Source organism: Bos javanicus, chromosome 3 (genome assembly GCF_032452875.1).
Source record: "Bos javanicus breed banteng chromosome 3, ARS-OSU_banteng_1.0, whole genome shotgun sequence".
NCBI lineage: Eukaryota > Metazoa > Chordata > Mammalia > Artiodactyla > Bovidae > Bos > Bos javanicus.
Genome location: NC_083870.1, coordinates 27415565 through 27476512, shown reverse-complemented (window position 1 = coordinate 27476512; position 60948 = coordinate 27415565). Strand labels below are relative to the sequence as shown.

At 44.2% G+C, this 60948-nt stretch overlaps 1 long non-coding RNA gene across 2 annotated transcripts; it reads left to right on the top strand.

Annotated features, from left to right (window-relative positions):
- Nucleotides 1-15991: 15991 nt before the first annotated feature.
- On the top strand, nucleotides 15992-23646 carry LOC133243328 (uncharacterized). 2 transcript variants are annotated; one of them, XR_009735041.1, is made up of 3 exons: nucleotides 15992-16601; nucleotides 18234-18332; nucleotides 21411-23646. It is a non-coding gene; the product is annotated as an uncharacterized LOC133243328 (long non-coding RNA). The 2 variants fall into 2 exon arrangements; XR_009735040.1 differs by having other exon boundaries at nucleotides 15992-16852.
- Nucleotides 23647-60948: the final 37302 nt, after the last annotated feature.

The window sequence follows — 60948 nt, the reverse complement described above, 5'->3', positions numbered from 1 at the left end:
TGGCCTCCCTAAAATAGGATTTGTGTTCTAAGCACAGGAGCCACACAATTGGCCTCCCTAAAAACCATGTCCCCGTGCCTCGCGCTCCCAGAAAAAAACAAGATGAAGTCACCCTTTGCCCTTTGCTATGATGTGCTCGTGCTGGTATGTGAAAGCTGGCTTCCCTATACTCCCTGCTCAGCGAGCACAGGATACGGAGACCCTGCAAACTTCTCCTTTAGCCCACTGCTCCCTCCCAACAGATTCAGTTTTACATCATCTGTGCCTTGCAGAATTGTCTCATCCCTACAGCCCCTATGCCAGACTTATTCCCGTGAGGTTGGAATGGTAGGGAATGAGTCAGCCTCGGGATGCTGCAGCCAGAATCAAGCCTGAAGCACAATATCACTCCAGCAAAATATAATTCCAGTAGGGCAACCGCTGGGAAATAAACTGGCCCCTTGCTTGTCCAAAGTTTCCTGAGGGGTTCTAGCATTTTAGCAAGAGTTCCTTGCAGCACCTTGAGCTGTGATTCCGTTTTAAAAGTAAGTCCTTTAAAAATGGCTAGTAAGATCTACTTCTCTGATGAAGAAGGAATATAAGCAATTGCTTGGTATCAAATAGATACCAAGATATTCTAGATATTTGATAAATTATTGTTGTTTGGGCTTCCCTAGATGGCTCAGCAGGTAAAGAATCTGCCTGCAATGTAAGAGACACAGGAGACTCGGGTTTGATCCCTAGTTTGGGAAGATCCTTTGGAGGAGCCTCCTCGCGAAGTTGTGTCTGACTTTTTGAGACCCCATGGACTGTAGCCTGTTAGACTCCTCTGTCCATGAAATTCTCCAGGCAAGAATACTGGAGTGGGCTGCCATTTTCTTCTCTAGGGGACCTTTCTGACCCAGAGATTGAACCCATGTCTCCTACTTGGCAGGAGGATTCTTTACCACTGAGCCACCTGGGAAGCCCATATTTGATACATACTAATACACTAATTGAATTGAACAAGGGGAGATATATATATAAAGTTGCTCATTAGCACATTTCTCATAGGTGTGCTCCCGGTACATCACCCACTCTTCTTGACCACCTCCATCAACAAGAGGCCAGTGGGTGTGCTTCCCCAGGTCCTGCTGTCTCCTCTGCCTTTAACTCACGTGCTTCTTGGAGGAGGGTGGGGGTGGAGAGTAGAGGGTCTCTCAGAGAAGGAGTGTAACAAAGTTGCAGGGGATTACAAAAAATAGGATGAAATACTCTGGCAATCTTCATTCTCACTCCTACACTCGCACCTCCCACTACTTCCTTGGGACATGGTAGAATACCTTTTACTCACTGTAGAAAAGAAAATCATGAGATGCAAAGAAACCAGACGGAGAGCAGGCATTCAGAGTGGAAAGCTCCTCTGTTGTCAGTGAACTGAATTCTCAGTTGTGTGGAGTTACCTGCCATAGCGAGGAGCGCGGCCAGAGCTTCTGTGCACTGTGAGTGCCCAACTCCTTCTCCAGAGAAACCCCTGCAGCCACTGCTGTTGAGCACAGCCATTGCTCCTGGATTCACTTTCTATCCAGAGGACAAGGAATTCACGCCATCTGCATCCAGGGCTACAAGCACAGAGCCAGGAGGTGCTAGTGGGAATCTGGGCTGATGGGACCTTGCACTGAGGGTCTGGACCTGTAGCTTGACTCTCCTCATGAATACACAGGAGGACATTTCACCTAAGACTTAGGTTCCCTGTCTCTAAAAATGAGATCAGTAATTCATGCCTCATATGATTGTAGTTGAGGGGATTTTGTGAAACGTGTTTGAAAGCACTTTTTGTCAAAAGACAGTGGAAAAGAATATTAAAAAAAAAGATTGGCTATATGTGTATAACTGAGCCACTTTGCTGTACAGAAGAGATTGGCCCAACATTTATCAATTTTATTGATCTTTTCAAAGAACCATGAACATTGTTGATTTTCAACAATGTTCAATAAAAAATTAAATAAGAAAGTATAATACAAATGCCAGTTATCATCACAAAGCATACACACGTCACACAAGTTTTAAAACTTTACTGTAGAAATTAACATATGGTAAAATTGACTAGTCTGTGTGTGTGTATACATTTCTGTGACTTGTAATACACGTATAGATTTGTGCACCCATCACCACAGTGACAATATAGAAGACTGTCATTGCCTCATCCACTCACTGGAGGACATTTAGTCATGCTCTTATTGTATTGTATCACTGGATTCAAGTTGCTCATATTTTGTTGAGAATTTTACATATATATTCACGAGGGATATGGATCTCAAGTTTTCTTGTAATGTCCTTGTCTGGTCTCAGTATCAGAATAATGGTGGCCTCATCAAATTTAAGTAGGGAAGTGTTTCTTCCTCTTCTTTTTGCCCTTAGAATTTGCCAGGAAGCCAACTGGGTCTGGAAATTTCTTTTTTCTTTTTCTTTTTGGCCTTGCCATGCAGCATGTGGGATCTTCCTCCCCGACCGGGGATGGAACCAGTGCCTTCTGCAATGGAAGCACAGGGTCCTAACCACTGGACTGACAGGGAAGTCCCAAGATTTCTTTTCCAAATGGTTTTAAAACTATAAATTCAATGTCTTTGATCTTTATATGACTGTTCAGATTATCTGTTTTATCATGACTGAATTGATAGTTGTGGTTTCTGAGAAATTGGTCCATTTCATGGAAATCGTCAGATTTGTGTGCATTGAATTGTTCATAGTAATTCCTTTATTATCTCCTTAATGTCTACAGGGTCTTAGTGATATCTCTCTTACATCACTGATGCTTGTAATTATGTGTCGTTTCTCCTTTTTAAGTTAGATGTTTATCAATTTTATTGATCTTTTCAAAGAATGATCATTTGGTTTCATTGTTTTTCTCTATTTTTTTGCAACTTTGCCGATATCTACTCTTGTTTTGTTATGTCCTTCCTTCTGCTTGCTTTAGATTGATTTGCTCTTCTTTTTTTAGTTTCCTAAAGGTATAAGCTTAGATAATTGATTTCATACCTTTCTTCTTTTCTACTCTAAGTATTTAATCCTGTAAGTTTCCCTCTAAGCACTGTTATAAGTTCCATAAATTCTGATATGTTAGATTTTCATTTTCATTTGGTTCAAAATATTTTCTAATTTTCCTAGAGACATCCTCTCTGAATAATGAATTCTTTTTAAGTGTTTCATTTAATTTCCAAGGGTGTACAGATTTTCCCACATATGCTTTTTATGACCATTACACCTCAAATACTGCAGAAATCTAAAAAAGCCACTAGTTTTAAAACTCAATAACTTATTGAGCACCTCCTGTGTGCAAGGCACTAGGGTGGGTGCTGTTTTGGGTCCAAGGCTGCATGAGATTTAATTCTAGCCTTCAGGGAATTGACTGTCTAGGAGGGAAACCAAATCACTCTGACAAGTAAGCGGTGGTCAATGATATACCACTGGTGGTCAGTGACACATGCTTCTGTGTTTTACAGAGCGGCGCTGCGATGGACGTCTCTTCCAGCTGAGATGGTCAAGGTCAAGACTGTGAGGAGGGGACTTCCCTGATGGTCCAGTGGTTAAGAATCTGCCTGTCAATACAGAGGACACAGGTTCAATTCCTAGTATGGGAAGATTCCACACGCGTCGGGACAATTTAGCGTGTGTGCCACAACTACTGAGCCTGTGCACCCTAGAGGCCATGCCTCACGACAAGAGAAGTCACCTCAATGAGAAGCTTGCTCCTCGCAATTAGAGGAAACCCATCCACAGCAATGAAGACTCAGAAAAGCCACGTCTATAAAGAGTGAGAGATGGACCTTGGAAATGGGTAGGATTTCTATAGTGATGGTCTTGGTGGGTGCTGGTTTAGTCACTCAGTCATGTCCAACTCTTTCGACCCCATGGACTGTAGCCCACCAGGCTCCTCTGTCCATGGGACTTCCCAGGCAAGAATACTGGAGCAGGTTGCCATTTCCTTCTCCAGTGATGGTCTTAGTGAAGGCCGTTTCTGGCTGGACAGAACTTTGCTTGGTGGTGGCAGTAGCTCCTTCCCTGTGGACACCTCTCCTCCCTGTGCCCAGACAAGCCTACTGCCGGTTCTCACAGTTGACCTGCTCAGTTCACATGCGTGTGGGGAGTGGACTCATCAGACTCACTAGACGGAGGCTCTTCTGAAGCTTGGAGGCAGTTCCTAATGCTTTTAGAGAAATGAGTATTGATGCGTCTGGGCCAGCAGAGGTGAAGGTGGGATTATAGAAATAAAATGAAGATGAAAAGAGTATTCTACTTCCCGCACATCCTGCAACCTCACAGGTAGAGTTGGTCACTGAGCTTTATCAGAAATTGAGCTAAGAACGTGGAGGTAAGGGAAGGAAGACAATAAAGTGATGCTGCCATGTTCTAACTGTGAGTCAAATTAGCTTGGCCCACAGAAGCCACAGAAGAGCAAAATGACAAGGAGTGGGGAAGAAAACATTTGCTTCAGGCCTGAGGGCTTCAGTTCATTGTCTGAAAGAGCAGAGGGAGAAATGTGAGGTGAAAACAGCTCCTATTCCTTCAAGACGTCTGAGAGGTCAACCAACAAGAAAGACTTCTGGCCAAAGTGAGAGCTGACAGCCTAAAGTCCTCATAAAGCAGTCCTTTTCATTCTTCCTGAAGTTTCCAGGCTTATGTTCAACTTCCTTTCCCGTTTTTCTTTCAAAAACTGATTTGAAGTTTCTGCTTTCAGCCCATAAAAATAAAACCAAAACAGAATTTATGAAATTTTGGTCTTTGCATATTTTCCATCAATTTTTTTTCACTTGCATATTTTTTTTAACTGAAGAATGATTGTACATGTGTTGATGATTTAACAAGGAAGGGATACTTGTTTCATATCTTCTAGCACAGATTACAATAGCTAGATATGGACTTCCCTGGAAGTTCAGTGATTAAGACTCCATGCTTCCAGTGCAGAGGGGCACAGATTTGATCCCTGGAAGGGGAACTAAGATCCCACATACTGCACAGCACAGCCCCGCAAAAACAACTAGATTTAATTTTATTAAAAGAAAAAGGTTTTTAAAGAAGAGTTAATTTCTCACTGAATTTCTGTAGGCAAGTTACTTAAACTCTGTTAGTTAGTCTCAATCTCCTTATCTGTAAAACAAAAATAATAAAACCTACCTCGTGGGGTTGCCATGACACAGGGTCAATAAGACAGCAATCTAAAAAGCATCTTACACAGCTGAGCAAGTGTAGAAGCGAGGTACGGATATGAACTTCATGAATAAATCAGTGACAGAGTAAATCACCCCAGTGCTTTATGAATTCCTATCTTGGAACTTCCATATAATGCTATTAAATTGGAACTAATCTTGATACCTTAGTGTCTGGCCCCCAAACGAAAGGTCAGTATGACCTGTTTTCTTGAGCAAATTAGTTTGTTCTAAAGAGAGGTGATTCTAAGGCAAAAGGAATTTTTATAGAAAATTAGTTTCTGATTTATGCAAAAACAAGATGTCCTGAGGGATTTTCTATTTTTTATGATGCTTTATAGTTCATAAAAATGCTTTAACATGCCTCATCTCGTTTGCATTACCAAAATCACCCCTGGAGAACAGGCTGGGAAGGGGTCAATCATTTTGGCTTTACAAATGGGGAAATGAAGACTCCAAGAGAGAGTGGAGAACTCACCCACGGATGGACTTCCCTGGTGGTACAGTGGATAAGAATCTGCTTGCCATTGTAGGGGACATGGGTTCATCCCTGATCTGGAAAGATTCCACATGAATCTAAGCCTGTGCACCACAACTACTGAGCCCGTGGGCTGCAGCTACTGAAGACGGCCTGACTAGAGCCTGTGCTTCTCAACAAGAGAAGCCGCTGCAATGAGAAGCCTACGCATTGCATGGAAGAGTAGCCCTCGCGCGCCACAACTAGAGAAAGCCCAGGCACACCAAAGAAGACCCAAAGCAACCAAAAATAAATAAGAAAAAGAGAACTCACCCAGAGCTAATAAGAGCTAGAAGTAGTCTCCAAACCTAGACCCTTATGCCCAATTATAAGTCTCTATGGTCTAGAGATGGAGAAGGAAATGGCAACCCACTCCAGTGTTCTTGCCTGGAGAATCCTAAGGACAGAGAAGCCTGGTAGGCTGCAGTCCCTGGGGTTGCACAGAGTCGGACACGACTGAAGCGACTTGGCAGCATGGTCTAGAGAACTACCGTTAAAGCTCTTCAACGGTAGTTGAAAACGGACCCTTTTGTACTTATTGGTGCATTTTTCTAAAGTGCCTGCTAGCATCTAAGTAAAAGTTTAGACTAATATTTGATTAGTTTTCATGATGACAGCATGAGAGATTTTACCTGTGTTACTTAAATCAAAACATGTGCTCAAACCCCAGATGCATAATGTGATGGAAGTGAAAGTGTTGGTCGCTCAGTCATGCCCACCTCTTTCTGACCCCGTGGACTGCAGCCCGCCAGGCTCCTCTGTCCCTGGGATTGCCCAGGCAAGAATACTGGAGTGGGTTGCCATTCCCTTCTCCAGATCTTCTCGACCCAGGAATCAAACTCAGGTCTCCTGCATTGCAGGCTGATTGCTTACCATCTGAGCCACCAGGGAAGCCATGATGGGATGAAGTGGGGGATAAAGAGGGGTCAGGTGGCTGTTCTGCAGGCTGCTCTGGGCTTCCTGGATCAACCACTAACCAAGCCTCTCCACTCCATGTTTCCTGTTGCTTGGTTGTCCACTTTCAATGAAGCCGCCCACACACAGCTTTGCGTCTCCCCCAGTTCAACAAGGGATGGGCCTCAAGGATGGATCTGGCCTGCTCAGGACAGATTATGACACAGTTTGATGAATCTCTGCTTCCATTCATACTCCCCAGGTGATCTTCCAGGGCCGACCCTGCTCTGGGGCAGACCTTAGAAGGCACAAGAAGCTACAGCAAGTCTTAAAGTTGTGCCAGGGATCCCAAGGAAAGCCCAAGAGGGCCCTTCTTTGCCTCAAGGCATACAGTCTCATTTCTCCTATTTGTACCACTTAAACAACTGGATCTGAGAAGGAACTGGTGGTTCTCTAATGCCTTTTATTTCAGTGAATTCCCAACATGATTGCATGTTACTGGAAGCAGTGAGAAAGAAGCATCAAATAGCCAGCCTGTGTGCCTCAGTGGGTCGCTGACATGCTGTCCAGGACTGCCCTGAGCATTGCCAGATGCTTAGCATCCTGGGTGCCTGGGCACCAAGTGTGGCTAACCCCTCTCCCCAGTCATCGTGACAACCAAAGACATCCACCCAACCTCTGCCTGCCATTTTGATATACCCATATGGCCCATTGAATTAGTTTGACAAGTAATTTTTGTTTGTTTGTTTAGAAATATCTTCCCCAATGACAGGGGAGTTGGCCAGCTATGAACCACTGGTACAACTGACCCCATGGCCTGTTTTTGTGTGGCCCTCAAGATAAGAATGGTTTTCATATTTTTCAAGAACTGGGAGGAGGAAGAGGAGAGGCAGCAACAGAGTCTGCATGTAGTCTGCAAAGTCTAATTTATTCTCTGATCCTTTATAGGTAATGTTCACAACTCAACAAGCAATGACCAAGTATCCAGCATGCTGCCAGGCAGTGGTGATACAGTGATAGGTAGGATATCATTGTTGAACCGTGTGGGAGAAAATAAATGCACCTTCACAGCAAGTGCAATGGAGTCATCTACATGATGCTAGGGAAACAAAGCAAGAGTCACCCAGCTCAGCCCTGGGGACTGTGGGCTGATGCATAGGGGAGCCTTGCAAGAGGAGGTGGCAGGTAAAATGAATCTGGAAAGACAGGAAGGTAATAGCCAGGAGAAACTGGATGGAGTGGGTTGCTGTAGAAAAATAGTCCAGACAGATAGACAGAGAGGCAGAGAGGTGCAAAAGTTGTGTGTGGGATGTAAGGTAGAGAGCATCAAGAGCTGAAGCTGGAGAGGGCGCTGAAGTCTGACCTCACAGCTGGGTGGTGCTTGGACTCCTTCCAGATACAGATGCTGTCCCCATCCCATAGGACCTATGTGACTTTAAGCAATGTACTTGACTTTTCTGTGCCCCAGTTCCTCATCTGTAACATGTAGCTGGGAAAAGTACCTGTACCATAGGGCTACTAAGGGCATTAGATGAGACAGTACATACAAAGCATGCAGAACTGTGCCAGCCCATAACCAGCCCTTGGCACACAGCAGTGATGGCTGTTGCTGCCAGGGTCACTGCTCTTACTGTGCGATCAATAATAGGAAGGCATTTTAAAAGCTGTCGGCACCTACTATGTGTCTGCCTCTACATGAAGCACCAGAAATACAGTGGTCTTCCTTGTCTCATGACATCTGTATGAGACCTGGACATCACAGAAATTTAGGCAAAAAGTGCTGTGACTATGGGGTTCCCTGATACCAAGTGCCAGAGTGCTCAGGAAATGGTGATGGTCCATCCATCCTTTGATGAACGTGCTTAGGATCAGCTACAAGCATAAGCGTGTATATCTGAGAGTGCAAGGAGGCAGGAGGGCCAAAAGAAGGGCAATAAGAACCCCTCAAGTTGGGGAATGGATAAAGAATATGTGGTACAATCTCACTACTGGGCATACACCCTGAGAAGTGAAAGTGTTACTCACTCAGTTGTGTCCGACTCTTTGTGACCCCATGGACTGTAGCACGCCAAGCTCTCCTGTTCATGGAACTCTCCAGGTAAGAATGTTGGAGTGGGCAGCCATTCCCTTCTCCAAGGTATCTTCCACACTCAGGGATTGAACCTGGGTCTCCTGTATAGCAGGCATATTCTTTGCCACCTGAGCCACCAGGGAAGCCAGCATATACCCTGAGGAAACCATAATTGAAAAAGACACGTTCACCTCAATGTTCATTGCAGCTCTATATACATTACAGCTTGGACATTGGAAGCAACCTAGATGTCCATCAACAGATGAATGGAAAAAGAAGTTACAGTATATATGCACAATGGAATATTACTCAGCCATAAAAATGAACACATTTGACTCAGTTCTAATAATGTGGATGAACCTAGAGCCTGTAATACAGAGTGAAGTAAGAGAGAGAAAGATAAATATTGTATATTAATGTGTATACATGGAAACTAGAAAGGTGGTTCAGTTCAGTTCAGTCACTCAATCATGTCTGACGCTTTGCAATGGCATGGACTGCAGCATGCCAGGCTTTGATGTCCATGACCAACTCCCGGAGCTTGCTCAAACTCATGTCCATCGAGTTAGTGATGCCATCCAACCATCTCATCCTCTGTTGTCCCTTTCTCCTCTGCTTTCAATCTTTCCCAGCATCAGGGTCTTTTGCAATGAGTCAGTTCTTCGCATCAAGTGGCCAGAGTATTGGAGCATCAGCTTCAGTATCAGTCTTTCCAATGAATATTCAGGACTGATTTCCTTTAGGATGGACTGGTTGGATCTCCTTGCAGTCCAAGGGACTCTCAAGAGTCTTCTCCAACACCATGGTTCAAAAGCATCAATTCTTTGGCTTTCTTTATGGTCCAACTCTCACATCCACACATGACTACTGGAAAAACCATAGCTTTGACTAGATGGACCTTTGTTGGCAAAGTAATGTCTCTGTTTTTTAATATGCTGTCTAGGTTGGTCATAGTTTTTCTTCCAAGGAGTAAGCATCCTTTAATTTCATGGCTGCAGTCACCATCTGCAATGATTTTGGAACCCAAGAAAATAAAGTCTCTTACTGTTTCTACTGTTGCCCCATCTATCTGCCATGAAGCAATGGGACTGGATGCCATGCTCTTAGTTTTCTGAATGTTGAGTTTTAAGCCAGCTTTTTCACTTTCCTCTTTCACTTTCGTCAAGAGGCTCTTTAGTTCTTCTTCACTTTCTGCCATTAGAGTGGTGTCATCTGCATATCTGAGGTTATTGACATTTCTCCTGGCAATCTCGATTCCAGCTTGTGCTTCATCCAGCCTGACATTTCACATGATGTACTCTGCATAGAAGTTAAATAATCAGGGTGACAATATATAGCCTTGATGTATTCCTTTCCCAATTTGAAACCAGTCCATTGTTCCATGTCCTGTTCTAACTGTTGCTTCTTGACCTGCATACAGATTTCTCAGGAGGCAGGTAAAGTGGTCTGGTATTCCCATCCTTTTAAGAATTTTTCACTGTTTGTGGTAATCCACCCAGCCAAAGGCTTTGGCTTAGTCAATAAAGCGGAAGTTGATGTTTTTCTGGAACTCTCTTGCTTTTTCAGCGACCCAACAAATGTTGGCAATTTGATCTCTGGTTCCTCTGCCTTTTCTAAGTCCAGCTTGAACATTTGGAAGTTCTTGGTTCATGTACTGTTGAAGCCTGACTTGGAGAATTTTGAGCATTACTTTGCCAGTGTGTGAGATGAGTGCAATTGTGCAGTAGTTTGAACATTCTTTGGCATTGCCTTTCTTTGGGATGGAATGAAAACTGACCTTTTCCAGTCGTGTGTTACTGATGAGCTTATCTGCAGGCAGCAATGGAGATGTAGACATAGAGAACACACTTGTGGATACAGTCGGGGAAGGAGAGGGCGGGACAAATAGGGAGAGCAGTATTGAATCATATGAATTATCACATGAAAAATTAGATAGCCAATGAGAATTTACTGTATGACACAGGGAGCTGAAATCTGGTACTCTGTGATAACCTAGAGGGGTGGGATGAGGTGGGAGGTGGGAGGGAAGTTCAACAGGGTGGGGGGACATATGTGTACTTATGGCTGATTCATGTTGATATATGGCAGAAACCAACACAATATTGTAAAGCAATTATCCTCCAATTAAAAAATAAATTAATTTTAAAAGTAAGATGTGGTACATATGTACAATGGAATATTACTCAGGCATAAAAAGGAATGAAATCGGGTCATTTGTAGAGACATGGACAGAACCAGAAACTGTCAGAAAAAAAACAAATATTGTATATTAAGGCATATATGTGGAATCTAGAAAAATGGTAGAGATGATCTTATTTGCAAGGCAGAAATAGACACATGGACACACATGTGACGTACACATGAACAAACATACAGATACTAAGGCAGGGAAAGAGGAGAGTGGGATGAACTGGGAGATGGCCATTGACATGTATGTACTATTGTTACTATATATAAAATAGATAACTAATGAGAACCTACTGTAGAGCACAAGGAACTCTACTCAGTGCTCTGTGGTGACTTAAATGGGAAGGAAATCCAGAAAAAATAGGATATATGTGTGTGTGTGGGGTGTATATATATATATCTGATTCACTTTGCTGTACAGTAGAAACTAACATGACATTGTAAAGCAACTATACTCCAATAAAAATTAATTTAAAAAACCTCTCAAGTCCAGAGCCACACACTTCCCTCTTTCTCCTAAAAGCAAAACGCCAACTATGCTTAATAGTGGAGGGAAGTGTTAAGTCTTCGTGGTACCAGACTCACACTTGATCCCGGACAGCCTTCCTTTGCTTCAGCGGCCCTATCAAATCAGCAAACTCTGAAATTTCTTTGGCTTCATGGAATCCTTCCATGGGTCTCTGCTTCTTCGTACAAGGAGAAAACCTCTCTCCCCTCCATGTAGTCCAATCCAGAGCTTGGACAGAGAGGGGAGGTCCTCATCCATGAGTTGTGCCCTCCTGGGTTTCTTACCCCCGTGCAGTCCACACCACAGTGAGGGCTTGCGCTGGACAGAAGGGGAGTCACTGCGTACACTCCTTTGTGGAGCATCCCTCTGGCTGCCCTGCTCATAGGACCCTCTCAGACACAAACTCAGCCTACAAAAGAGGGGAGGAGGAAATGCCAATTTGTGTCAGGCCGGTACCCCTCACCTCATTTCTCCTGTTGACAGTGGGCTGAGAGGGCTCCTCTCCTTCTGCGGAGCCCTTCCAAGGCTTCTAAGTTGCTCTGTGGCCCCCAGGGTCAGTGGCCTTGCCATGTGGTCAGCCACATGGCAGTTGACCTGTCGCGGAAGTTCTGAGGATGCAGTGTTGATGCTGAGTGTGGTGGTGGTGCTGCTGGTGTGTGTGTATACATGTGTGCTCACACGCCTGTGCGTGAAGGGGTCCTCAGGATGCCTGTGGTCAACATTCTGCTGTTCCCACTCAGGAGCAGCCTGAGCTGGCAGCCAGCAGCCTGGATCCTCCAGCACAGGGCCCATGCAGTTTGGGCTCCGACCATGCAGTTTCTAAGTGCTCTGGACTCCTTTGAGAAGGAGGCATTATCTTTGCTATGATTATATAATAATGAGGAAATGTTCCTGTCTTCTGTGGCTTTCTGGTTGAGCACACTGTTGTCTGTGAGGAAATATGCTGTTATTTATTCTCCCACCAGAATATCAAAGTTGACAGTACAGAGACAGAGATCTATGGTCATGGTCAGACCATTGATTTCTTTCTGCCCCACCCTCCTCTCCTTATCAGCCACTCTGTCGCCCGCCCCGGGGCCCCAGCCCCCTCACTTAGGCAGCCACCACTTCAAAGTGCTCCCCATGCACACCACTAGGCAATTTGTTCAAATGTACCCACTGAACTCTTACAGTAGCCCTAGAAGGTAAGTATTACTGTCCTCATTTCACAGTTGAAAAAACCTGAGGCCGAGAGAGGTTAAGAAGGTTAAGTAACATGCCTAGGGTCACACAGCTAGTCAGCGGCAGAGCACAGATTCAAATCCAGGCTGTGTGACTCCAGAATTTGTGCTTTTAGCCTCGAGCTATTCAGCCTCCAGGTCTGGTGCTTTTTCTGCACCAGAGGATTCTGGTTCAGTCCCTGGGTCGGGAAGATCCCCTGGAGAAGGAAATGGCAACCCACTCCAATATTCTTGCCTGGAGAATCCCATGGACAGAGGAGTCTGGTGGGCTACACTCCATGGGGTCCCAAAAAGCTGGATACAACTGAGCATACACATTACATCACACTCAGCCTCCAGGTCTGGTGCTTTTTCTGTGGATCAGGGGGCACATCATAGGTGGCATCCAGGCCAGGAGCCTCTCCACATAAGAAGAGGAACCCCGTGGAAGCTTCAGGCCATTCAAAGTGGACAAAGCTCCCCCGTCTCCCTCAGGCATTCCACAAGCTTCTCAGGTAACCCCAGTTTGTGTGCCTCACACTCTTGGGGGAAGCCCAGCACCTCTGAGCCATTCCTGGAATGGCTTCCCAGAACCAGGCTGCGCTAGAGCAGCTGAGCTCTGGACAACTCAGTGCTGGACACCTGGGTTCCGGGACCAGCTGTCTGGAATGCCCAGTGGTCACATCTTGAGTCTGTCACTGTGCGCCTTTGGGTCTGGGCCTGGTGGGTAAATGGACAAAAATGTCTCTCACAGCGGTGTGGTTCACTGGCTGTCCCTTTGTGTCTTTATTTTGCCCACTTGTGTGTGTGTGTGTGTGTGTGTGTGTGTGTGTCGCTTATGTCAAATGTGGTTATGTACTCTATGCTTGTGCTTAGTCGTTCATTTGTATCCGACTCTCGCGACCCTATGGACTGTACCAGGCTCCTCTGTCCATGGGGTTCTCCAGGCAAGAATACTGGAGTGGGTTGCCATTTCCTCCTCCAGGGGATCTTCCCAACCCAGGGATCAAGCCCATGTGTCTGGTGTCTGCTGCATTGGCAGGTGGATTCTTTACCTCTGAGCCACCCGGGAAGCCCGAGTATGTAACCTAAGCATAAAGAAAGAAAGAAATCTGCTCTGTTATTCTCAACTCTTTGTGACCCCATGGACTGTAGCTCACCAGGCTCTTCTGTCCATGGGATTCTCCAGGCAAGAATACTGGAGTGGGTTGCCATTTTCTTTTCCAGGGGACCTACCTTCCGAACCCAGGGATGGAACCTGCGTCTCCTTCATCTCCTGCATTGGCAGGCAGGTTCTTTACCACTACCACCATCTTGGGAGCCCATAAAGTGTGTCAAAGTCTGTGTGTGTGGAAGAGGGACGCTGGAGGTATATAACTGTGTGTCCATGTGTGTGGGCATGGACTGACTCTCAACACACTCTGAGAGGCTTACAGCCACTTTGGCATTCCTCCTTTGCTGCCCCAAGACCCCCCTGCAATGTTCCAAGGTGATCTGGGCCCTGCCTTGCAGAGGGAGGTGGCCTGGCTTGATTCTGTTCCTGTAGAAGCAGCCACTCCAGCTTCCCCCTACTCACACTGGTATCTCCTCTCCTGCTCTGGCCTAAGGGAGCTGGCAAAACATGTGGTACAGAGGCAGCTTTTGAGCCAAAGAAAGGACAGTACCAAGAGTGCCCAGAGGCATGGCGGGACCATGTCCATGAACCTCTGCATCCCACACTCCATCCCCTCTGACCTGAGTCTCTCCCTCAGCCCTCCCCTCTCTAGTCATTGTGTCTCTGATTGGTTCCAGTGGGGAGCAGCCTCATCCTTCAAGGTGCCTCCAGGCTCCTCTCTAGGTTTCTAGGGAATGTATTCAGTGCTTCTACATTGCCCTCAAAGCTGGGGGAACTGGGGACTGTGGGGGGCTGTTACAATCTATGACTATGTAGACTCTGATGGAGAGGGAGAAATGAAGCTGCTGATGGGCCGTTAGGAGAGAAGTACCAGTTCAAGAGGCAGATGTGGGAGACGTTCTGCAGCCTGGCAGGGACAGGCAGCTCTTGGCACCGGCTGCCAGAGCATTGATGCAGAGTCACTCTGTCTGCAGCAGCGCTCCTGCGTTATTGCCTAGGCTCCCTCCTCCTCCGCACCTGTGCTCAGGGCTGCAGGATGTGAATGACCACCCTCACTGTGCTCTTTGGCTAGTGGGACTTAGGCAGGGTACCTGCAGGTATGGACACTTTTAGGATGAGGAAAGTGATCGGAAAGCTCTGTGATGTCAGACAAAATGCTTAAGCTCTCTATTTCAGTTTCAGTTCAGTCGCTCAGTCGTGTCCGACTGCGACCCCATGAACCACAGCACGCCAGGCCTCCCTGTCCATCACAACTCCCGGAGTTCACTCAGACTCACGTCCATCCAGTCAGTGATGTCATCCAACCATCTCATCCTCTGTTGTCCCCTTTTCCTCCTACCCTCAATCTTTCCTAGCATCAGGGTCTTTTCAAATGAGTCAGCTCTTCGCATCAGGTGGCCAAAGTATTGGAGTTTCAGCTTCAACATCAGTCCTTCCAATGAACACTCAGGACTGATCTCCTTTAGGATGGACTAGTTGGATCTCCCTGCAGGGCTGTTTTCTAACCTGTAACTAGAGGATGGAATAGGGTGATGGTGAGAATTAAGTGAGTTACTGTATAGAAGGTACCTGGCATATAGAAAGCATTCAACAATTGTTTGCTACTAGAAGACAATCCCAGAGGTCAATCTGCCTTGATTGACCCTGCCTTGGGGAGTAGGGTGGGTAGGGAGACCTGTCTTCTGTGGTGTCAAGGCTTGGAAGAAGAGAGAGGCAATGTCCTTCACCCCCGGAAAGGATTCCCACAGTCCTGGCATTACTGGGTACATTCAGGAGGCCTGTTGGACCCAGGCTAGGGCTACTGCCCTGTCAAGGCAGGTGAAGGCTTCACAAAAACACACCCTCCCAGGACAAGACCTCTTCCTACTCTTCTCTCATCTTTGAAGTCTTTTCTTAAAGGTCAGTAAAGCAGAGAGACCTCTCTAGAATTCATCTCTGGTGATAAGTGCAGCAGACATGGGATCTAAAAATAAACCTTCATAAGATTTCAAGTACACACTTTCCATGACAATTCAGATCACAATTCTTTTTTCTTTCCTGGAGCAATGTGACCTGTGGTGAAACCCATCCCCACCCAGGAGGAAATGTCAGAGGCTTTCAGAGTGTGACACTGCATCCTGAATTTGGATAAGGCTCCGCTCTGGGGCCCAGCCTCGCCAGAAGGCCCTCCAGACGCCCCTTTCCATCCCCACCCCAGGGTATACCTGGCTCTCCTGCCTGCACCCCCCACTCCTAGCTAGGCTCCCTGAACAACCTGCCCCCCACTCCTAACTAGGCTCCCTGAACAACCTGAGCCCTGCGGCAGCATTTCGCAACCAGAAGCCAGCAGGGGGAGGAGCAGGTAGACACCTTGTTACATGTCACTGTTTCCTCGGCATGTGGCTCTCAGACGTGGTGTCTGGGAACCACAGAGACTGACTGGTTTAACGGGTCTGGGGCTAGCCTAGTGCGCACACAGGACAGTGAGGAGGCGTTGTGGACTGCCCAGGAGAAGGATCGAAATTTGGGTGTCCAGCAGCTCAGTGGGCCCACTGGGACAAGCTAGCCAGGGCATACTCGGAGATGGCTATCTCCTCCTCAAAGCAAAGCAAGGAAAGATCAGCGGGGTGCTGGGATCCGTCTCAGGGCATCAGCCTTCTGGGGCGTTTCAGACCGGGGTGTGTGGAGAGGGAGGCTGCTCGAGGCAGGGAGGGGAGAAGCAAGAAGGTGGGGAGGAAAGAGCGTTTAAGAGTAGAGGAGAGAAGAGTAAATGGAAAGAGAAAGGAAGGGAAGGGAAGGCGGAGCCAGGGGAGGGGCGAGGAGACGGTGACGAAGTCGCGCCTCGAACTTCCCACGGTGCACCCGGTGGCATCCTTCATCCCCGCAGGGGCACCTGGAGAGGAGGTGTAGGAGCCGCGGGCGGGACTGAGAGGGGAGAAGGAAGAAGCAGGGGAGAAAAACAAAGGGGTGAGAGCTCGGCGCCAAGGCCGGGAGGTTTTACCGACGCCCTAGGGGGTGGGGTGAAGGAGGTGGGGCTCCTTCACCGGCTCCCACGTGCGCCCCTAGCGCCTCGCGGCCCTGAGGCGCGTCCCGCAGCCGCCCGGCCCGCCCCCTGGGTTGCCTTCCACCTACTGGTTGCTCCTGGCTTTCAATTCAGTGGTGGAATGTTTCCACCATTTCCTTCCTGAGGCTGAAGTTGAGGCCCACTGTCTCCGCTGGTATGAAATATTATTGTTGTACTCTTGCGTTTGTCTCTGGTTTGTGATTTGAGGACGGAAAAGGTGCGTTCTCTCATAATTAATTTAGGTAGCTGTTAGTGTGGTCACAGCTGGCCCCAGGCAAAAAGCGGAGCCTGAGAATTGAGGCGATGGAAAGGAAAGAGTTACCATGGCCCAGTGGAGCCCCAGTGTGAGCCTTATTTAACCCACTGGAGCCCGCAGGCGCTGCCTATGCCTCTCTCCAGCACCCACTGCGCAGAAATACTAACTACTAAACATTTGCTATATCGCCTCATTTAACCCCAGAGTCACCCCGTACATTCGCTTTTACAGTCCTTTTTTATAGGTCAATAAACTTAAGGGATATCAACCCTGAATATTCACTGGAAGGACTGCTGCTGAAGCTGAAGCTCCAGTATTTTAGTTATCTGATGTGAACAGAGGACTCACTGGAAAAGCCCCAAATGCTGGGAAAGATTGAGGGCAGAAGGAGAAGATGGCATCAGAGGATGAGATGGCTGGACAGCATTACCGACGCAATGAACATGAACTTGGGCAAACTCTGGGAGATGGTGAGGGACAGGGAGGCCTGGGGTACTGCAGTCCATGGGGTTGCACAGAGTCAGATACGATTGGGTGACTGAGAAACAACCAGTTACAATTTGAAGAGGTTAAGTAATTTACTTGCTTCCAGCAACAGGAAAAGCTCAGATCTGAACTCTGATCTCTCCTGTACACCAGGCAGCCCCTCCTGATACCTATCTTTGGAATCCCAAGATTCCCAATTTCCTCCATCCCCCTCTCTCCTTATCTCATCCACACTGAGGTTCCAGGCCTGAAGTGTCCCCTTCTCCTCCCTCCAAAGAATCTAAATCTCAGATTGGGGCTTCCCTGGTGGCTCAGTAGTAAAGTATCTGCCTGCCCATTGATCGCACATTCAATCTCTGGGTGAGGAAGATCCCCTGGAGGAGGGCACGGCAACCCATTCCAGTATTCTTGCCTGGAGAATCCCCATGGACAGAGGAGCCTGGCAGACTACAGTCCATGGGATCAAAAAGAGTCAGAAATGGCTTAGCAACTAAACAACAGCAAAGCCTCAGGTTAAAGGACCAGGTCTTAAGGAAACTGATATAAGTGACAGCCAGGAAGGCAGAACAGTAGTTTGGGCACAGCAAGCCCCACCGGTGACCCCCTCCCCCACCCCACCAGCGCTCAAGGCTTATAGAGCAGCCAGGCCCAGTCCATCCTGAGGCCCTGCTTTAGGAGGTGGGTCTGGAAAAGAGGAGTGGCTGAACCTTAGCTGAGAAGCTCCTGTGTGCCTGACACGTCCTGGCGTGTTCTGCCACACATTTCACAAATGTTACCCCTTTATCCCTCACAGCTACCCACGAGGGAGGGGCTTGCTACTCTCCACATCTCACACAGAAGGAAACCAGGGTCTTCTCGGAGGTGGAAGAACTTGCCCTAGGAAATGCTGCTAGTGAGTGCCTGATTTGGAATTGAAACTCATTTGTTCAATCATCTGTTCTTTCATTAAGTGTATTTTTATTCTTTATTGTTTTTGCTGTGTGCAGGGATTATGGAAATAATCCTTCTTTCCCTCACTGCTTTTGCTCCAAAGCAGGTGAATGTGCTCAGTTGCCTCAGTCCTGTCCAACGCTTTGTGACCCCATGGACTGCATCCCACCGGGCTCCTCTGTCCATGGAATTCTCCAGGCAAGAATACTGGAGTAGGTTGCCATGCCTTTGTCCGGGGATCTTCTTGACCCAGGGATCCAACTCAGGTCTCCTGCATTGCAGGTGGATTCTTTACCCACTGAGCCACCTGAGAGCCCAGGTGAATCATTTCAGTTCAGTTCAGTCGCTCAGTCGTGTCCGACTCTTTGCGACCCCATGGAGTGCAGCATGCTGGGCTTCCCTGTCCATCACCAACTCCCAGAGCTTGTTCAAACTCATACCCATCGAGTCGGTGATGCCATCCAACCATCTCATCCTCTGTTGTCCCCTTCTCCTCCTGCTTTCAATCTTTCCCAGTGTCAGAGTCTTTTCCAATGAGTCAGTTCTTCGCATCAGGTAGCCAAAGTATTGGAGCTTCAGCTTCAGCATCAGTCCTTCCAATGAATATTCAGGACTGATTTCCTTTAGGATGGACTAGTTGGATCTCCTTGCAGTCCAAGGGACTCTCAAGAGTCTTCTCCAACACCACAGTTCAAAAGCATCAATTCTTTGGTGCTCAGCTTTCTTTATAGTCCAACTCTCACATCCATACATGACTACTGGAAAAACCATAGCTTTGACTCAGACGAACTTTTGTTGGCAAAGTAATGTCTCTGCTTTTCAATATGCTGTCTAGTTTGGTCATAGCTTTCCTTCCAAGGAGCAACCGTCTTTTAATTTCATGGCTGCAATCACCATCTGCAGTGATTTTGGAGCCCAAGAAAAGAAAGTCTGTCACTGTTTCCATTGTTTCCCCATTTATTTCCCATGAAGTGATGGGATCAGATGCCATCCTCTTAGTCTTCTGAATGTTGAGTTTTAAGCCAACTTTTTCACTCTCCTCTTTCACTTTCATCAAGAGGCTCTTTAGTTCTTCACTTTCTGCCATTAGGGTGATATCATCTGCATATATTAGGTTATTGATATTTCTCCTGGCAATCTCGATTCCAGCTTGTGCTTCATCCAGCCTGACATTTCACATGCTGTACTCTGCATAGAAGTTAAATAAGCAGGGTGACAGTATACAGCCTTGACGTACTCCTTTCCTGATTTGGAACCAGTCTGTTGTTCCATGTCTAGTTCTAACTGTTGCTTCTTGACCTGCATACAGGTTTCTCAGGAGACAGATCAGTTGGTCTGGTATTCCCATCTCTTGAAGAGTTTTCAAGTTTGTTTCGATCCATACAGTCAAAGGCTTTGGTGTAGTCAATAAAGCAGAAATAGATGTTTTTCTGGAACTCTCTTGCTTTTTCAATGATCCAATGGATGTTGGATTTTGATCTTTGGTTCCTCTGCCTTTTCTAAAGCCAGCTTGAACATCTGGAAGTTCTTGGTTCACGTACTGTTGAAACCTGGCTTGGAGAATTTTGAGCATTACTTTACTATCATGTGAGATGAGTGCAATTGTGCAGTAGTTTGAACAATCTTTGGCATTGCCTTTCTTTGGGATTTGAATGAAAAGTGACCTTTTCCAGTCCTGGGCCACTGCTGAGTTTTCCAAATTTGCTGGCATGTTGAATGCAGCACTTTCACAGCATCATCTTTTAGGTTTGAAATAACTCAACTGGAATTCCACCACCTCCACTAGCTTTGTTCATAGTGATGCTTCCTAAGACCCACTTGACTTCACTATCCAGGATGTCTGGCTCTAGGTGAGTGATCACACCATCACGGTTATCTGGATCATGAAGATCTTTTTTTGTATAATTCTTCCATGTATTCTTGCCACCTCTTCTTAATATCTTCAGCTTCTGTTAGGTCCATACCAGTTCTGCCCTTTATTGTGCCCATCTTTGCATTAAATATTCCCTTGGTATCTCTAATTTTCTTGAAGGTGTCTCTAGTCTTTCCCATTCTATTATTTTCCTCTATTTCTTTGCACTGATCACTGAGGAAGGCTTTCTTATCTCTCCTTGCTATTCTTTGGAACTCTGCATTCAAATAGGCATATCTTTCCTTTTGTCCTTTGCCTTTCACTTCTCTTTTCTCAGCTATTTATAAAGTCTCCTCAGACAATCATTTTGCCTTTTTGCATTTCTTTTTCTCGGAGATGGTCTTGATCACTGCCTCCTGTACAGTGTCACAAACCTCCATCCATAGTTCTTCAGGTACTCTGTCTATCAGATCTAATCCCTTGAATCTATTTGTCACTTTCACTTATTATCATAAAGGATATGATTTAGGTCCTACCTGAATGGTCTAGTGGTTTTCTCTACTTTCTTCAATTTAAGTCTGAATTTTGCAATAAGGAGTTCATGATCTGAGCCACAGTCAGACTGGGAGCCCAGGTGACTGGACAGGAACAAATCCGTACAGTTGGGTGTTGTAGAATAGCTGCCATATACAGTCACATGTGTGGACCACAAACACTACACTGTGGCCCGTTCTCCTTAGTGGGAGGCCGTGGGAAAGTGGAAGGGAGTCAGGAAAAAAAGAAAACCTTCTTGAAAGAGACCTATGCAGCCAGCACTTTTCTTCCCTCCTCCCCCCGTGTTGCCTCCAGAAACACTGATATGGGAGAGGGGAGCACCATGGCCTCAGAGTGGGCCTCTTTGAATGACTCTTGACTCCCTTGCTTAGGGCCACCTGACCTCACTGCTGTATTCTGAGGATTATTAGATCATTATAAAGTGCCTTGCATTTCTTGGTATATTTAGACCTAAATATACAGGAATCACCTTTTTTTCTGCTTCTCCAGTTCAACAGGACATGATTTTAAAATATGCTTGACTTGAAGAATAAGGATTTTTTTAAAAAATGTGGGGAGCCTGAGGTAAAAATGGAAAAGAGATGAAACCCAAAGTATTTTCAAGGTGTCTTTCTCTGTGTTTCTATTTTGCAGGTTTTAAAAGCAGAAGTAAAGTGTAAAGAAGAGGGAAATGGCTCTGATGCAGCATTTACATAAGAAACACATTCAGAAAAAAAGAGGCTGTGATTCTGAAAGCGTCCTTATTATACCGCACTAAAAATCTCCCCTGGGATCGGTGGAGGTTTAAATTAGCTGGGAAGAGGAGGAAATAAAATCTGTCTTTTCAAATTGCAAATCTCTCCCAAACTGAACATTTCGCCCTAGGAAACGGCCACACTGTGTTCAGGAGCAGACAAAGCCCTCTTTGAGCGAGGGCCCCACCTTCTCCAGCCTTCATTACAATTCCCTGCCTCCTCCTACATCCGCTGGACAAGTCCTGACACCACGCTCCTGGGCTATGTCTTAGTCATTGAGAGAGATCTCAAGGAGGCCCTTGTTTTTAGTGGGTGTGCAGTTTGCTCTAAAAATGTGTCCACCGCCCATGTAATTGACTTGAGAAATCAAAGTCAGTGGAAAGAGCGCAAAATGTCATCCACTTCTACAGGTTTCTTTTATGAATGGGTGTATTCATTTATGTTTTCTCCAACCGCTATCAAATATTTGCGTGTTAAACTGCAAAGAATTTCACAGAATGCCATCAACACAGTGTTCTGGTTGTCTGTGGCTACATAATGAACTTCCCTGAATGTGGTGACTGAAACAGCAACCATTTTATTATGTATTGTGATTTTATATCTCAGGAAGGAGGGCAGGGCTCAGCTGCGTGATTCTCCTGCTCGAGGTGGTGTCAACCGGATCACTGGCTGGCCTTTAGCTAGTGGTGGGGCTGATCTGGAGGGCTCCAAACAGTTTTACTCACATGTCTGGCACCTTGGCAGGGATGGCTGGAAGACTGGACTTCATAGACCCTCTCTCTTCCTGTAGACTCAAAGCCTCTCTGCATTGTCTCTCCAGTAAGTTGACCAGACTTCACGTAACAATTCTGTTCCTGAGTCCCAACTCATACTGCTCCCCACACAACAGGCAAGTAAATCAAGAGATAAATGGTTGGGGCAAGGAATAGCAGCATTATTCAGAAAGCCAGCAGACTGAGAAGGTGGTGGACTAGTATCCCCGAAAACCATCTTACTTGAGTTAGAGTTCAGGTTTCTCCTACGCTAAAAGGGGATGGAGTGTGGTTGGTTGCCACACTTGGTGCCAGAATCCTTTCTTTTGTTCACCTAGGTCTGGTCACAATATTCCTATAAACCTCCAACAAGACAGATGTTATTCTTGTTCTGCAATTTTTATCTCTTTGTGAGTGGAAAATGTATCTCTGACGTTATACCTTGAAACATCAGAGCCTTGAGAATGGAATGTCTTATATATTGCAGGCTCCAGGCAGCATTCTTATAGCAAGAGCAATATAATACAAAGGTTAAAGTTAAAGAAACAGGTTTCAATATGGAGTCAGATTTGTTCTTCCCTATTATGGTTCAGATCCCTAACACCTAGTGTTCCAGGATGCATAAAGCCGAAACTGCCATACCCTATTAGAGCCTTGTCTTTGGAGTCCCAAAGTTCCAAGTTTCTTCCTCACACTCTCTCCCCCTACTTCATCCTGACCCTGCTCAGGACAGCCACTTACTGTGCCCAGAACTGGCACAATCATGTCCATTGAAGTCTATTATTGACCAAAGCCAGTTACAGTACAGCCCAGAATAATGGGGAGGGGAAGTAGACTCACCCCTCTATGAGAGGAATATCAAAGAATTTGTGTCCATCTCGAATCCAGTAGCCAACTATACCGAGTATCAGTAGGGCTTGTGTGTAGTCTATAGGGATAAGAATAGACTATGCAGAATCATAGAATCTTGGATTTGGAAATGACCTTAAAGATTATCTTGTTCAACATCCTAATTTTAAAGATAAGGTAAGGGAGACTAAGAGAGAGTTGGCAAACTGAGTCATGTGGCTGAAACTGTTGTAGCCACACGTTCCGGGAAACAAACTCACTCAGAAGGACAATGCAGATAGTGGAGTGCAGTTTATTACACCAGCGGGCCCAAGGCAGAGTCTCCTCTTAGCCAAGGACTCCGACCAGTTTTTGTGAAAACCTTATATACCCTAAGTGTACTTGCTCAAACCTACCTCCCCAAATTCCTTGAAACTAGTTTGGACAAGGTAAAAGAGAGATACGATCAAAGTTAACCCATGATTCATGTGTCATAAGACTAGATAAACAGTGAATATTTATCAATAGGACTGTGGTCATATCCCAGTAAACATAATGGAATTTATGACTTTGTTCTGTTATAGAGGTAATTAGCATATTCTTTTAGGCAACGGAGAGTCCAAGTACATGTCCTGAGGCTCTTTTAATGGGGGTATGGTTTTCCATTGGTATGCCATTTCTATAGACACCGGACACAAAGTTCAGAGTCCGTTGGGAGGGTGACTGTGCATGTAGCCTAATGTTCGCAGCCTGGCCTAAGATGGAGTCCAGCTCTTTCTGTTTCCTCCTTCAAAACCACAGAACTCAGATGGGATTCAAACCCAGCCAAAACTCTGATTGGGACTTACTGAAGCTCAAGTTCTTTATGTCTTATCACAGAAAGAATTCAGTGAGACAAAATGATAGGTAAGAAGTGGATTTATTTAGAGGGATACACATTGCATAGACAGAATACAGTCCATCTCAAAAGGTGAGAGAGGCCCTTGGAGAAACACAGTCCACAGACAGAATGTGGGCCATCTCAGAATGGGAGAGGCCCCAAAATATGGGACGCTTAGTTTTCTTGTGCTGGGTAATTTCATAGGCTAATGAGTGGGAGGATTATTCCAACTATTTTGGAAAAGGGATGGAGATTTCCAGGAATTGCACCACTGCTCACTTTTTGGCCTTTTATGGTCAGCCTGGAAACTGTCATGGCATTAGGGGGTATGTCTGCTGCTGCTAAGTCACTTCAGTCATGTCCGACTCTGTGTGACCCCATAGACAGCAGCCCACCAGGCTCTGCCGTCCCTGGGATTCTCCAGGCAAGAACACAGGAGTGGGTTGCCATTTCCTTCTCCAATAGTGGATATGTCATTAGCATGGTAATCGTTACAATGAACATATAATGAGGCCCAAGGTCCCCTGAAAGTCAAATATTCTGCCATTTTGGACCTAGTTGGTTCTAACTAGTTTATGTTGTATCCTCAATGACTATGTCATTCTACAAACCCCAACCCCAGCAGTTCTGACTCCAGATTCAAGAAGATATTTATTGAATGCCTACTAGGTTTGCAGTGTGGCACTTACACTGAAGTAAGAGATAACATAGTTGAATCATATGCGGTTCTTGGTATCTCAAAGAGTTTACAATTCAGTGGAGAGGAAGAGTCAATGCATGAAGGTAATACAGGAAAATAAGAATTGCAAATAGCATGCTGTGAAGCCCTATGGAAGAGTAAATCCAATCTAGCAAGAGTTTAGGGGGGATTTATGAAGACCCGGGTTTGATATGGGTCTTTAAGGACGAGTGACTGTTGACTGGTGGTATAGCAGGAGGCTGCTCCAGCCAGAGCACACTGTGAGCAAAGAAGAGAGACATGGGTTAGCCAGGGCGGAGTGTCAGGGTGAGGAGTGAGGACTTAATTCCGCATCATCCACTCTGACCCAGCTACACTGGAGACCCAGGGTGCACACTGCTTGGATAGATGTTCTGACCTGCAACACGCCTGTGGTGGGTCACAGAGATGCTTTAAACTTAATGCTCCTGCATAAGAAGGATCAACTTTCTGTTCCAGCCGAGCTATCCTCAGCACTGACTGCACAATAGAATCTCTATGGATGCCTGGGTCCTACCCTGGAATGACTGAGTTTGATTCTCGTGAATGGACTCAGGTCTTGATTTTGTTTTTAACTTTTCAGGTGACTTTAATGTACTGAAGTGGTGGTTCTTAAACATTAGCGAGCATCAGAATCACATGGAGGGCTTATCAAGACCCAGATTACTGCCATGGCACAGGAGGTTCTGCTTTAGAAACTCTGGGGAGGGGGCCCAAGAATTAGCATCTCGAACAAACTCCCAAGTGATGCCCATGCTGCTTGTCTTAGACCACACTTTTGAGAACCATTGCTCTAGATGTTTGACCTAACCAGCTACATCTGAATCTACCTCCTTGGACATCCTATCATTGAAAAGAGAACCCAAGTTGCAGATTATGTAGCTCAAAGCCCTGCTATTCAAAGTGCAATTGGTGGACCAGCAGATTGGCATCACCTGGGAGCTTGTTGGATGTGCCAACTCTCAAGCCACACTCTAGACCTGGGGAATCAGAATCTGTATGTTAGAAAATTGACCTGGTTTGAAGGCACAGCACAATCTGACAAGCTGTGCTTTTGAGGTCAGTTCTGAGTGTTAATTCCTACTGGACATGTGACTCCTGATGGCCTTACAAGATGAGGAGAAGTCCCCAGGCAGACTAGCTGTGATGACTCACTGGAGATGGGCACAAAGAGACATGGTAACATAGAAACTCACCTGAGCTTTTTAATACATAAACTCTGAATCTGAATACTAGCAGCTAGATAACAAACATAACAGGTCTGGGGTTTATTTTCATTAATCAGTGAATTTGGCTGCACAGAGTCTTCACACTTGGACCACCAAGGAAGTCCCTTTTGGTTTATGTTTGGCCCTTTCACCTATGACTAGTTCTACATCTATGAAAAATGCTTAGGGGCTTCCCTGGAGTTTCAGTGGTTAAGACTCCATGATTCCAAGGCAGGGGGCATAGGTTCAGTCCCTTGTTGGGGCACTAAGATACCACATGCCATGCATCATGGTCAAAAAAAAATGTTGAAATACTCCACTCAAGCGCAAGTGCGCGCATGCTCAGTCACTTCAGTTGTATCCGACTCTTTGTGACCCAGTGGACCATAGGCCTCCAGGCTCCTCTGTCCAAGGGATTCTCCAGGCAAGAATACCGGAGTGGGTAGCCTTACCTTCCTCCAGGGGATTTTCCCCACCCAGGGATCGAACCTGCATCACCTGCATTGCAGGCAGATTCTTTACGCTGAACCACTAGGGAAGCCACAAGTAAAGAGAAACAAACTCCAATCACTTAACTTATCAGGAATACCTACAACTTTACATTCTCTTCACACCTATCAATGGGCGACCCCAGGCCATTTCCATAGCATTTGGCCCTGTTCCAGACTGGTTGAAGTTTCTTTCTTTCTTTTTTTGTTTTTGTATTTTTTTCTTTTCTGAAGTTTCTATTTGGAATTCATGTGACGATTACTCCCTTCATACTGCTTTCAAAACAATATGCCCCCAGCAAGCTCTGAGTTTCCTGCCTAAGGAGAATTTTTTTCCTTTTTTACAAGGAGAGTTAATGATTCAGTTGGCAAAGATTTCACCCAGTGGGTTTGGAATTTGCCTTGTTTTCAGGTGGCTTGCTCTAAAACCAGTGACACCTATGCTTTATCACTGGCAGGATTCTGAAAGCCTCCAGTACCCTCTCAGTATCTGAGACCTCCTGCCTTCGCTTCTAATCCAATTAATTCAATTTAATCCCTTTCAGTGGAGGGGTCAGGCTGCTACCCCATCTCATTCCCAATTGAGTCCTTCTGTCTCTTTTTGCCAGTCTCATGATCTGTTGAATTGTTCCAAAATCTCTAGTGCAGTCTTCCATAGAAGAGAAAAAAACCACCTGGGGAGGTCATTTCAGGTCTCTTTGTAGTGCAGACAGGTATTAAATGCCACATTGGCAAGGCTCCAACCCAGACAATTCCTCATGGACATTCTTGCCATTTTCACAGGATGCTGTATGTTTCTAACAAAAGAACACCATTGTCTGGGGATGAGAACAATTTTGGCTTACGTGAAAGAAATCAAATCAATGCCGATAAAAAAGTAAAGGCTCCTCATAGAATAATCAGTTTATTTGTCAAGGTATAGGAGCTTCTTAGGTGGCGCAGTGGTAAAAAATTCACCTACCGATGCAGGAGATGCAAGAGGCGTAGATTCAATCTCTGGGTCAGAAAAATCCCTGGAGGAGGAAATGGCAACACACTCCATTGTTCTTGCCTGGAAAATTCCATGGACAGAAGAGCCTAGTAGGCTATAGCCCATGGAGTCAGCACACATTCACACAGGTGGTTATACTGTGCAGAATGGAATCACCAAAATGATCAGGTGGTTTTTGTTGAGTATTAACTTGTGGCAGGAAAGGAGAGGGTCAACTCTGGTGGGTAAGTTTCTTTATGGGAGCAGACATGTGTGCTCAGCTTTGAGCAAAAACAACGTACAAGAATTAGTTGGTTGTGAACCTGATCAATCAGGGAGGGATTGATTATCTGCTTGTAAAATGAATTTGCCACCAGTTTCATTAACTACTAAAGGAACTAGGACTTGGAGAATTTGCTTTTTTTATTGAGGTAGAGTTGGTTTACAATATTGTGTATATTTCCAGTATACAAAATAGTGATTCACAATTTTTCAAGGTTAGACTCCATTTATAGTTATAAAATACTAGCTATATTCCCTGTGCTATACAAGATAGTCTTGTAACTTATTTACTTTATACATAGTAGTTTGTAGCTCTTAATTCCCTACCCCTATCTTGCCCCTCCCTGATCCATTTTCCCACTGGTAACCACTAGTTTGTTCTCTGTATCTGTGAGTATGTTTCTGTTTTGTTATATTCAGTCATTTATCTTATTTTTTAAATTCTACATACAAGTGATATCATGCAGTATTTGTCTTCCTCTGTCAGACTTATTTCAGTTAGCATAATACCTTCTAAGTCCATCCATATTGTTGTAAATGGTAAAATTTCTTTCTTAAAATTACTCTGGCTAAGTAACATTCCACTGTATGTGTGTATATATATATTTATATATGCATACACACAAATATATATGTATACACACATATATGCCATATCTTTATCCACGTACCTGTTTTTCAACAGTATTTATTTACTTTTGGCTATGCTGTCTTCATTGCCTCATGTGGGCTTTCTCTAGCTGTGGTGCCCAGGCTTCTCACTGTGGTGGCTTCTCTTGTTTCAGAGCACGGGCTTTAGGGCATGCAGGCTTCAGGAGTTGTGGTGCATGGGCTTAGTTATCCCATGACATGTGGAATCTTCCCAAACCAGGGATGGAACTCTTGTCCCCTGCATTGGTAGGGGGATTCTTAACCACTGGACCACCAGATAAGTCCCCATTTATCTGTTGATGGACACTTAGGTGCATCCATATCCTGGTTATTGTAAATAATGCTGCTATGAACCTTGGATTGCATTGATCTTTTTGAATTAGTGTTTCTGTGTTTTTTAAAAAAGATATGCACATCCTTTTTGATACGTACACACTGCTTTATTTATTAATTGTTGGCTGTGATGGGTCTTCATTGCTACATACAGGCTTTTTCTACTTGCAGAGAACGGTGGCTACACTCAAGTTGTGGTGTGCAGGCTTCTCGTTTAGCAGGTCTCTCCTGTTACAGAGCACGGGCTCTAGGCACATGGGCTTCAGTTGTTGCAGCATGCGGGCTCAGTAGTTGAGACTTGTTGGCTCTAGGGCTTGCAGGCTTTGGTAATTGTGGTGCAAGAACTCAGTTGCTCCGAGGCACATGGAATCTTCGCAGGCCAGGGATCCCTGCCATGTCCTCTGCGCTGGCAGGCAGATTCTTATCCACTGCACCACCAGGAAGTCCAGTGTTTCCTTTTCTAATGGGTATATACCCAGGAGTGGAATTACTGGGTCATATAGTAGTTCTTGAAAAGCAGAGACATTACTTTGCCAACAAAGGTCCATCTAGTCAAGGCTATGGTTTTTCTAGTGGTCATGTATGGATGTGAGAGTTGGACTGTGAAGAAAGCTGAGTGCCGAAGAATTGATGCTTTTGAACTGTGGTGTTGGAGAAGAATCTTGAGAGTCCCTTGGACTGCAAGGAGATCCAACCAGTTCATTCTAAAGGAGATCAGCCCTGGGATCTCTTTGGAAGGAATGATGCTAAAGCTGAAACTCCAGTACTTTGGCCACCTCATGCGAAGAGTTGACTCACTGGAAAAGACTCTGATGCTGGGAGGGATTGGGGGCAGGAGGAGAAGGGGATGACAGAGGATGAGATGGCTGGATGGCATCACCAACTTGATGGACGTGAGTCTGAATGAATTCCAGGAGTTGGTGATGGACAGGGAGGCCTGGCGTGCTGCAATTCATGGGGTCACAAAGAGTCAGACACAATTGAGTGACTGAACTGAACTGAACTGAACTGATATTTTTTTTTTTTTTTGAGAAACTTTCATTAATGTTTTTGACACCGGCTGTACCAATTTACATTCTCAACAATGTACAAGTGTTCCCTTTTCAAAATGGAGCTCTTCTGATGAAAGCTAGATGGCCATGTCTCTGAGGATGATAGCATCTACCAAGGGATAATGTAGTCCAGCATCTATTTCTGGGCCTTGCAGATCAGAAGCTCAGACTGAAAATATAGTTGATAGGGCTCTGTGGGACTGACTACCACTAACCTAACTCACAAGAGTTCAAAGTATAACTTAGTTGCTAATTCGTTGTTTTCTGTGGGAACTCCCTTTTCCATTAATCAATTCAAAAATTTTACTGGGTGCCCACTATAAGTTCAAATTGCCTGCCCTCATGCTGCCTTCATTTTAGTGGGGAGACGTATAAGCAGATAACCTACATAACATGTTAGGTATAATATGTGCTATGAGAAAATTAGGGTCAGTTTTTCTCTTTTAGGAAAGAGAAAATGTTGGGGTGTAAGTGAGAGAAAGAATTGTTCTAGTTCACTTAGGGATGTCAGGGCAAGTCTTTCTGAACAAGAAACATCTGAGCAGAAACGTGAAGTAGCTAAATTCAGAGATTTCTGCAGGAGGGGTGCCCCTGGCAGAGTCACATTAAGTGTTAGGTAAACCTGTGCTCGATGGGTTCAAGGAGCTGCTAGGAGGCCAGCCTAGCTGCAGAGAAGTGAGAGAAGGGAAATGGGATGGTGTCAGAGAAACTTCCAGGGCTGGATCACTTGTAAGCCTCTGTAAAGATTTTGGCTTTTGCCCTGAGTGAGATTTTGAGCTGAAGAGTGACATAATCTGATTTACATTTTAATGACATCTTTTGGCTGGTTGTGTTGAAAACAGATGATGGGAGGTGAGGGGAGGAAAGATAAGAAGTAGAGAGATTAAGGTGCTTTTTTTTTTTTAATGGTATTTTCTTTGTAGTCTTTAAAAAATAAAAATAAAAAATGTATTTATTTGGCTGCACCATGTCTTAGTTTTGGCACAAGGGCTCTTCGATCTTCACTGTGGCATGTGGGTTCTTTAGATGTGGCACGCAGGATCTTTTTTTTAGTTGTAGCATGTGAGACCTAATTCCCTGACCTGGGATTGAACCCCAGCCCCCTGCATTTGGAGTGTGGAATCTTAGACACTGGACCACCAGGGAAGTCCCTAAGATGCTTTGATAGCTGCGGAGGCAGGACAGGAGAGTGGCTTGGACCAGAATTGATGGCAGTAGAAGCTGTGGTCAGGGATCAGGTTCTGGGTACGTGTTGAAGGTAGACCCAATGGTATGTGCTGATGGTTTGGATGTGGTATGAGAGAGGAGTAGAGTCAAGGATGGGTCCAAGATTCTGGCATGAGGAATGAAAGTGAAAATTACTCAGTTCTGTCCAGCTCTTTGCCATCCCATGGACAATACAGTCCATGGAATTCTCCAGGCCAGAATACTTGAGTGGGTAGCCTTTCCCTTCTCCAGGGGATCTTCCCAACCCAGGGATTGAACCCAGGTCTACCACATTGGTGGTGGATTCTTTACCAGCTGGGCCACCAGGGAAGCCCAAGAATACTGGAGTGGGTAGCCTATCCCTTCTCCAGCAGATCTTCCCAACCCAGGAATTGAACTGTGGTCTCCTGCATCGCAGGCAGATTCTTTACCAGCTGAGCTACCAAGTAAGCCCTGGAGAGAATGAAATCCCCATTTGCTATAAGTAGGAAGAAAAAGTTGGTCTATATATGTGCTGGATTGCTGGGGAAGAAGAAGGAGCCCAGTTTGGGGGATGTTAATTTTGACATATCCACTACATATCTTGTGATGCATGCTATAGGGTCCATGTCTCTGGAATTCAGTGGAGAGATCTAGACTAGAGATATGAACTGGGGAATCATGGCAGGTAGGCAGCACGTAAAACACTAGATAAAACTATATCCAGTTAGAATGTAGGTAGAGAGGACTGAGCTTTAGGAATCTCTAGTCTTTAGAGGTCAGTGAAAAAAAGAAAAGTCAGTAGAAAAAACTGAGAGGGAACAGTCAGGCGAGAGGAGAACCAAGAGAAATCAGTGGCCAGAAGTCAAAAGAGAGTGTGATTCCAAAAAGGAAGTGATGAGCTTTGTTGGGTACTGCTAATGGGCTGGATAAGGTGGGAACTGGGACTTTACCACTGGAAATAGGAACCAGAAAGTCATTGTTGACCTTGATAAGAGCAGTTTCAACAGGAAAGGTGGAAACAAAAGTTGGATCAGAGAAGGATGGGATCAAGAGAAGATGAAAGAAAGGAAGTATGGAGAGTGAGGATGAGATCTCAAGAGATTTGTTATCAAAGGAAACAGAATTGAGGTAATGGCTGAGGAGGAATTGGAGTCAAGGAAGTTTGTCTGTTTTTGGTGTTTTTTGTTTGTTGGTTTGTTTGGAGATGGACAATGTCAGAGCATATTTACTAATATTTTTTTGAGTGATATTCTTGGATAAGTGAGAGGAGATGAGGTCAAGTGCACAGATGTAGGGATTGACCTTCAACAGGAGCATGGCAGCTCATGCAGAGTGATGGAAAGGAAACCAGCCTGTACGAGTACCATGTTAGGTGTGATGGTGGGAGCAGCAAGGTAGTCTCAATGAAATGGGCAGTATCAGTTGAGGTATCAGTTGAGATCGAGGATCAAGTGAGGAGAGGTGGTAGATGTTTGAAAAGAAAAGAAGAGGCCGATGGTGTGGTCTAGGACAGTAAGGGTCAATGATCTAGAGTAGTGGTTCCCAAAGTATGGTCCTGGGACCCACAGCATCAGTATCATCTGAGAACTTGTCAGAGATGCAAATTCTTAGGCCCTGCTCTAGACCTCCTGGACCAGAAACTCTCATCTAAGTCTAGCCACCTGTGCTCAAACAGCACCCCCACCCCCAGATGACTCTGATGCACATTCAAGTGGGAGAAGCAGTAGTCTAGGGAGTCTCCGGTACACTGGAAGGCAGTAAGAACCTTCTTGATGTGAGTGGCCATAAATTTAGAGTAAAAGCAGTGTGTTTTATCCCAGCCCATCCTGATAATGCATTCTCCTTCCAGAGACTCCATTAGAGATGGACCTGTAACCCTATTCTGGCTTATGTAGCAGGAGCAAAAGTCTGCAGAGAAGGGCTTCTAGTGAAGATACCCTTTATCATAAAAATGAACTAAAGAAGACACAGTCTGGACTTCCCTGGTAGTACAGTGGATAAGAATCCACCTGCCAAGGCAGGGGACACAGGTTCAATCCCTAGTCTGGGAAGATTCCACATGCCAAGGAGCAACTAAACCCGTGCACCACAGCTTCTGGACTTCCCTACTACTGGACTTACTGTTGTGTAAGGTAACAGGTTCACACTCAGACTCATCATCCTTGTCTGCAAAACAGCAAAACTGAAAATAGCCACCTCCCAAGGGAAGATTATGCCTTTGAAAATAACTTCAACCATTAAGCACTATACAGATGCAAATTAGAAATGTAATTTCCATTAGTGCACTTGTATTTTGATTCAAATTGTACACATTTTGCTCCTGTGCAGTTTTCTAGAAAGTGAGGCATAGTGCTGGGGGAAGCACCAATGCGTGGGGGGGGTTTCCCAAGGGTGCTCCAACATCAAGCAGTCTGGCCCAGTGAGACTCTTTTTCTCAGGATATCAGCTAGCCTCAGACAGCACAGAGACACTGGTAAACACAGTCCTGCCCTCTGCAGCCAACTGGGTAGAACAGACGCTGAAAGCGGGTGCAGAAGAGTGAATTCCACAGCTCAGAGCACTGCCGCCCCTCACCCCAGTGAAGTCTTTCATGCCTGGGTGCTCTACTCAGTCATGTCCAACTCTTTGTGACTTCATGGACTATCTGGAATAGGTTGCCACTTCCTCCTCTAGGGACTCTTTCTGACCCAGGGATCGAACCTGCGTCTCCTGCATTGGCAGGTAGATTCTTTACTGCTGAGCCACCATCTGCTTCCAAATTCCATAGCCCATTTCAATTATCCCCTTAAGATTACAAATTGCATTCAGAGTGCCTCCTCCCAAAACAAGCAAAACCACACCTTTGCCATAGCAACCTTCCTTCCTGAATGAGGCACATACACACCTTCACGACTGTATTGAGCCTTCTTATGTCTCCAACCAGAGTTCAGTTCCCTAGTAGAGTCACCTTGTTTGACCCACCATTTTTCCTCCTTCTCTCCTTGCCAGATACTGCTTTGGGGGCCTCTCCCCAAACAATCTCATGTTCCTGCCATTCAGAAACAAGAGGCATTTCTTTTACATCCTTAGTTATCTCTCAGGCTCACTTTTAAAATCCAAGTTAGCCCTTCCCATTCCCTTTGAGCTCAGCTCATGGATCTCATTAGACAGCACCATATGGGCACTGTGCATTGAGAGAAGCAGTATTCCCTGGACTGTATAACTTTTTTTTTTAAGTTAAAATTTTAAAGACTTTTTAAAAAGATTTTTTTGATGTGGACCAATTTTAAAGTCTTCATTGAATTTGTAACAATGTTTCTCTGTTTTACAGGGTTTTTTGTTGTTGTTGTTTTGTTTTTTGGCCCCAAGGCATGTGAAATTTTAGCTCCCTGACTAAGGATCAAACCCACACTTCGTGCGTTGGAAGGCAAATTCTTAACCACTTGATCTCCAGGGAAGGTCCCTGTATAACTTAAGTTTAGACTTTCTCCCTTGCACTTGGCTGAGGGGTTCTCTAGTTCCACACCAAACAGATTGACACCTAGGCCGCTGGCACTTTGACATTATCATTCACTGCTTTGCTCTTACTTCTTCATGCTGCTGCTGCTGCTAAGTCACTTCAGTCGTGTCTGACTCTGTGCAACCCCATAGACGGCAGCCCACCAGGCTCCTCCGTCCATGGGATTCTCCAGATGAGAGTACTGGAGTGGGGTGCCATAGTCCTAAATGTTGTTGGTTCTGCCTCCACCCGCTGTAAAAAGCCTCTCACCAAAGGTGGCATCAGGAGAGACTTGGTGAGTCCACCCAGGGAAGGAGGCATTTTACATCCCTAGGAGGCAGGAAGAGTACTAAGAAGGAGAAACCAAATTGCATGCAGTACCCATAATAAAACTGCAAAAGTGAAACAATAAAACAATTCACTACAGGGACAGGGGCCAGAACTACACACAGAGGACAAGTGACCCAGGGACAGTTGGCAGTGCAGTCTGGCACAAGGGACTTCAGCCTGTCCTGATTGGATCTCCCCACACCTGTTTGCAAAGAGCCAGTCTGAACTGGCTGGTGTAGGGTGGCACCTGGATGTGAAGATCAGCCCACACCCCAGGCACTCACAGGGACCACTGTGTATGCCGCAGAGGACCAGTTTGCTCTCCAATAGAATTGCACCCTTAGTGGGATCGTGAATGGCAAGGACCTCTAGCTCGGGCCATGTTACCTGGGGTCTCTATCTAGGTGCTCTATCTTTATGCTTCCCAGGTGGCACAGTGGCTAACAACCTGCCTACCAATGCAGGAGACACAGGAGACTAGGAAATGGCAGCCTACTCCAATATTCTTGTCTGGGAAATCCCATGGGCAGAGGAGCCTGGTGAGCTACAGTAGACAGGGTCACAAAGAGTCGGACACGACTGAGTGATTGAGCATGGGATCACTATACAAACCAGGGACCCAGGATGGATCTGGCATCTCTAGGAACACAGAGGACTAGTTGCTTAATCTATATGCTCTTCTACTGGACCTTGGGCAAGGCCATTCTTAAGCTTGTGGACTGTATAAAAACAGGCAAAAAGCCAGATGTGACCTATGGGTTACGGAGTACTGACCCTTGATGTAATGCATCAAAAACGGCTCACATCCTGTTTTCAGTGGGAATAAGCCTACATCTGTTGGGTCACTTAATATCCATTGGGAGATACAGTGCCTCAACAGCTGGATCATCTATACTTCTTCCCAGTGTGTGTGTGTGTGTGTGTGTGTGTGTGTGTGTGTGTGCCACTGTTCTGGATGTCTGGGTGTGAGGGGAGCAGTTTCTGAGTCCAAGGAAATTGCAGATACACTTTTAGGAATATCATTACTTTTAGGTGAGAAAGAGATGTATAGACTGACAGCAATTTGAAGCTGATTTTTCTTTCTACCTCCTCCATCCATCATCACTCCAGTGCTTTTTAAGGTCATAGTGGGAGATCATAAATTAGTCTGAACCTGGGAGAGAGATAGGGTAGTGAAGAAAGATAACAGGTGGTCAAGAAAAAGATTTCTCATGACTTTTTACATATTTTAGTGCATTTTCGGAGAAGGCAATGGCACCCCATTCCAATACTCTTGCCTGGAAAATCCCATGGATGGAGGAGCCTGGTCGGCTGCAGTCCATGGGGTCGCTAAGAGTCGGACTTGACTGAGCAACTTCACTTTGACTTTTCACTTTCATGCATTGGAGAAGGAAATGGCAGCCCACTCCAGTGTTCTTGCCTGGAGAATCCTAGGGACGGGGAGCCTGGTGGGCTGCCGTCTATGGGGTCACACAGAGTCGGACACGACTGAAGCGACGTAGCAGCAGCAGCAGCAGCAGCAGTGCATTTTAATTTACTAGGCTCTTTCACGCCCTTTAGTTGACTTATTCCTTACAACCACAGAGCATAATTGACTTCCCTGGAAAAAACTATAGACTGATGAGCTCTGGGGGTTTGCTTTCTGCCACATGGGGTTTACATGGTAGAGCCAAGACTCAGATACAAGTATTTCATCCAAAGTTTATTTGTTCATTTATTCAGTAAACGAGTTTTGAGGGCACCAAAGGTCAGGCGATGTGCTGAGGAGGAGAAATATAAAGATGAATAAGACCTGGTTCTTGTCCCGAGGGTATCACCATCTAGCTGGGATTCTCAAGCCTGCCTTCTCAACACTTGCCCTGCAGGTCTCTACAGTGATGATTCTCAGCCCAGTTTCTATGGGATACATCTGGATCTGCAGTCCAGGGCAAATTCTCTACGAAGAAAACCCCACAAGCTGAGAACCTTCTTTCAACTCCACCTGCTCAAGGCTCCAGACCATCTTCTGTCCAGGTGGGAGACTGTTCCTAGAACTAGGATTTAGTGTCAGGGACTGTTAGGCATTAGGGGCCTAGACATCTTTTACAATGAAGACAAGCCTTAGGTTTCTTCCTGCAGCAGTCTTTGACAGAAACTCACTGCAGAGGGATAAAGACTGAAATTCACATTTAATTACTTAAAATGTCATAGAACTCAGCCTCTTAATGTATTTTGCTGACAAATGATATTTGGGGGACACTTTCTGATTTTTATATACATTTGCAACATATCCTCTTTTGTTTTGTTTTGCTGTTCTCCCGTAACAGTTTCAGCTTTTGTAACCTTCGTGTAAGATCCCAATCTTTGGCTTTCCTGGCCCTGCCCTTCTTCCTGGCCCCGCCCTTCTTTTCTGGTCCCAGAGCAGAGGCTCTGCCTGTGGTCTCCTGATTGGCTCTGCTTTCTCAGAGGAGGACATGGCCCTTCCGATTGGACACACAGCTCAGAGCCTAGGCAAGGCTGTTTTCTTTCTAGATGGCGAGCTTCTGTCTCATTTTCGTATATATATATATATATATATATATATATATATATTTACCTCAGTTAGTTGTGGTTTTTATTTAATACTTAGATTGAAATAGTTGATTGCTTCAAATGGGCTCTGGAGTTATTTATTTTGTTTCTGATGATTCTGTCTTCTGATCTAAAGTATTAAATCCCTCTCTGTTTTGGGATTTACAGTCTAGCTACTCCAGGTTCACAAAGCTTTTCCATTAAAGGTCTCTCTTCTCTGCCAATATTTATTGCTAGAGTCACCGTTTGCCCAGAAGCTAATGTCTGCTGCATCTTCTGGGAAATGAAATTTATGTCTCCTGGCACTGATGGGGGTGACATCACTGAAGCACTGATTACTTCACCAAGTGGCATAAACTGTGAGCCCAAGCCTCCAATGGGTGCTAAAAGTGACGGGCGGGAGCAAACAGTGGGTTTACATAAACAGGTCTCTCTCTTCCTGCCCCTCCCCCAACACCATTCCACCAGCACTTGTATTGACAGCATCATTATATAAGTAATGAATCTCTTAAAATTGACACCCTTTCTTAAAATAAGTATTGAGGGGCTGGTGTGGAGGAGAAGGAGGCCCAGGCTTTGTGTGGAGGGTGTCTGTTCAGAGGGTAACAACTGTGCCTTCCCTTTGTAGCAAGTCATCCTCATATAAACTGCGACACATGTTTTGCTATTCTTTGCTGAGCTAAGTAAGGCAGAAGAACTCAGTTTTGCTAGTCCGTTGAAGAACTGGGATTTTTTGAGCTCAACTTTTCTGACCTGGGGCTCTCTTCTCTGCATCCGTGATCTCCTGGTTAGGTGGCATGTGCCTTGATAAGGGTGAGTGGAGCTCTCAGCTCCAGCCCCTCTCTATTTGCCCTACATGAAAGTCATCTCCAGTCTCCGATGCAAGCTGGTGTAAGAGAGAGAGAGAGAATGCCTTGCAGTGGTTTGCTGGGGACATATAGCCTCCACCCACTCTCTTCTCTTTTTCCCTATTTAGCCAGCTTTCTCCCACTGCATCATGTCTATTTTCTCCAAAAAATATTGGTGCCATCTTCACTTTCTCACATCCCATTCAATTCTCAGCCTACTGCATTCTCTTCCTCCTTTCTCCTTCCCACTTCACCTGAATTGACCAATGATCTCCCAACTGCCCAGTTCAAAGGACAGCTTTGGGTCCAAGGCTGATTTTATGGACATGGGATAAACGCATTTGCAGAGGGCCCCACACTCGGAAGGGCCCTGTGCTTGTGTTTAATGCTTCACTGTTCTGTCTTGAAATTCTTAATTTTGAATAAAGAATCTTGAATTCTCATTATGCACTGAACTCTGCAAATTATGCAACCGATCCTCTTCAGACCCTTTAAAAATGTAACATTGGCAACAGACATCATTGTCTTCCCAACACTCATTCTTCTTTCTTTTCTCCAACAGAATTCCATTTTTATCATTCACCATTGAAGACCCCCTTGATGGTAGAGAATGAATCTGATTAAAACATGTAAACCACCGACTGGCTTCACACTGGTTGCGCCTCCTTAGGTTGTCTCAATAGGTTGTTGATTAATCAAACCGAAACAGCACCCGCTTAAATCAGTTTTGCCTCCTTAAAAAGGTTGTTGATTACTCAAACCTGTGGTTATTTTACAGAGATGGCACTGCGCATGTGCAAGATGGGAACTGGCGTTTTCGAGTTGACCTCAAACAGAGAGTCTTCAGTCTAAGGCAGGTGTTTCCAACCTTTTTGATACCAGGGACCGGTTTTGGTGTGGGGGAGAGAGTGATTCAGGTAGTAATGTGAGGAAGCGATGGGGAACGGCAGATGAAGCTTCCCTCGCTGGCCAGGCACTCACCTCCTACTGTATGGCCTGGTTCCTGACCGGATGCAGACTAGTTCTGGTCCCTGGGAGCTGGGAACTTCTGGTCTGCGGACCTCAAAGAACAGAGATGTTGCCTCTAGAGCACTTTAAGAGCGAGAAATACTTTGATAAGGAGATTGTGTCTTCCAGCAGCTGAGTAGCTCATATGGACTAATTCAAGACTAGTCAATCAGCTTCCAAGTTTGACAGTCTCCTAATACCTTAAAAATCATCCTGAACCCTGGATCAAAGATGCAGGTTTGAGTGTCTTGCCCCCTGTTTCCTTTTCCCTCCATCTTGTGATAAACCTCTCTTTTTCAAAAGCTCATGCCATAGTATTGGCTTCTATGTGAGTAAGATGGCAGGTCCTTGCTGGGTAACAGAATCTCCAGACTTTGGGTCAGTAATTGATCGGAAAGTGACTATGTGACCTGCTGCTGCTGCTGCTGCTAAGTCGCTTCAGTCGTGTCCGACTCTGTGTGACCCCATAGATGGCAGCCCACCAGGCTCCCCTGTCCCTGGGGTCCTCCAGGCAAGAACACTGGAGTGGGCTGCCATTTCCTTCTCCAATGCATGAAAGTGAAGAGTGAAGGTGAAGTTGCTCAGTCATGTCTGACCCTCAGTGACCCCATGGACTGCAGCCTACCAGGCTACTCCGTCCATGTGATTTTCCAGGCAAGAGTACTGTGTGACCTAGATCTCATCAAAGAAAGCAAAGTGAAAGCCTCTGGGGGAAGTTTTGGCTTTCCAGAGAAAGATGGGTGGACTCAGCTAGTCTACGGCTTACCCTTTTGCCCATGCCCCTCCTTCTGCTGTGGATGTGGACACAATACTTGGAGATACAGCAGCCATGTTGTGACACAAAAAGGAAACTCAACTCTGTAAATGGTGAAGAGAAAGGATCTGGACCTTTGATGGCATGACTGAGCTACTGCCTTGTCTTAGAATATCTCCCTCTGAACTTCTTGTCGTGCACCAAACAACAACATCAAAATCATTACTTCTTTTAAGTTATGGCTGTGGCATTTTTCAGTTTTACTTCCAATCAACTGTTTTGTAATTGCTGCAGCTTCTCAGCAACATTTATTACAATGTCTATTTCCCTCCATTTAAAGCATTCTTTCTTTGGCATTCATGATGCCACATTGCTGGATTTTCTGATTCCTTCTCGTCTTCCCCACTTTAGCTCAGTCCTTGATGATGGAGTCCGGCAGGATTTAATGGCTCCTTCTTTTATCCATTGCTAGGTATTGACTGAGTACACCTGTGCTGAGTGTGGCAGATGTGGTCATGACCACTGTCCACACTTCTCCTGGACAATCTCATTTACTTCCTCAGCTTTACCATGTGCAGCTGTTTCATTTTGCATCTTCTGATGCAAGACTTCACATTGACTTATCCGATTAACAAGTCAACAGATCCTCCTAGGAAAGAGAGGCTGAACCGCTTTTGGTGAGTCAGTCATGAAACAATTTTTTACTTTATATTCCCAGCCAAGATATGAAGACAAGACATAAAAGAGCTGGCTACCTTTTCTCATACTTAAGCTCCAACTTTATTATTCTGCAGCCCTCAGATGTATTAGAGAATTCTGTGGTAGTAAATCCTCCTGACAGAATTCTGCCATATGTGGAGATTTTCTTTTATTTCCCATAAAAGGTATTGAAAGTTCTCATCAGGTTTAATGGTTACTGTACTGTCAGTACCACCAACCCTTCCCTTAAGCACAAGATGTGATGGAAAACAAGAAGCACTAGGAAGAGAAAATGTGTCAAATTCCCCTAGACCATTAGTGAAGGAAGACTGATACTATTGATCATAGCATTTTTAAAAGATGTGCTTCATTTAGGAAAAGTTTAAAATGAAGAAGCTAAAAATAAAATGGCAACACACTAATTTAATTTACAAGAATATTAATGGGGAATTTTACCTAAAGCTGTAATTCAAATGACAGAAGATAATTGATCCATAAATATGTGTATTGTTTATTAATGATAAAAATTGGGAAAAACATGTTGTTATCCATGTAATTCACTACGTTCTTTTTAGTATGTTTTTATTGATGTATAGTTAACATACAATGGTGTGTTAATTTCTGTAGTACAGTAAAGTGATTCAGTTATATGTATACATAATTTTTTTATATTCTTTTCCACAATAGTTTATCACAGGATATTAAGTATAGTTCTCTGTGCTGTACAGTAGGGCCTGGTTGTTTATCCATTCTCTATATAATAGCTTACATCTGCTGACACCGACCTCCCACTTCATGCCTCTCACATCCTCTCTCTCCCTTGACTGCCACAGATCAGTTCTCTATGTCTGTGAATCTGTTTCTGTTTTATAGACAGATTCGTTTGTGTCATATTTTAGATTCCACATATAAGTGAGATCATATGGTATTTGTCTTTCTCTTTCTGGCTTCACTTAGAGTGATAACCCCTAGTAGTAGTAGTGTTAGTCGCTCAGATGTGTCCAACTCTTTGTGACCCCATGGACTGCAGTCTGCCAGAGTCCTCTGTCCATGGGATTCTCCAGGCAAGAATACTGGAGTGGATTGCCATTCCCTTCTCCAGAGGATCTTCCTGACCCAGGGATCGAACCTGGGTCATGATAACCCCTAGTTCCATCTGTGTTGCTGCAAATAGCTTTATTTTGTTCTTTTTACGACTGAGTAATATTCCATTATGGCACCCCACTCCATTACTCTTGCCTGGAAAATCCCATGGATGGAGGAGCCTGGTGGGCTGCAGTCCACGGGGTCGCTAAGAGTCGGACACGACTGAGCAACTTCACTTTCACTTTTCACTTGCATGCATTGGAGAAGGAAATGGCAACCCACTCCAGTGTTCTTGCCTGGAGAATCCCAGGGACGGGGAGCCTGGTGGGCTGCCGTCTATGGGGTCGCGCAGAGTCGGACACGACTGAAGTGACTTAGCAGCAGCAGCATGTGGTGTGTATATATATATATATATATATACACATACATCTTCTTTATCCATCATCAGTCAATGGACATTTAGGTTGTTTCTTGGCTATCAAATTTACTATGTTTTTAAAGGACAAACACTGTATGATGATCTTAATAAATGCCTTAAAAGTACTTATTTAACTCAATGACCTTTCCTAATAAATATATTTGGTAAGCCAGGAATAAAAGGGAAGCTCCTATTTTATAAAAGGTATATTAAAACCTGCAGCAAATATTATACTGAACAAGGAAGCAGAAAAAGCCTCCCATGAGTTTGGTAAAACATCCTATGGATACTTAAGAGCTGGGACTATGGTTAGGTGAGTGATGAATGTACTTGAGTTACAAAATTTAAGCATGTGCCAAAAAGCTCAGTAATCAGTGGAGTAAAGAGTATTTTAAGGAAATATTTTAAAAGATCAAAATGTAAAAACTCAACAAAATACGCAAAATAGACAAATTTTAAATATAGACAGGATTGGTATTTTTTCCTGATTTTTCCTCTTGCCTCCAGCTCTTATTTGGCTCTCACATTCATTAAAGTATTCTGTATCCTGATTGCTGAGCTTTTTTGGTACCTCTTTAAATTGTGCACCCAGGGCAAATGCTTCACCTCATCCTGGAGTTTACTGAGATATAAATGAACTTCACTGTGGTCCTCTGTAGTGGTTTGTGTAGGACAGTAACCCATCAGTAGCATCCTGGTTGTCTTCACCCTAACCTGCCGTTTCTGCCAACCCCTTCATCCTTTAATCCAGTTACTGAAAAAGGCCTAGAATAGGGGTCCATTTTCAGCAAATACTTAATAGACATCTTCTATTCATCAGCACTAGAAATACATTGATTCACATACTTCCGTCCTCTGTGGAGGTTAAAAGTGATTGAAAGAGAACAATTAAACAAGCAATAACAATAAAGTGTGGTAAGTGCCATGGTGGGACAGGGTGTCTTGGGAATTTTGAGAGTACTTGGCAGGATTCTTGGCTTGGTTTACCAAATCAGAGGAAATGAGGTCCAATCCCAAGCTTGATGGTTGATTAGGAGCTAAAGGGATGGGGGTTGTTGCCTATGGAGAAAGATGCAATGTCCCGTATGAAGACACCTGCTTTATGAAAAGGCTTATTTGGGAATGTGAAAGAATTACAGCATGGTTAGAGATCTCAAGAGAGAAGTGTGGTGTAGAAAGAAGTAAAGCTGGAGAGGTAGACGGGGGCAGATTGTGAAGGACTTTGAAAACCGTGTTTAGGAATTTGGGATTGTTCCTAAGAGCAAGGAGGAGCCTTTGAAGCAGAAGAAAGCCTGGATTGAGTGTGTGTTTTCTTTTATTTTTTTTTATATGACTGTACTTTTTTTTTTAAAGAAATGTTATTTATGTATTTTTGGCTGCACTGGGTCTTTGTTGCTTTGTGTGGGCTTTCTCTAGTTACTCTTCATTGCAGGGCATGGGCTTCTCATTGTGGTAGCTTTGTCTTGTGGAGCACAGGCTCTAGGGTGCTTGGGCTTCAATAATTGCTGCGCTCGGGCTCAGTGGTCGCAGCTTGTGGGCTCTAGAATGAGGGCTCAGTAGTTGTGGAGCACAGGTTTAGTTGCTCTGTGGCAGGTGGAATCTTCCTGGACCAGAGATTGAACCCGTGTCCTCTGCATTGGCAGGCAGATTCTTATCCACTGCACCACCAGGGAAGCCTAAGTTCATGCTTTACAAAGACCATTCCACCTATGCCATGAGGAATGCAGGAAGATAAAACTGCACTGAGAAGACCAGCTGGGAGGTTGCTACAAGTCATTCCTATAGATTGAATGTGTTTATTCCCTCAAAATTCCTGTGTTGAAACCTAATCCTTAATGTGAGGGTATTGAAGGTGGGGTTCTAGGGAGATGGTTAGATCATGAGGGTAGTGGCCTCATGAATAGCATTAATGCCCTTATAAAGGAAACCCCAGAAAGTCCCTAGTCCGTTTAACCATGTCAGGACACAGTGAAAAGGCAGCCATCTGTGAATCAGGAAGTGGGCCTTAGCAGACAGGCAGTCTGCCAGACTCTTGATCTTAAATTTTCCCGTCTTCAGGATTTGAGAAAAGATTTCTGTTGTTTATGAGTCATATCAGTCTATGGTATTTTTTAAGTATCCCAAATGGACTAAGCAATCTAGGAGAAAATGCTGGTGGTCTGGATGAGGGTGGTCACAGGGGGATGTTGATACATTTTAGAAATATCAAATAGGTATAAACAATAAGATTTGGTGATTAGATGTGGGAAGTACAGAAAGAATCAAGGATGAATCCAGGTTTGTGATGTGTGCAACTGATTTCATATATATATATTAGTATTTAGCAAACATTTGTGAACATTCTTTTTCAATTCTAAAACACAACTAGATTTTCTATGTAGATAATTTTATTGCCTGCAAGTAAGGATGGTTTTTCCTTTACCTTCATTTGTACTGATACGTTATCCATCAACATTCACTTAGGGAAAGAGAAACTGCCCTTTGTATTTCAAGCAACGAGATTAAATAGAGAGGATTGGATGCTGACACAACTGTTGGGAAAATGAGAGGAGGGATAGCTGCGATAACTTTTAGGTTCACCACAGCGGTCCTACAAATTAGAAAATCGTTGTTGGCATCCAGGTCAGAAAACTGAAGGAAACTGCCGCCTATGATCAGAGCTATCCTATGGTGGTGAATCGAATAGTTGACAAGGATACTTTGAGAACTTTGTAAATCCTCCCTTCTGCTGCTGCTACTGCTGCTAAGTCGATTCAGTTGTGTCCGACTCTGTGCGACCCCAGAGACGGCAGCCCACCAGGCTCCCCCATCCCTGGGATTCTCTAGGCAAGAACACTGGAGTGGGTTGCCATTGCCTTCTCCAGTGCAAGAAAGTGAAAAGTGAAAGTCAAGTCGCTCAGTCGTGTCCGACTCTTCTCGACCCCATGGACTGCAGCCCACCAGGCTCCTCCGCCCATGGGATTTTCCAGGCAAGAGTACTGGAGTGGGGTGCCATGCCTTCTCCAATCCTCCCTTCTACTAAAGCCCAAACATTAACAAGCCAATACTAGAGACAGACTAACACAGTTTACTTCCGACTGCCTTCTACCCCCAAATGTGAACAAGTGCATCTCACCAGCTGAATGTCAGTGGTGTTCAAAACCCTGGAGGTAAAGGAATGAGTAGTTCCCAGGCTTTCAGCCCCTGTAGTATACAGATGGTAAAACTAAAAACTAATTGCCAAAAAAAAAAAAAAAAAAAAATCCAACCCAAGAAGAACCAGTAGCCCACATGGTTTTGCCTTAATTTGTTAAGCCTGTCCTTTTGTATGTAAGGTACCCAAAACACTTTCAAAATGAGTTAAACTCTTCGATACTTTACTTGCCCTTCTCCCTCATGCTCGTTGTATTCTAGGAGATGCAGAAAATGACATGCAATCTTCCAAACACATTTCTCTGCCTTTGCACTCATCCTATCATGAAAAGTTACCTCTCCTCTGCCTGGGAAGACTCTTCCCATTCCTCCACCGCCCTCTCCGTCCCTGCCCCATCCCTGCATCAGGCACAAATTGACTTGTACCACTGCAGGATCTCCCCTGAACTTGGCTCACAGTTCTGTTATGGCAGCTTGTCCTAATAAATTTCAGCTTTAAGCCAAAAATATCCATCTCTTCCAATAGACATGAGCATCCTAAGGTAAGGGACCTCAACTTCTTTTGTGTTTATGTTCCAAGGACCTATGACAATGCTTGGTACATAATAGGTGTTCATTGAAGGCTTATTGAATGTATGAAGGACTGTATCTACATGGTCACTCAGGGTAAGCATCTGAGGTTTCACGAAGAGCAACCACCTTCACAAATAGGTATGCCACTTGTTCCTGAAAGGGCGTCTAACCAGTGGTAGAATCCTACAGGGACACAAATTCATGTTTATGAATTGCTTATTGATACTAGCTTCACCTTCTAAATTCTTATTTTCTGTTAATGTTGATTATTTTTCCTTTCTGTTCAAGTTTCTACCATCTGTCTTTGCTTCTGAAGCTTGTAGCACTGCTTTCCATTAAAATATAATTCCCATGTAACATTCTGGTTGCTCCCACCACATCAAATTAATGCCATGACACTTAAGCTGCTGGAAAAATATGCATCATTAATGTTGCTGACAGTAACACTGACAGTGACACTGAAGCAGGGACAGAGCACATCTTCATAAGGGATTATTTACGCAAAAGAGAACTCTAGAGTTTGAAGTGTCCTTTGAGATTGAATCCTTTTGTTTATACAAAAATGGAGACTGAGAATTTCCCATGATTCCTTAGCACAGTGGAAAACTGGTTTGCAAAGGCATCCTCTCCTTCAGGTGTGGGAAACCTCTACACTCAAGCCTCTGAGACTCCCAAGCATGCAATACAGTGCTAGATGCATAATAAGCAGTTAATCAATTTTAAAAGGGTGCATGGTTGTCCTACTTATTAAATCCCTCAAACTGACCATTTGCCCAAGGTAACCTGGAAGGTCTTTGTTTTTCTTTGTGGCAGCTTCTATGTATTGGCTGACTCAGCAGCCATTTCCAGCCTCATTTCTCTTGCGCACCTTGTTTATAAAGTCCAAGGAAGCTAAGTACTTTTCCAGCCTCCCTGCACTGGAAGTGACCAGGTAACAGATTTGGCTTGAATAAACAGAAGCCTGCAGGAATTTTCTGTGAAAATTTTGTTTTCCTGACGGAAGGGAAAGAGGAGGCAGGTGCTGTCCTTGTTCCCTTTCCTGTCTGGAGGGTGAATCTGTTCGCTCCACCTACATCAGTCTTCTTGTGCCCATGAGGGAAAGGCCAGGAGGAATACAAAGATGTTGGCCCTGATATTGTTAAGCAGCCAGAGCATCACCAGCACCACCTACCTCCTGATTTCTTGTTATGTGATAGAAACAAACCCCTCTTTGTTGAAGCTACTGAGTTTCTATTCCTTACTCCCAAGTGCTTTTCTAATATTTGCCCTCTACCAACCACAGAACCTTCCAACTCATTGCCCGAAGCAGGAAGGACAGGTCCACATCTATCAGATAAGATAGAAGTGGACATTACCATAAACTCACTCTACTAGTTGAGTTCTGTAACGTTTACTTGTTACCATGTTAATCTATAAGAAAAAGAAAGGTTCTTCCAGTGAATACATAAAATTTGAAAATAAAGGGGAAACCAATGGCTGTTGCGTTCTTATATCAACCTCATCATTCAATGTATTTTTTATTGAAGTATAGTTACTGTACAATATTATAAGTTATAGGTGTACAATATAGTAATTCACACTTTTTAAGTGTTATATTCCATTTATAGTTATTATAAAGTATTGGCTCTATTCCCTGTGTTGTATATTATATCCTTGTAGCTTATTTATTTTATATATCATAGTTTGTGCCTCTTAGTCCCTTATCTCTCTCCCTTCCCCTCTTTCCCCTGGTAGCCACTAGTTTGTTCTCTATATCTGTGAGTCTACTTCTCTTTTGTTATAGTTTGTTTTGTTTTTTAGATCCCACATATAAGGAATACATCATACAGTATTTGTCTTTTTCTGTCTGACTTACTTCATTTAGCATAATACCTTCCACGTCCATCCATGCTGTCACAAATGGAAAAATTCATTCTTCTTTATGGTTGACTAGTATTCCATTATATATATAGGCTTCCCTGGTGGCTCAGTAGGTAAAGAGCCCACCTGCAATGTGGGAGACCTGAGTTTCATCCCTGGGTTGGGAAGATCCCCTAGAAGAGGGCATGGCTACCCACTCCAGTATTCTTGCCTGAAGAGTCCCCATGGACAGAGGAGCCTGGTAGACCCTGGTGGGCTACAGTCCACGGAGTTGCAAAAGTCAGACATGACTGAGCAAATAAGCACAGCAAGCATATATATCACTGCAGATGGTGACTGCAGCCATGAAATTAAAAGATGCTTACTCCTTGGAAGGAAAGTTATGACCAACCTAGATAGCATATTCAAAAGCAGAGACATTACTTTGCCAACAAAGGTTCATCTAGTCAAGGCTGTGGTTTTTCCTGTGGTCATGTATGGATGTGAGAGTTGGACTGAGAAGAAAGCTGAGCGCCAAAGAACTGATGCTTTTGAACTGTGGTGTTGGAGAAGAATCTTGAGAGTCCCTTGGACTACAAGGAGATCCAACCAGTCCATTCTGAAGGAGATCAGCCCTGGGATTTCTTTGGAGGGAATGATGCTAAAGCTGAAACTCCAGTACTTTGGCCACTTCATGCGAAGAGTTGACTCATTGGAAAAGACTCTGATGCTGGGAGGGATTGGGGGCAGGAGGAGAAGGGGACGACAAAGGATGAGATGGCTGGATGGCATCACTGACTCGATGGACGTGAGTCTGAGTGAACTCCGGGAGTTGGTGATGGACAGGGAGGCCTGGCATGCTGCGATTCATGGGGTCACAAAGAGTGGGACACGACTGAGTGACTGATCTGATCTGATATATATACACACACACTTCATTCTCTTTATCCATTCATCTGTTGATGGACACTTGGGTTGCCTCTATATCTTAGCAACTCTAAATAATGCCCATCCAATGTATTTTCAATTTTTGTTTTAATTATAGAATATTGAGAGAATCTTAATTCATGCAAGTAAGTGGTTGCAAATATATCAGTTTTTCACTCTACAATTTCAGATCCAAGAGTTTGAAGGAAGGTAATGAGGACAAGTCCCCTTCAAAGTGGTCAATAACAGCATATCTGCTCTCATTCCTTAATTGGCAAACATCAAATCTGGAGGGAGGGAGTTTTGTTGAACAGCTTTTTCAGCAAAATAAATCTTCATTGTCCAAAGGAAAATACAGTATAGTGAATGAGAGTCCAGATTCTGGAGACAAACATTGTGGGTTCAAATCCTGGATTACCCCTTGGTGGCTGAGTGCCTCTGTTTCAGTTCTTCCTCTGTAAAATAGGACACATTAATTGTACCAACCTTACAAAGTTGTTGGGTGAAGTGAAAGTGAAAGTCATTCAGTCATGTCCTACTCTTGTGACCCCATGGACTATACAGTCCATGGAATTCTCCAGGCCAGAATACTAGAGTATTACAGAATACTCGTAGCCCTTCTCTTCTCCAGGGGATCTTCCCAACCCAGGAATCGAACCGGGGTCTCCTGCATTGCAGGTGCATTCTTTACCAGCTGAGCCACAAGGGAAGCCCTGTTGCTTTAAGTTTATTCATTTATATTTTGGCTGCACAGTGTAACTTGCAGGATCTTAGTTCCCTAACCAGGGATCAGACTTGGTCCACAGCAAGTACTAAGTACCTAACCACTTGCCCACCAGGGAATTCCCTGTTGGCTGGTTTAAAATCAGTCAATACAAGTGAGACCTTAGAACAGTGCTGGATACATAATAACAGCAATTGTGAATAATTATAAGATGTGCAGTGATGTCTCAGGTTTTCCATTGCCTATCTCTGTTAGATATTTACTCAGAATTTTAAAATAGACAAATTTATTTTGCTTAGAGCACTGAATATATATTTTAGGTATTAATATAAGGTCTTTGCTGACCAATTTTCTAGGATTAACCCAGAAGCTTTACCTTGTCAGGGTGAGCTTATTGTCTTTAAAAGGGAGAGAGAAGCATTCACGTTTTATAACAAGTGCTAAAATTATACATAATGTGACACAATCTTTGTACCACATTTACCTATTTTTTTTAAATTTTTTTATTTTTAAAAATCATGTACCATAATTACACATGGGCTGAACAAAGGTATATTTCACTGACACTTAATTTCACAGGGCCCATGTGTGGCATATTTGATACTCATGTGTGTAATTTTATGTAAACAGACATGGGAAAGCCTGCATTTAAATAATAATATACAAAGAACCAGTGCAGAGCTGTTCATTCTGAATAAATGAACATGTACAAAACATTTATGTCAAGAGCTGTATACAGAAGCATGTAAAGCTGGAAGCACAATCTAATAACTGATTTGTTTCCAGTATATAATATTTTGTGTGAAATATTTAACTGTGATTTTTTTAATTGAGAAATTTAAAATTGTAGAACACAGTTTGAAATGAATTTGAATCAAATATTTGTAGGTTTCTAAAGCATACCTGCATAACTGTAGGGAATCCATTGGTCTGAATTTTTTAAACCCCCTAAGTTATCTTAAAAGTCTCTTCTAAAATTTGGAATTTGGGGTCATATATGTTAATTCATTATATCTTACCCAAACCCTCCTATTTTGGTCATTTATCCAGTTACATTGGCTCTTTGTTCTCTATAAGATGGGTCTATCTCAAAAATAGCAGATGATCCTACTTTAAGACATTCCATAGAAGGAGTTCCATAGTGAGGGGCTCATGTGAAATAGGATGCTTTTGCTGACAAGTTGCTGTCAACTCGATTCAAAATGGCTTAAACCATGAAGGCATTTGCTAGCTCACATAAAACAGGGTTTAAAAGGAGAGCAGCTCCTTGTTTAATTCAGTATTTCAGCAACTTCTTCAGAGACCTAGGGTTTTTCTGTACCTTCTGCTCAGGCATCTGTGCCCTGTCGGCCATTTTCCCTCATGGACACAAGATGGCTGCCACAGCGCCAATGATCAGATCTCTGTGCAACCATGTTCAGAGGTAGAAAAGAGACCTCTGTATTCTTTGTAGTTCTTTAAAACACTAAAATTCTTTCCCAGAAGAGTTACTCTCCAATCTTATTAACCAGAATTGAGTTACATGTTCCTTCTTAAGCCAATTCCTAGCAAGGGAAATAAAATTACCATGATCGGTGATATTATCAAGATTGATGTGCTGGGTCTGGGAATAAAGCCAAGTTCAGGAAAGTCCATGACCACACTGAGGAAAAACAAACAAACTGGGGTTCTGGGTGGGAAACCAAGAGTGTCTGTTAAAGAGGCTGGAAGATAGTATTCTAAAGAGGACCAGAAACGTCATCTCCTGACTGTCTGCCCTCTCCCCTCCCCAGGCTGAGTGGAAGGGGGAGGAAAGACACAGGGAACAGAGAGGACAAGAGCTAGGCTGTGTCCACACAGAGCCACAGTGTTCCGATGAAAGTGAAGAGTCGACCATTCTGAGTGTTTTATGGATCCCAATGCCAAATATTTGAAATAATTATTAAGGGCTTAGTTTGGAGGATGTTGTACTGGAGTGCATAGGGAGGGGGCAGATGTTTGATGCAAAAGAGGTGTTCCGCAACACAACTTTTCTTTTTATGATGCGCTATTTAATATTGTGTGTATCATGAAAACTCATGAATCTGCTCAAAGTATGACCCCTCCTCTCCAGAAAAAAGATATGTCCTCTTATGCAAATTCTGCAAATAATTTTAGGAGATTCACTCATGTCCAGTCATTCAATCATGAACTCTAAGTTATAGCCTCATGATATTCTTGATTGGGGTAATGGGGGGGAAAAAAGATTATATGTGAAGAAATAAAGAAAGCAAAACAGCAAAAATCAGGAAGTCTGATGGACATTTATTGGCTGCATGACTTTATTTGACATTTTTAAGACCTCAGTTTTACCTCTATAAAATGGAACTAGTAAAGAACCAAGTGGGTAGTATGTAAGATTGTTTTAATTACACTCGTGCATGCGTGCTAAGTTGCTTCAGTCGTGTATGACTCTTTGAGACTCTATGGACCATAGCCCACCAGGTTCCTTTGTCCGTGGGATTCACCAGGCAAGAATACTGGAGTGGGTTGCCATGCCCTCCTCCAGGGGATCTTCCCAACCCAGCAATCAAACCCAAGTCTCCTGAGTTGGCAGGGAAGTTCTTTACCTCCTGATAAAGGACCACCTGGGAAGCCCATTTTTCATTACATAGCACTAGACAAATGGCTTAAAAACTGAAATGGCAAATCCAAATTGGCAAATCCAAAAAAATCCAAATGGTGTGATGGCTTTACTTCCCAGTTTAATTTGCTGAATTAAAAATGGTGCACCCCATGAGGACATGGCTCAAAGTAGGTTTTGTAGTTTCGAGGAGCAGAAGATTCCTCCTCCAGAAGCAAATGTTGTCCTCAAACTCATGGATGAGCCCTACAGCTTTTTCAGCAGCTACTTTGAAAAAAGACACCAACTGAAATACCTCTAATCCACAGACAAGCACTATTCCCGGGAGGAGCCACACATGCCGATGTGGCTGAAAGTCCAGGGATGGAGGATGAAACAGTCTTCCAGTTGCTCCTTCCTCTGCCTGTCCTAGCCAGGGAGCCACCCCTGGGGCTACCCCAGGCTGTGATCAGTCTCCTCTGTGGATCTGCTCCAAGTCCCTCAGACTCTTCAGGGCAGGAATGGCAACCCCTGTTCCCTCACCATGGTACCACCTCTCTTCACCTTATGCTCTTTCCCATCCTTACTTTCTTTCAGTGTAAAGAGGCCCAACTTCCTTTCTTGTTTCTCAGATGTTCTTAGCATTCTTTCCTTATCATGGCCTACTGCCTTGGCAGCTGCCCCTTCAGCACTCAATATCAAAATGCCTGTTAGCATTTCCCTAGGGATCGATCAACAAAATGTTACAGAGGGTGCTGAGGCGCTGAGGTCCTGGGTGGATAATCCCAGCTTCTGTCTCCACAGAGCAGGCAGTCTGTCCATGGACTCTCCACTGCCTTTCCCAGCACCAGCAGAGAGCTGACTTGGGGATTACGAAACTTTCCTGGGTGATGGAGAGCATCAGGGCTGCACTCACCCTGACCAGTGATAAAGCAGCAAGATATTATCAGTGGCATTTCCCTTCCCTGGTCATCAGTGGTTAAGAATCTACCAGCCAATGCAGGAGACTCAGGTTCAATCCCTGGTCTGGGAAGATCCCACATGCTGTGGGGCAGCTAAAGCTGAGCTCCACAACTACTCAGCACGTGGGCCTAGAATCTGTGCTCTGCAAGAAGAGAAGCCACAGCAATGAGAAGCCAGTGCGATGTCTTGCAATAAAGAGTAGCCTCTGCTCACTGCAACTAGAGAAAGCCCACACACAGCAATGAAGACCCAGCGCGGCCAAAAAAAAATATCAGTGAGGCAAAAAAAAAAAAAAGTTTCAGATGTGCCAAATCTACAATGATACTGCAGACAGTACAGGCATCCCCTGGGGTCCATTTCCCTCTAATATCTGCTGGACCCATGCGGCCTGTTTCTAAGGTCCAGCTGCTTTAATTGGGAGGGTGGATGACAGCCTATACCTGCAGAGCTCAAGGACTGGGAGAAGGGGCAGTTTGGGCAGAGATGGTGGGAGGGTCTAGTTCTCAGTCTTTTGGCCATCATACTCCAACCTCATACATGTCAAAACAGGTCTTGAACCAGCACTTCCTCATTCAAGCTTTCCTCTTACCCTGTAAACTCCCAGGCTCCTGCCACAGGCACCAATAGCAAAAGTTGGCGAAACTGATGCTAAGATAGCTATTAGGTTTCCTGCCCATCCCAAGGGTGGCTGATGTCTGGGAGTGGCTTAGGAGAGAAGGTGGACTAACCAGACCATGCCAGGCATGGGGAGCAGGGCAGCTGGTAGGTGGGTTCACCCCTGGCTTCAATATTGGTTCAGACAGCTGCTTCACACCAGACGGCTTGTCTGTGCAGGATCTCCAGATTCACAGCTCTTCAGGAAGGGAGGGAGAAGAAGGATCTGTAGCAAATGGGTACCATTCCCTCCTCTCATCTGAGTACATCCTGACTTAATGAACAATCCCAGAACACACCAACTCCCTGGCTTGTGTTTATGTGAATGCAGAGTTCATAATCTTAGCAACCAAATTCATCTTCAGAACCATTTTCATGAGCACTGCACGGTCTTTGCAAACAATGATCTGCTCCGCCCCTTCTCTCTGCCCACCTTTTTTTTTTTTTTTTTTGCCCATCTTTTTTTATCAGCAAATCTGGGATAAGCTGGAAGTGTTCAGTTCCCTATTGTCCCGGCCTTAACTTATGAGGGCACTTCTGGTGATTTCTACGTCTGTCTTTCTCTATGGATAGCATGCTTCATGTTGTTGTTCGGTCCTTTGGGGACTGCATGGAACTTCCATTTTTTTCATATCTGTTTCATTTATGTGCATTTTGGTTTAATGTGTCTAACAAAAGCCTCACTCCAGCTTTCACTTTGTGATGACCTTATTCATCGTTTTCTTCTTTATTCTACCCACTCTTGATTTCGAGGACATTTTCAGGGTTTCTTAGTCCCTGAGGTGTAAATACAGGAGAGGGAGCACTGCTGTAGGTACTCTGAAGCCATTGTGTGTTCCGGTCCCACTGCTGCCACTTGCGAGCTGTGATGCTCAGTTAACCTCTGCGAATAGGGGGTGGGAATAAAAGAATCTCTCCTTCCTCTCTTAGAGGGATGTCTTGAAGATAAAATGAGCATGAGTAAAAGAAAGTACTAAAAACTAGTACAAAAAGCATATTAATTCCCAGGTAGTCAGCATTACTCTATACCAGTCAGCTGAGCTCTTTATATACTACCATGGTTCACCCTCATGACGATGCAATAAGGGGTCATTACTGTTCATATTTACTCGTGGGTAACTTGAGGCTTAAGGATGTTAAGCAACTGGTCCAAGATCTCTGGGCGTGTATAAAGGGAAGAGCCAAGGTTTCCATCAAGTCTGTCTGGCGTTAGACCATGGCTCTTAACCACTGTACCATCTTGACATCATCTAAACCAGAGGTACCGCCATTCAGCCAAATGCTGGTCATGTCTGGGTAACTCTACTCCAAGAAATCAAGTGACTCAGAGACAACGGAAGTCCCTGTATACTCTGTGAGGGATTGTGCATGGTATGGTGAGCTGGAGAGGAATCCCCTGCTGAAATTTCCCTTGAGTTTCCAGAATCAAAATTCATGCCATTGACCAAAAGGGCAGCATTCTATAGAGTAGAGGTACTTTAGATCCTTGTCTGCAGTAAAAGAGACCAAACTATGACTTTGCCCAAGTCGATCTCTCTGGCCTCTTAGATACTCACTGGGAAGAGGAGGAGCTTGGACAAGAAAACCGATAAGGTCTCTGTAAGTCACAATAACAAAAATAGCTAACATTTATTAAATGCTTATGGATTACCAGGGCTTTCTCTAAGTGCTTTTTGTTCAATCTTATATGATTTTCACCACAGCCCTAAGAGGTAGGTGCTATTGATATTATTCCCTTTTTGTAGGTAAGGAAACTGAGGCACAAGAAAATTTGCCCAAAGCCACATAATGAAGGAGCAGAGTTGAGACCTGTACACTCAACCATTCAGCACTCTTTTCTCTCTGATAGGTACGATATTATGAGTTGCCTTGGATGGATGAGCAACCATGTTTCACTATTTCTTTAGAGTTAGCCCTAGCTTTCTTCTACTCTCAATAAAACATAGTGTATTTTAAAAATATCCCATCACACTAAGACATAGTAGGTGATCAGTGAAGATTTGCTTACCTGATTTTTTGCCATTGAAATAATTTTATGTGTGAAAAAGACGTGAAAACAAGCATTAACCAGGAAATAGAAGATAATGAGGCTGCATAACTGAGAGAAATGGTCTGACTCAGACTTCCCTATATCAACTGCCTTACCAGAGAATAATACAAAGATAAAACCCAGTATAGGCCCACACAGTTCTTATCTCCACGAGGCAACCACACACAAAAAAATCAAATTATCTCGGTTGCAGAAACTTGATTATTGACTTTGGCAATGCTTTCTCCACCTCTTTGTGCCAATAAAGTTATTAGAATTGAGTTGGGAGAGGCAGACGCACAAGAAGAGCTGAGAAAGATGCTGAGCATTTGAAATCAGTGACTCGCAGAGCTGATCCTCTGCCAAAGGCTACAGCAACTCCTGGGAGGAATCTGTCACTCTGGCCAGCAGTCCAGCACTGAGGAAGCTGCAAGACAGGTTTCTGGAGGGGACTCCCAGGTGGCTGAGGACCAATAGGTGTTGGAAGGAGGAAAAGGAGGGCCCTTCCCATTACCTAGGGCTGGACAGGCTGAAATAGGGCTGAGAACAATGAGACTCTGCGGGATTCACAATACTCCCCAGGCTGTGGAAAAGGAAGAGGAGGCAGAGAAGGAGGATGGGAGAGAACATAATGTTATTCACAATCTGTTTGTGACAAGAAGAAAGAGTGGCTTAATAACCCATAGCCAGATTAATGGAATATTCCTTCTTTCCCCTGGCAGAGCTGGTCCTCTGGTGCCATCACCAATAAAATGGATGGCACCCAGGGAGCCATGGGGCTAATTAACAAATCTGTCCCCAAGTGCGTCAAATCCCATTCCACTAGAACTGCAAAGATAGTGAATGTTTGCATGCTAAGTCACTTCAGTCATGTCCAACTCTTTGTGACCCCATGGGCTATAGCCTGCCAGGCTCCTCTGTCCATGGGATACTCCAGACAAGAATGCTGGAGTAGGTTGCCATGCCCTCCTCTAGAGGATCTTCCTGACCCGTGTCTCCTGCAGCTCCTGCATTGTTCAGTTCAGTTCAGTTGCTCAGTCATGTCTAACTCTTTGGGACCCCATGAACCTCAGCATGCCAGGCCTTCCTGTCCATCACCAACTCCCGGAGTCCACCCAAACCCATGTGTATCGAGTCGGTGATGCCATCCAACTATCTCATCCTCTGTCGTCCCCTTCTCCTCCTGCCCTCAATCTTTCCCAGCATCAGGGTCTTTTCCAATGAGTCAGCTCTTCTCATCAGGTGGCCAAAGTATTGGAGTTTTAGCTTCAACATCAGTCCCTGCAATGAACACCCAGGACTGATCTCCTTTAGGATGGACTGGTTGGATCTCCTTGCAGTCCAAGGGACTCTCAAGAGTCTTCTCCAACATCACAGTTCAAAAGCATCAATTCTTCGGTACTCAGCCTTCTTTATATTCCAACTCTCACATCCGTACACGACCACTGGAAAAACCATTGCCTTAACTAGATGGACCTTTGTTGGCAAAGTAATGTCTCTGCTTTTCAATATGCTATCTAGGTTGGTCATAACTTTCCTTCCAAGGAGTAAGTGTCTTTTAATTTCATGGCTGCAGTCACCATCTGCAGTGATTTTGGAGCCCAGAAAAATAAAGTCAGCCACTGTGTCCACTGTTTCCCCATCTATTTCCCATGAAGTGATGGGACCAGATGCCATGATCTTCGTTTTCTGAATGTTGAGCTTTAAGCCAAGCTTTTCACTCTCCTCTTTCAGTTTCATCACGAGGCTTTTTAGTTCCTCTTCACTTTCTGCCATAAGGATGGTGTCATCTGCATATCTGAGGTTATTGATATTTCTCCCGACAATCTTGATTCCAGCTTGTGCTTCTTCCAGCACAGCGTTTCTCATGATGTACTCTACATATAAGTTAAATAAGCAGGGTGACAATATACACCCTTAATGTACTCCTTTTCCTATTTGGAACCAGTCTGTTGTTCCATGTCCAGTTCTAACTGTTGCTTCCTGACCTGCATACAAGTTTCTCAAGAGGCAGGTCAGGTGGTCTGGTATTCCCATCTCTTTCAGAATTTTCCACAGTTTATTGTGATCCACACAGTCAAAGGCTTTGGCATAGTCAAGAAAGCAGAAATAGATGTTTTTCTGGAACTCTCTTGCTTTTTCCATGATCCAGCGGATGCTGGCAATTTGATCTCTGGTTTCTCTGTCTTTTCTAAAACCAGCTTGAACATCAGGAAGTTCACGGTTCGCATATTGCTGAAGCCTGGCTTGGAGAATTTTGAGCATTACTTTACTAGCGTGTGAGATGAGTGCAATTGTGTGGTAGTTTGAGCATTCTTTGGCATTGCCTTTCTTTGGGATTGGAATGAAAACTGACCTTTTCCAGTCCTGTGGCCCCTGCCGAGTTTTCCAAATTTGCTGGCATATTGAGTGCAGCACTTTCACAGCATCATCTTTCAGGATTTGGAATAGCTCAACTGGAATTCCACCACCTCCACTAGCTTTGTTCATAGTGATACTTCCTAAGGCCCACTTGACTTCACATTCCAGGATGTCTGGCTCTAGGTGAGTGATCACACCATCGTGATTATCTGGGTTGTGAAGATCTTTTTTGTACAGTTCTTCTGTGTATTCTTGCCACCTCTTCTTAATATCTTCTGCTTCTGTTAGGTCCATATCATTTCTGTCCTTTATCGAGCCCATCTTTGCATGAAATGTTCCCTTGGTATCTCTAATTTTCTTGAAGAGATCTCTAGTCTTTCCCATTCTGTTGTTTTCCTCTATTTCTTTGCATTGATTGCTGAGGAAGGCTTTCTTATCTCTCCTTGCTATTCTTTGGAGTTCTGCATTCAAATGGGTATATCTTTCCTTTTCTCCTTTGCTTTTCACTTCTCTTCTTTTCACAGCTATTTGTAAGGCCTCCTCAGACAGCCATTTTGCTTTTTTGCATTTCTTTATTGTAGGCAGATTCTTTACCGCTGAGCCACTGGGGAAGTCCAGTATTTAGATACCAGCTTAAAAGAGGAAACCACCAGCACTGTCTGGATGGCACCATGATCATTTGGCATCCCTGCTAGCCACTTCTTCCTTCTCAATCAGCTCCCTGCTCATCCTTTCCCAGGTCAGCCCCAAGGGTCTTCCTTCCATTCACCTTCTCCATCATCCACCCAAACATGAAGCATCTAAGCCATCATTTAAAGTTTGTTCCAAATCTCTGAGAATGAATACACCTTTGTGATTCTCTCTGAAGATTCAAGCAAAGATACTGGCTTTGATTAATTGCATTGCCTGCATATTTGCTTCTCTGTGAGTGTATTTTCTACAGTAATAGTAATAATAGCTAGCATAATACTAACAAGTACTAAGTACTTGCTATGTGTCAGGCACTCTTTTAAGTACTTAGAGTGCTTAGGGAATCTGTGTAACCCATGAGGGACAGACTTGGAATACTGACATAGGAGGTTCTCCAATAATCCTACATGGCAGCACAAAGTCCAAAGCCCCACCCATTTGTCCAGAGTTTTCAAACAACTTAAAAACTTCCAGTCAGACAAATAGCTTCACTTTCTTAATCATGATCAATTATCCCAATACTACTATCTGAGGAGAGTTGGTAATGTGGACAATAAACACCAAGACAAACACCAAACAAAAATAAAAGTAGTGTATGAGGAAACTGAGGACATGCAAGGAGAGAAGAATTAGAGTGTGCATAAATTACATCTTTGCAAAGATAAGAGGAGATATTGAATGCAAGAAAAAAGAACAAGGTGAAACAAAAAAGGAACATTCAGAGGCCAAAAAGGAATTCTTAGAAATTAAAAACAGCAGAAATAAAAAAGACTCAGTAGTTAGTCTTTTAGAAAGTAGAGAAAAAAACCAGAGATTAAAAAAATTGGAAAGAAAAGAAAGAAAAATTAGAAGACTAGTCCAAGAAGTGTAATATGTAAATAATAGGAGTTCCAGAGAAAGAATGAGAAAAAAACAGAAAATAGAAAATAATCACAATGAAATGACTCCCCAGAATTCCCAGAGATAAAAAATTAAAAGTTTCCAGCTTTAAAGAATGTATTAAATATATACCACATTGGATAATAACAGATCCATATTAAGGTACCTCATTAGATATTATAAAAAAATTAAAGGAAATGGAGTCTATGAGATTCTAGAGAAAGAAAAAGTCACATACCAAGAATCAGAAATGAGAGCGGCTTTGGATTTCTCAGTATCATCAATGGAAGCAAAAGAACATGAGACAATGCATTCAAAATTCTGAAAGGAAATGCCTTCCAAAGTAGAGTTCTGTACCCAGCCAAATTATCCCCAAACTACAAAGATAGAATAATGACATCTTCAGACATGCAACATCTCAAAAAATATATTCTCTATGAAAACCTTTCCAGAGAAAAGGAAAGATATAATAAGAACAGAAGTTCCAACACAGGATAAAAGTAAAAGTCTTTCCAGAAGGATAGTGCAAAAAGATCCCAGAATATATATTGTTAGATGGAGAATATACATGACAGTCCTTTTCCTCTGACACTGTTCCTGTCCAGAAACCCATGTGTTCAAGAAATAGCAAAGGGATCTGGAGGGAATATGGGATGAAAACTCTGCCACCATAAACAACAATATCTGCTAAGCCTATAATTGGTATGAAGCTCTTCACAACTTGAAGTGTGAATAGGAACTCAGTTTTTAAATGTCCACATCCCACCCTCTCCCAAGTGAAGTTCATCTAAGGATGTTCTAAATTGGATTCCAAGGTCACACTCACATACTCAGCAGCTGGCCCCAAAGTAGAGCCTTCATGCTGGTGTGATGGGTCCAGAGAGTGAACCTTCTTTCCTTGATTGCTCACTGTTCCAGAATTGGCACTCCTGAGGCAACCATCTAGGCCTAGTGTTGAGTTTAATGAGTTTTTCTTGGGGATTCTTGAGCTCTTTGCTGCCAGTAACACCATTTGGAACTATCTCAATAATTGGAAAGATTATAAACGTGTCAAGAGCTTCCCAGGTAGTGTTAGTGGTAAAGAATCCACCTTCCAGTACAGGTGATGCAAGAAACTCAGGTCCCATCCCTGGGTGAGGAAGATCCCCTGGAGTAGGACATGGCCACCTGCTCCAGTATTCTTGCCTAGAAAATCCCATGGACAGAGGAGCCTGGTGGGCTACAGTCCATGGGGTCACAAAAGAGTTGGATACGAATAAACGATTGTACACACACACACACACACACACACACACACACAAACACAACTAATAGGTTCCAAGAGGTTTCTTGACTTTATGCAGTTTGGTCCAGTTTCTCCCTGCTGCTGCTGCTGCTAAGTCGCTTCAGTCGTGTCCGACTCTTTGCGACCCCATAGACGGCAGCCCATCAGGCTCCCCTGTCCCTGGGATTCTCCAGGCAAGAACACTGGAGTGGGTTGCCATTTCCTTCTCCAATGCATGAAAGTGAAAAGTCAAAGTGAAGTCGCTCAGTCGTGTCCGACTCTTAGTGACCCCATGGACTG